This window comes from Cetorhinus maximus, chromosome 6, assembly GCF_964194155.1.
Source record: "Cetorhinus maximus chromosome 6, sCetMax3.hap1.1, whole genome shotgun sequence".
Taxonomy (NCBI): Eukaryota; Metazoa; Chordata; class Chondrichthyes; order Lamniformes; family Cetorhinidae; genus Cetorhinus; species Cetorhinus maximus.
Window position 1 is genome coordinate 125,435,689 of NC_135884.1, and position 72,089 is coordinate 125,507,777.

The 72,089-nt window shown below is 43.5% G+C and overlaps 2 protein-coding genes across 3 annotated transcripts; one reads left to right on the top strand and one right to left on the bottom strand.

Moving 5' to 3' along the window:
- Positions 1-24,201: 24,201 nt before the first annotated feature.
- On the top strand, positions 24,202-24,901 carry LOC144681383 (trafficking protein particle complex subunit 4-like). 2 transcript variants are annotated; one of them, XM_078542979.1, is made up of 2 exons: positions 24,202-24,374; positions 24,525-24,901. In XM_078542979.1, exons 1-2 carry the CDS (start codon positions 24,202-24,204, stop codon positions 24,730-24,732), a joined length of 381 nt encoding a protein of 126 aa, XP_078399105.1. In that variant the 3' UTR covers positions 24,733-24,901. The 2 variants fall into 2 exon arrangements, with proteins under 2 accessions (XP_078399105.1, XP_078399104.1); XM_078542978.1 differs by having other exon boundaries at positions 24,202-24,901.
- Positions 24,902-39,599: 14,698 nt separating this feature from the next.
- On the bottom strand, positions 39,600-50,505 carry LOC144682107 (thyrotropin-releasing hormone receptor-like). Its single transcript, XM_078544443.1, has 2 exons — positions 49,708-50,505; positions 39,600-40,858 (listed from the first exon to the last, which is right to left on the bottom strand). The coding sequence occupies exons 1-2, from the start codon at positions 50,503-50,505 to the stop codon at positions 40,436-40,438; spliced, it is 1,221 nt and encodes a 406-aa protein (XP_078400569.1). The 3' UTR covers positions 39,600-40,435.
- Positions 50,506-72,089: the final 21,584 nt, after the last annotated feature.

A 72,089-nucleotide genomic window follows, 5' to 3' on the forward strand; every position in this document is an offset into this window, starting at 1 on the left:
ACTGAGGCCAGTCATCTGAAATGGGGTCGAATGGATTGACACGCCCAATGACACGGCATCATGAATGACTGCAAGGGGACTGCACCTCCGATAGGCATTCCAGGTAATGATGAATTTAGGTGTTTGGCTTACTGCGGAATTGTGTTCTCTCTGGGGTCTCTTATAATTTTCTGTCCATAGCCATTTTTCAAATATTTACCCTTTTAAATGTATTGCCGCTTTAAGAGCAGTCACCTTTGTTTTTAGCTTTGACTGCAGCTGTTGGCCTTTCTCTGCTGGGTTTCACGTTCTTTTTGAGTTTTGGCGTGATCCCCGCAATCACGATTTTACAGGGTATTTGTTTTAAATTTTAAACTGCAGCACTGTTTTCTGCTATGTTGCCAGCTGTCACCTATCTTACAAGGTAAGTACAGATGCTCTTTCCAATGCTTTGCTCACACGTCTTGAAATTTATTTTCTTTTGTTCTTTATCCTTGTCGCCTATTTTATGCCTTGGGTAAATGAGTTCGTTGGCCAACTGAACTCTAACTGCACACCTTCCTATGTTCTTATCAATTGCTCCTTGCAATCAATAATGGGGAGAGACTGATGTAAGAATAAACAGTGATGGTTTATTGAGGCATAGGAAAGAGCACCAGATCATATGTGCTCACTCAGAAACCTCCAGAACTAGACTTACAGTTCCCGGTTGCCCGCGCTGTACAGTGATTCGTCAGTGCTGTCACATGATCAGTGCACTTGCATTCTCTTAAAGGGACCGGGTACCTCACTTTACAACACTCCTTAACCAAACAGATTGAAAGTTTAAGAAGTTAACAGAACAAGGACTGAGAAGGAAGTGTCAGAATAGTGAATTTAATGTTAAATCAGGTACGGGTAGAGAAATAAAGAGAGAAAGAAAGATTACTGTTACGAACAGGTCAGGGGCAGTGGGAGTAAGTTGATTCATCTCTTTGCCCTACTCCTGGATTGGTCATAACAGAGTTTGAATTTTAAAAAAAATATGAGATTGCCAATTCAATATGTACTTAACTGTGTATAGCTCTGTGCAAAAATTGAACTGGCTAGATTCCCTTAGTTAACAAGTAAGGGTCAGTTTTATTCCTAAAGATACACAAATTATTAACAAAAAGGTTTAAAATGTACAAATATGTCCAACTTCACCCCCAATACAAAAAACACAAACACAACTTCCTCAGGCATGCACCAAAGAAATAAAACTTTATAGAGTCAGATGTTGAAACCTGGTCAACTAAGAAAAGGTAAAGACTGAAAAATTATTCATGGATTGCCCAATTGCTTGTTCACAGCTGGAGAATCACTTTCCATGGTGGCTGCTGGTATTTTGGTTTCTCACGAAAAAACATTGCTCTGTAGTTGTGGATGGTTGATTCTCTTTTCTCTTGAAGATAGTGGTGCTAAGGAATTCTCAGTTTGCAGCAATGAGGTCCTCTGGTGGGTTTTCAAATCACTAACAGGGTATTGGCTACCCTGATCAGATCGTTTTGCACTGTATATCATGCAAACTCATGAACGGACCTAAGGCTTTCAGCCCTGAAAAGTGGTCAGTCTACCTCAGATTACCCTGGAAGGGCAAGGTATCTCAAAAATTTGAGCAACAGGTGAGGCTAACTCTTTCGCGCTGCTGCTATGCAGTAACAACACAAGTGGTATTCTCCACTAACAAGATGCTGCCATCCATCCAAAAAGATGTTCTGTATATCACATAAATGAGTAAAAACAAAATACTGCAGATGCTGGAAATCTAAAGCCAAAACAGAAAATGCTGGAAAAACTCAGCAGGTCCGGCACCATCCGTGGAGAGAGACACAGAGTTAACGTTTCGAGTCCATATGACCCTTTTTCAGAGCTGACACACAAGCACACACACACACACAGCTCTGAAGAAGGGTCATACGGAGTCAAAACGTTAACTCTGTGTCTCTCTCCACGGATGGTGCCGGACCTGCTGAGTTTTTCCAGCATTTTCTGTTTTTGACACAAATGATTAATGTGCCAGTGTGATGCTAGGCATGGAGGCCGTACATCCCAAAAATTGGCTGATTGTATCAAACAGCATGCCCCAGCCATGTGAAAACAGGCAGGATACAGACCTTACCCAAGCAGCCCATGCTTGCAAAACACAAGACCCAGTGTCCAACATTAGATGTGATCCTGCAATTGGACAACATTTGCTAAATAATCCTGAATGTGCCATGAATTACACTGACAATCAATTTAATATTGTCAGTTGGGCTCGTAGTGTGGCACATTTGCATGTAGTGGAAGCTACATATATTAATATTCAGGGCCCTGTTCTTTGCAGACAGAAAGGACATGTACACACATTGTGCCTGTTTCAGCTAAACAAAATAAGTGACAGCCATCCGCTGACTCATTCCTCAAGGCAATGCCATGACCAATCAGGACCAATGCTTGGCAGTTAACTGTCAGTCACCATCAGTGGTGTATTCTCCATGGCAATGCCATTGACCAACCAATCAGCATTCTCTTCACATATATTATTAATTGTTGTTTTCCACCTTATATTGGTTTTCTTACAAGTGTCCTGATGAGTGCAAGACAAAAAGCTTAGACATATCTCTTTATTCAGCAATACACAATTTGCCACATCATTAAGAGAGTACTTAGACTTCAAATATTTTGACAACTTTCTATGGCAAATTTACTTTGTACCTCCAGTGCCAGTGCAGGCACTTCACACCACTCAATGCATTTGAATGTGGGTCAGGTAACAAGATACTGGGGTTGGGGAGCTGCGGGGGGTGGGGGGTCGGTGAGGGGGGATGCAGCGGACAGGGTGGGTGGGTGGAGGGTGGTGCAGGAGGTGTTGACAGCGTACCCAGATTATTGAGGTGAGGCCTGAGGTCCAAGGCCTCATGAAGATTTCTTCTGTTTGGTATTTTGCTGGAAACAGCAACCATTGGTCTTTCTTCTTGGATGCATTTATAATTGGATTTGTAAAAACATAGCAACTGTGGGAATTCCCACTGTCAAATTTTTCCTATAGTGCTCAATATTCCCAGCCAAGGTATTAATCAAAGCCAACCCTGCATAACTAGAAGCAAGAGGAGGTATGTGGCAACCAGCAGTTTACTTGCAAAAGCCAATTTTATAAATGGGCGTTCCTGGCGTGGAGCCTTATCCAGATGAAGAACAAAGCCGGGAAGTTGTAGGTGCACTGCCTACAATTTTCCGCCCATGAATTTTGATGCTCACAAAATTGTGAACAGCATGCCTCATAATTTCCTGATTCTGCACTCTTGGCAGACAAAATCCTCTAATGGGAGCACAATTTTGTAAAATTGGCCCCCATAGATGCCAAAACATGAAAATAACAGTACAATAAACTTTTGCTTGCATCTATTACTTCAGTTAATGACATAAACATAGCTAATATATTGTTAACACAGTTAATGTATTGCACACATTGCTCATGTAATTGCAGGTGTAGCTGTCCCAAACCATTAAAATTAATCATTTGTAGAATTTCCCAATTTTTTGTGTTACAACAGGGAGTGTGACGAATAAGGAGATTTTTAATGAATTATGAATTACTTCAATGTTAGCTGCCAAATTTTTACAGGAAAGTTTGGTTTTGTTTTGATTCAATCAACTCACCAAGGCTCATTAAGATCGGATTGCTGCACATAGCATCACTCTGGCCAGCGTGTGATCTTCTGTAACCCTCTGAGGATTTGATTTTTCCTTTATCAGGAAACGTCAAAATAGTCCAAGAGTCAGACTTCAAACAGGGATTAGCAGTTAGTGGAAGATTTCCACTTACTCATAAGTGGTTTTAACAGCATGGAATAGTACAAAGCAAAGAACAGGCTTTAAAATAAATTGCATATAGATTTTAGATTTACTGACTTTATGTAACTGCATTTAATTCTTTATTTTAAAATTCTTATTTTCTTCATTTTTGCCTGGTGTATTTTCCTTCCAGGATATCTAACTGCAAATGTAACACTGCAGAGGTTACAGAGTGAGAAAACAGGCCAATTAGGGTAGACAAAGGGGAACAATATATACTTGGATTTCCAAAAAAGCATTCAACAAGGCACCACACAAAAGATTAATACACAAGATAAAGTCTCATGGAGTTACAGATAATATATTGGCATGGATAGAGGATTGGTTAAAGGAAACAGAGAATAGGGATATACAGAGCATTGGCAGACTGACTATTGGAGTGCCGCAAGGATCAATGCTAGGGCCACAGCTATTTACAACTAAATTAGTGACTTAGATAATGAGGCAGAGGGTAATATATCTAAGTTTGCAGATGATACGATGCTAGGTGGGAATGTAAGCTGTTAGGTGGACACAAAGAAGCTGAAAAGGGACATAGACAGGATGTGTAAGTGGGCAACAAGATGGCAGAGAAATATAATATGGGGAAGTGTGAGGTTATTCACTTTGGTGGTAAGAATAGAAAAGCAGGATATTTTTCAAAGGTGTGAAACTTGTGGATGTTGATGTTCAGAGGGACCTTAGTGCACTCATACAAGGAATGCAGAAAGTTAGGATGCAGGTACAGCAATTAGGAAGGCAAATGGCATGTTGGCCTTTATTGCAAAGGGATTGGGGTGCAAGACAATGAAGTCTTGCCCCAACTGTACAGGGCTTTGGTAAGAACACATCTGGAATACTGTGTGCAGTTTTGGTCTCCATAATTAAGGAAACATATGCTTGCATTGGAGGCAATACAGCAAAGGTTCAATAGTTTGGTTCCTAGGATGAGAGGCTGAGTAAAATTGGGCCTATACACTCTGGAGTTTAGAAAAATAAGAGGTGATCTCATTGAAACATACAAGATTCTGAAGGGAATTGACAGGGTAGTTATTGAGAGGTTGTTTCCCTTGTTTGGAGAACCTAGACCATGGGGAAATAATCTCAGGATAAGTGGCCAATCATTTAGGACTGAGTTGAGAAGAAATTTCTTCACTCAAAGGGCAGAATTTTATGGCTGACGCGCGGGTGGCAGAGCCCGTGGCAGAGCCCATACGTCAGCGCTTAAAATGTCGCGCGGGCGTCCCGATGTCAGTGCGTGGCATTGCGATATTTAGGTGGGCGAGCGCTATGAAGCGCGACACGTGCCCGCCATTAATTAAAGGCCTTGTTAAGGCCCTTAACTGCGCAATTGAAGCCGATTTTGAGGAGCCTGTGCGATCTTCGCCTCGGCACACGGGCCCAATGGGCAAGCGGGTAACTGATTTTTTAACAAACCTCATCCACGGGTGGGATATGTGGGCTCAGGGGGGTTGTTCATGTTTTATCTGGAGTATTTATTGCAGAAAGTGTTTTAAACTTGCCTGTGTGATTGTTACCAGTTCAGATCGATTTCCAATAGCTTTCTCTGTACTTTGAAGCTTCAGCTCAGCACTTTGCAGACAGTAATCTTCACCGGGCCTGCAGCTTTTCGGATGCCTCCATTTAGCCTGGGTATGGGATCTGACATCTCCACTGAAGGCAGCTCTTCTGAGGAGGGAGGGAGGTTTAGAATAAGGAGGAGGCCAGGAGTGGACAATCAGCCTCCAGGTGAGCCATCTTTGGGATGCCAGGTGCAGACACAAGGGGCGCAGGGCCAGGAGGTTGTCCAAGGTGGAAGGGGCCGCAGAAGATGCCACTATTCTGCTGCCAGGGTATAAAGGCGGCAAAGCAGCTACCTCAATATGACTGAGGTGCAGTGCCGAAGGAGGCTCCGACTGTCAAGGGAGACAGTCAACTATGTCTGTCAGAAGATTGGCCCTGAGATCTCTCCTAACTGTGTGGGTGGACACCCCATGCCAGCGGCTCTGACGGTCACAGTTGCCCTCCACTTCTATGCCTCTGGCTCCTTCCAGAGCTCGTTGGGTGATCTTTGTGGTGTCTCCCAATCAGCTGTGCACACTTGTGTCAAGCGGGTTACAGACGCTCTGTTCAATTGGGCATTGACCTTCATCCACTTCCGCTGCGACCAGGCAAGTCAGACACAGTGAGCCAGAGGCTTCGTGGCCATTGCTGGCTTCCCCCGCATCCAGGGTGCTATAGCCTGTACACATGTGGTCATCAAGGCGCCAGCAGGTGAGCCCGGTGCCTTCGTCAACAGGAAGGGCTTCCACTCCATGAACGTGCAGATAGTGTATGATCACAGGATGCTGATTCTGCAAGTCTGTGTAAGGTACCCAGGCAGCTCCCACGATGCCTACATCCTCAGGCATTCCCAGGTGCCGGGGCTCTTCAGTGCTCTGGCTCGGCTGGATGGTTGGCTGGTGGATGACAAGGGCTAACCCCTCAGAAGGTGGCTCATGACGCCTCTCCGCCGTCCAAGAACAGAAAATGAGCAGCGGTACAATAGGAGCCACGCCTTCACAAGGGCTGTGGTGGAGAGAGCCATCGGTCTTCTCAAGATGCGCCTTCGTTGCCTGGACCGCTCAGGGGGCGCACTCCAGTACCCCCCAGATCACGTCTCTCTGATAGTGGTAGCATGCTGCGCTCTGCACAATCTTGCGCTGGAAAGGTGGGATGCAGTTGACGATGAAGACCTTGACGCAGTGGATGAGGCTGCACATGATGAATCCAGCAGTGGCTCAGAGGATGAGGAAGCACAGGGCAATGATGAGGGGCAGCACACCGACCCGCTACTACACCGAGGAGGCAGGGACACCCAGGACACTTTAATCCAGCGAACCTTCAGCTAGCTCCACACACATGGATCAGCAGGACCAGCATTGCCTGGCGCTTCCACACGTGGCACTTAGGTGCTACATCTTCCACCTCATCAGCTACAACTAAGGGCTTCGTACAGAAACATCAATGTCCACTCAAACACTCATGAGATGTCTGTGAAACATACAAATACAGCACAAAGGAAACACCCTCAGCCATGGTCAGAAAAGTGGACTTTATTCCCACCAAAATAAAGCGACTTTGGAGGGTGCTAGAGACGCGTATCCTCAAGGGGCCGAGGGACCTTTGTGTATGACCCACACGTCTGACTGTATCAGTCTGTGAATGAGCAGTGTTGCTGCATTAACGATTGCAGCAACCATCAGTGCTTTGGATGGTGGGGAGACAGAGTGGATGGGACTGTGGCTCTCAAATACCTGGCCGCTGCACCCCAGCCTCGCCGACACCTGCCGATCTGGCCGCCTGCCTCCTCCCCAGCTCTATGGCCTGCTCCTCATACGTGGTGAGGCGCTGCAGCACAGTGTGCCCACCACCAGTCCGCTGACGCTCCCGGATATTTCTCTCAGTTTTTGCCTGCAGAACATTTATTGGGATTTATTGGGGCTGATCGCTCATGTATTCTGCACACGCACGCCGCACCCCAACCACAGTGGCCCATCTGAGGCCTCCAGCGGCCCCTGTCCACACTACTGGTGATCAGTCCCCAGAAGATAGTACGGCTGCTCCCAACCCCCTCCCCCAACCGACACCTTGGACACATTCGGCGTCCATCGCTTTGAATAACACATGGGTATTAGCGCCCATGGCAAGGAGGCGCAACTAGGTGTGGTGCCGATGCCAGCAGATGGCATTTGGCCACAACACCTTAAGGCTCCCCTTCCACCATCTCATCACCATCAATAAGACATGTGTTGGAGTTCTGAGTATGTGTCTAGCTGCCTCCCCTGCAGGTTGCCCCCAGACTACTGAAATGTGACAAACACCAACATATGCAGCGGGGAGAACCCATCTTCTCCTCAACCACTAAGGCTGATGTAAGCATGGTCACTATCTGTTTGCCCACCCAGCGTGCGCCAAATGCCCAATGCAGTAACGACAGCAAGACGTGGGGCTGGTGGTGAGGAGGGGTCCTCAAAGGCTAAGGCTACCTGCTGGGTAAAATGGCCAAGGCTGATATGGTACTCACCCTTCCAGAGCGCAGCAAATCATTGAAGCACTTGCAGCACTGCGTTCCTGTGCAACGCACAGCATCATGAGAGCTAACAGCCTCTGCCACCTCCTGCCATGCCTGCCTGGTCATGAGGGGGGCCCTCCTCCTCCCATCCTCTGGAAACAAGACATCCCGATGGTTGGACAGCTCTTCAAGGAGGACAGCAAGGCAGGCATCTGAGAACCGAGGGGCACAGTGGCTTCCCGTTGGCCTACCCTGCAGCCTGCCCCCCTCCTCCTCCTCTGCCCTCACCTCTTGTGCTGCCCGGTGACTGGCCATGGTCAACAGCCTAAAGTAGGCTGCCTGGCCGCTCTTTATACAGACTGCTGGTTCCTCATTGGAACCGGCTGTCTGAACACGCCCACTGCCGATTTAATTTTCCCCATGAACACGGGAGTCGGAAACCTGCTGGGCGAGCCTTAATTGGGATCAGCTGCCTGCCCGCCGCTGAGTCAGTCGGGCCCGCCCACCCGTCAAGCACAAAATTCTGCCCAAAGGGTTGTGATTCTTTTGGAATTCTCTACCCCAGGTAATCATGAATGCTCCATTGTTGAATATGTTTAAGGCTGAGATCTCGCGTACAGTATTCTAGGCTTCATTAATAGGGGCATAGAGTACAAGAGCAAGGAGGTTATGATAAATTTATATAAGACACTGGTTAGACCTCAGCTGGGGTATTATGTACAGTTCAGGGCGCCACGCTATAGGAAGGATGTGAACACATTGGAGAGAGTGCGGAAGAGGTTTACAAGAATGGTTCCAGGGATGAGACACTTCAGTTATGAGGAAAGACTGGAAAAGTTGGGAGTTTTCCTTGGAGAGGAGAAGCTAAGAGGAGACTTGATAGAAGTTTTCAAAATCATGATGGGTCTGACAGAGTAGATAGGGAGAAACTGTTCCCGCTCGTAAACGGATCAAGAACCAGAGGGCACAGTTTTAAAATGTTTGGCAAAAGAAGAAAATGCGAGGTGAGAAAAAGCTTTTTCACTCATCGAGTAGTTAGGGTTTGGAATTAACTGCCCGGAAGTGTGGTGGAGGCAGGTTCAATTGAGACATTCAAGAGGACATTGTTTCCATTTAAATAATCATACAATGTGCAGGCTTACGGGGAAAGGGCAGGAGATTGGCACTAAGTTAAAATGCTCAGAGAGCCGGTGCAGACACAATGGGCCGAATGGCCTCCTTCTACACCGTAACAATTCTGTGATCAAGGGATTGATGGAGTGGATGGGAAAATGGAGTTAAGGCCAATGATTAACCATGATGGTACTGAATAGCGGAGCAGGCTCATATGTAACTAATCACGTTGAATTATTTTCACAGGCAGCAAGCCAGGAAGCTGAAAGTACTTTATTCTTTGCTTTTAATTTTAAATTTTCAGATATAAAGATAAATGATTATAATTGGATTAAATAGAAGCTAAATAGCAATATAAACAAACTTTTAATCAAATATTATTTTAAGAATGTGGATTTCTTCTTATCATAATTGGGGAAATTTGACATCCCATAAGGATAAAATTCGTTTTTCAAGGCCAGTGAGGATGTTTATTAGTAATTATGAAATTAATACACCGTTAAAATGCCAGTTACATCTCATCCAACAAGATCCAACTTTTTCCAAGGGTACTTGCAGGAACTCTAATAGTGTGGGAGTGAAACTTCCCATCAACTCATAGATTTCCTATTGACTGCAATCTGGGGAGAAGCATTTAATCACTGATAACAACATCTGGATTTCCCCATTATTCCTCACGTATGCGGACTCCTGAAGTTTCTGTCAGTGTCAATGGCAAATGCCAACAATTTCGTTGCCAATACCACCATAAAATACAGGCAAGATTGAGGAACAGGCTCTGGTGAGGGATGAAGCCTGAAACTGTTTTTTCTTCTTTCTGTTGCATTAGCTCTACTTGTAGCATTTGCTGTTTTTATTGCATGTTTGTGGCGAGTATTTAATTCCAGCTGCAATAAATTATCAGGGTATAAACAGATCATCAGTTATCAAAGACATTCGGAAGTGAATATATAGGTGGATGGTCAAAGAAACTGTAAGATGGTGGCAACATTTTTATTTGTTTAAGTTTTAGTGCTATAAAAAATGATGGTGCATCTATTGCTGATTTCTTTGAATCTCATTTTGTTTTAGATATCATTTTGATTTTCATGGGGTTAAACTGACAAAATAAAAGCAAGCCGTTTCCATATAGCCCCCTTCTTCATTGAAAAACATATCATGTTTTATTTACCAGATTATATTACGCCTGTGCTGAACTTATATTGAAGTATTTTCATTCTCATGAAGCAAACAATAGATTAATCATTTTAAATGATCTTTGACTGCAAGGCTTCTTTATTTTAGAACTATGACATATCTGCTTTCGGAAGGAATTATATTTTGAGAAAAGTATTTAACAATGATTTAATGAGCTTCACCCAGGGTGCCAGTGGCTGCTGTGATAATTATATTGATAAGTGTTCAAAAGTGCTACTTTTACATCTTTTTAATTATCTTTAAAATGAAACTTTCTTTGGGTTGACAAAGTCATTAGTTGGAAGGAAGGGATTCGGCAAAATAATTACTTCCCTCATTACTAAATATGCTTTGTACACCATAAAAACATTGGGAGTAGATTATGGGTTGTGCTTCAAAGTCTTGACGGCTGACACACCAAGGTATGACACATCATCCAACGACCACATATATTAAGAAAATTGAAGGCATTAGTTTACTGCTAAGAAAATTATGGGGAGTAGTCCCACTATTTCCACATGGCCAACAGGTGAGACTCTCTTTTTGGAGCACAAACTCAGGAGACTATGGGCTGGATTTTACAGGGAGGGGCACATTGCTTATCCTCCCCTGGAAGAAATGTCGGATGCCAGCCGACCCATGTTAAACAAGCCACCCCGCAGTAATAACAGGTTGTGGGTGGCACAAACGGGATGAGAGTGGGAATTTCGCCCCACAGTGAGAAGAAAGTCTTACCCTTGAGAGCTGCTGGCTAACCTGATTAGAAGTGAATTAGGAGCAGGAGTAGGCCATTGAGCCCTCGAGCCTGCTCTGTCATTCAATAAGGTCATGGTTGATCTGATGGTGGCCTCAACTCCATGTTCCGCCTGCCCCCAATAACCTTTGACTCCCTTGTTAAAATCTACCTACCTTTGCCTTAAAAATATTCAATGATGCTGCCTCCACCACTCTCTGGGGAAGAGAGTTCCACAAACTCACCACCCTATGAGAGAAAAAAATTCTCTTCATCTCTGACTTAAATGGGAAATCCCACATTTTTAAACTCTGACCCCTAGTTCTAGTCTTTCCCACAAGGAGAAATATCCTCTCAGCATCCACTCTGTCAAGTCCCCTCAGGATCTTATATGCATCAATAAGATCATCTCTCATTCTTATGAACTCCAGTGGATATGGGCACAACTTGTCCAACCTTTCCTCATAAGATAACCCCCTCATCCCAGGAACCAGTCGAGTGAACCTTCTCTGAACTGCTTTAATGCAGTTATGTAATTTCTTCAATAAGGAGACAAAATTGTATACAGTACTCTAGATGTGGTCCCACCACAGCCCTGTACAACTGTAGCAAAAGATCCCTACACTTATATTCTATTCCACTTGCAATAGTGGACAACATTCCATTTGCCTTCCTAATCACTTGCTGTGCCTGCACGCTAACCTTTTGTGATTTATGTACCAGGACACCCAGATCCCTCTGTACTTCAGAGTTCTACAAGCTCTCTCCATTGAAATTATATGCTGCTTTTCTATTCTTCCTGCCAAAGTGGACAAGTCCCAGCCATTGTCATCTTGCAGCCATGCCTCTGTTATGGCTTTCAAATTGTATCTATTTATTTTCATTTGAGCTCTTAATTCATGTTTTGTTACGAATACTATGGGCATCTAGATACAGAGTCTTTAGTTTTGTCCTTTCACTATTTTTACAACCTCTAGCCTTATCTGCTGGCTCACTCTTAAGTATGTATGCTTTCCCCCTTCCAGCCATGCTCTGGTTATCTCTTCTCTTATTGCTACTATGCTACCTTGCCTTGTCTTCTCTCTTCAAATTATCACACCTTCCCAAATTTGATACATCCCCCCTCCACTATTTAGTTTAAAGCCCTCTCTACCACCTAGTTATACGACTCACCAGAACACTGGTCCCAGCACAGTTCAGGTGAAGACAGTCCCAATGGTACATCTCCCACTTAGCCCAGTAATGGTGCCAGTGCCCCATGAGTCGAAAACCATTTCTCCCACACTAATCTTTATGCCACACATTTAACTCACTCATCTTATTTACCTTATGCTAATTTGCTTGTGGCTCAAGTAATAATCCAGAGATTACCACCTTTGAGGTTCTGCTATTTAATTTTGCCCCTAGCCGCTCATACTCTCTCAACAGGACCTCTTTCCTTGTCCTCCCTATGCCGCTGGTACCTACATGGACTATAACCACTGGCTCCTCCTCCTCCCACTGCAAGTTCCTCTTCAGCCCAGAACAGATGTCCCACACCCTGGCACTGGGCAGACTACACAGCCTTCTGGACTCTCGCTCCTGGCCGCAGCGAACTGCGTCTATACCTCTGACTCTGCTGTCCCCTACTACCACTGCATTCCCATTAACTTCCCCACTTGAATGGTTTCCTGTCCATTGGTGCCATGGTTAGTTTGTTCATTCATCCATCCTGCAGCTCCCACTCTCGTCCATACAGGTTACAAGCACCTCAAATCTGTTGCACAATTGCAAGGGCCGAGGCTCCTCCACTTCTACTTTCTCAATCCCCTTACCTGTCTCACTCGCAGTCACATCCTCTTGTCCCTGACCACTGACTTAATCAGAAGACCTTATCCTAAGGGGTGTGACCACCTCCTGGAATAAAGTGTCGAGGTAACTTTCCCCCTCCCTGATGCATTGCAGTGTCCACAGTTCAGCCTCTGGCTTAACAGCTCTGAGTTGCAGCTACTTACTACATACATGTTTGCCCTGGATCACACTGGCACCCAGGAGATCCCACATTCTGCACTTGCAACACATCACCTGCCATCCTTATTGTGTCTTAATTAATTATTTATTAATTTTGTGATTTAAAAACAAATTAAACTAATGCCTCTTCTCACCACCACTTACTGTACTGATTTAACCCTCAGTGATCCAATAAACCATACTACGTAATAATAAAATAAATAGTGGACAGACTAGTTTCTTATTCCACTTCTGCTGATGTCTCTTAATTAATTATAAGGTGGCTACTTAAGGGTTATTTAAAAAATTACATTTTTGTAAATTCCAGCTCTTTACAGACCCTCCCTAACAGCAGTTACTCACCAACCAATCAACTTATGGCTTTCCTGTAATATCATTATTTGATTTATTTTTTCAAACTCAGCATGTGCTGACCCTTGAAGGTCTCGCTTTATCTTCTCCTCCGCTGGTCTCAGGCAGGCTTGCATCTCTGCCTCTCCTGACTCCTCATGGACCAGATGGGCTGAATTGCCTGTTTCTATGCTGTAGATTCTATGAGTCTATGAGGTAAGTGAAGGCCCCAAGCCTAGGTCTCACTTTTCTCCACCTCTGCTGGTCCCAAGCAGGCCCGCCTTCCTGCCGCTGCTTCTCCCGACAGGCTGTAGGTAAGCAGACCCACCAATGAAGAGGGAAGGAAATCTGCCAACCTTACTTGGTCTGGCCTACGTGTGACTTCAAACCCACAGCAATGTGGTTGACTCTTAGCTGCCCTCTGAAATGGCCCAGCAAGCCCCTCAGTTGAAGGGCAATTAGGGATGGGCAACAAATCCTGGACTTGCCAGCAGCACCTACACCCCATGAAAGAATGAAAAAAAGCTTTAAAAAGTAATTCTTTCATAACTTTCTGCTATGTGAAAAAAAGTAATTTCACTTAGAAGGCAATGAAAGTGCCAATCATCCAGACTCTTTAAAGTACCAATAACAAAAATCACAAGCCCTTGAAGCCACTGAACCTTGTGGAAGCAAACATTGTGAAATTGGCAGCAGAGATTAGAGAGTCTGAGCTGCCAATCAAGCAATGTTTTCTCTGGGGCGCAGCTGTTTCAACAAGTGTAATGGTTGTCTGGGCTCTCAGCCAGGCCTACATAATAATGGACATGCAGAAGACAGTGAAAATCTGAGTTGATAAATAGGCAAGAAAACTGACTTCAATGATCCTTATGACACAACAAAGCAGAACCCATAAGAATACTTTTAAATTTCTACTCCACAACAGCAATAATGGGCAACTATTAAATCACATTGACAGTTTTTCAAATACATTGGAATTACATCTAATATATTTCCAAGCTATGTGGAACTGACAGGGGTAGCAGTGAATCTCTGAGGCAATCTACTCTACGAGGAGTGATATTATTGATATTAGTTAGTGTTAGGGAAGTTCAACCAGTAAATGTTGGGCTAATTGTCTGCATTTGCTGCAAATATGCACAACACTATCTCTTACATTTACTAACCATCAAAATCCTGGACAGTATCACAGGCTGCATTATTATATGGTTGAATTCACACAGACAATGTAACAAAAAGTGTTTGATCACATCCCACAAATATATTAGAGAAATAAGGATATCAGACAGGCAATGTTATTACTATTATTTTGTGATAAACTCCATTATCACTTCCTGGTTGTGATCTATGGCCTGTGTGATTTGTGCTGACATGTTCACAGGTAGCATTTTAGGATTCTTCCTTCTTAATCCTTCATAGCACTGAACAGTTTAAGAGTGGAAAATAAAACACTGGCTAACCTTTAACCAGGAAAGACTCAACTTAGGTAGAATTAAATTAACAGCATAATGGTAGTGTTACTGGGCTAGTAAGCCACCAGCCTAAACTGATGCTTTAAAAACACATGTTCAAGTCCCACCATGACTGCTTGTGGAATTTAAAATTCAATGAATAAATCTGGAATAATAGTGACCATGAAACATAAACATTGTTGTAAAAACCCATCTGGTTCACTGATGTCCTTTCGTGAAGGAAATCTTTGATACTTACTCAGGCTGGCTACAGACACACAGTAATATGGTCGATTTTAACTACCCTCTGAAATGGCCAAGCAAGCTACTCAGTTGTATCAAACTGCTACAGAAAAATCAAATAAGTAAAGAAACTGCTCAGACCACCCTGCTTTAACATAAGCATCGGAAGCAACAAAGGGACACTCTGCCCTGTCGACCTTGCAAAGCCCTCCTCACTAATATCTGGGGACTTGAGCCAAAATTGGGAGAGTTATCTCATAGGTAAGTCAAGCAACAGCCATACTCACTGAATCATACTTTACAGCTAATTTCCCAAACATCTCCATTCACCATTCCTGGGTATGTCCCGTCCAACTGGCAGAACAGACCCACCAGAGGTGATGATAACAATGGTACACAATCAGGAGAGAGCGGCCCTGGAGGTCCTCAAATTGACTCGGAACTCCATGAGCTTGTATGGTGTAAGGAAACCTCCTGCTGATTGCTCCCTACCTTCCCTACATTTCCCCCTACCCCTGTGCACCCCCCCTCACCCCCACCCCAACATCATTTGTTGAAACACAAGCGAGTTAAGCCTAGCATGATACACTATGTATATTTTGTTGTACATACGCAGTTTAAACAATTCACATAAAGATCTTTCAAGTTTATAGGATGGAATGTGAGTTTTATATTTGAAAGTTTCCCTCTACTCTGCATGTCACTGCTGAAAGTCTTGAAACCTCCAGATTCAATCTCTCTAATGCACTCTCCGCCGGCTTTCCAACCTTCAGCCTCCATAAATTTCAGTTCAACTAAAACTCCGGGAGTGATGGGGTTGTGGTGCATTGAGCAGTTTGTAAGACTAGGGGTGTAGTTGGTGGAATATTGTATGGCACTTGAAGATTCATTCACTGACCCTTAACCACTCATGTGAGGTCATTGAACTTATTGGCGGCACTGCGTCCAGGTTTTCAGGGCTTGACCCCTGGCATTAACCTTCATAGTTATCTCATTCCACTACCTTGTCTGGAGGGACCCCTGCCTCCCTTTGGATAGGTGGCATCTCTCCTGCTGTCCATCTCCTCCACCAAGAACCCTAATGTTGCATTGGAAACCTTAGAACCAACTCTTTGCCACGTTGTGCCATTAATGAGTGTTCTGCACAGCAAAATCACTTTTAGGATGACTTCTAGCCACCTATACCAGCCACAAGAGGCCCAGGCTGGATTTAAATAGTGGGGGCTTGTTTTAACTCATGTTAGCCTGTTGTTTTTGTGACCCTGTTCAGACGTGCAGCCACTTGACAGTGTGCATACCCCTAGCTACACACCGCAACCATTTAAATCAGCAGGCAGTTGAGGTCTGTGAGCTGCCTGCATTAGAAGCATAGGTGCAAGGTGATCCTGCACCACTATCCCCACATCCATTTTCAAGCCCTGCCCAATATTGCCCCATTAAGGCTGCCTTAGGAAACCCAAGTTGAACAGGCCAGGATGAAGAATTAGTCATGTGCCCATTTTATATTGAAAAACTCACCAATGAGGTGGAGGCCATCATAAACATATGAAATCTAGCATAGGACCCATTCACCACATTCTCATGCCCACAATCATGCTGTGCTGCTCATCACACCTTGACAAAATCCCAAATTTCTTTGCTGCAAAATATGACATGCTGCACTGTGACCTGTAGGATTTTTGGATCAATTGTAGAACTATTTGCCTTCACTAGTGAACCCCTGCATTGGTTGTGGAACCTCACAAAATCAATCTGTACAACTCCAAAGTTTACAATACAGGTTCCAAACTGTACACTTTGAGCTGCCACCCACATATACACAACAGTTCAGTCATTACACTCACTGGGAAGAAAATCATGCTTACTATAATGTCAAAACAATTTATAAAATTACAAGATAGCCCCCTACTTGGACTTCACTAAATAAGAAGCACAATTTTATTCAAAGCATGCAATGAAAATCAAATACAAACAGAAAATGCTGGAAATACTCAGCAGGTCAGGCAGTATCTATGAAGAGAGTTTATGGAGAGAGTTAACAAGAGCATTTTCCCTGTTTTATGGTGGCAGGCTTGGAGGTGGGAAGGGGCCAGAGCTCTCCACTGTATTTCCACTGCCATGAAAGTTTCCTAGGGGTGGCCTGGAAAATGGATTGGCTACCCGCTAAATGGAGGTGAGCAAGCAATTAGAGGTGGCTTTGTGGCATTGCTGGCATTTTGCCAGTAACAGAGCAGCCATACATGAAGGCCACCAGTTCATGGAGGTGGCCTTCTTGCAGCTGGTCAGGGTGGGGGGGTGGTCATCGGAACAGGAGGCTCCACATCCCAAATTTGGAATTGCCTGTAGAAAAGGCCGCATTATAGCCCAAACACTTCCATGGAGAGGTTTCCGCTCTTCTCCAATAGGCCTACTGACTTGGCCCTTCTCAAATTTTCATTTACATTTTCTTCTCTGAGGGCACCTCCATGTTGAGGCCCCTCACGATCCCCGACTTGCTTCAGCAGCGCCCACTTCTCCTGGTGGGGCTACCTAGGCGAGGGCTGATGGCCTTCTGATTGGTTAAGAGCATTGACAGCCCGCTCACCATGCTTAATTGGACGCCAAATGCGATGGTGGCCAATTAAGTGGCTGCCTCTGGGAAGATTACTTCACTGGTTTCACTCCCAGACAAGTATGGGCTTAGGATTCCCATTTGGTCCTGATATAGAGGTCCCGCCACCTGTGGAAAAATCTAGTCCAGCCTTTCAGGTCAATGATCTTTCATGAGGATGAAAACCAAAGTTGGCTTCTGAGTAACATTTTGCACAAACCTATCATTCAAATTAGGTAAAGTGGCCCACAATGAGGAAATTAATGAAGCTGAAAATGGACTTGTACTTGAAAAGGTAAAATTGTAAAAAGTCAGTAAAGTGTATTGTAGCACTAAAAACCAGCTTCCAACAAAAAATATGTGGCAATTAAAAATATATCTTTTTAATTTTCTAAATGCTTTTTTTGTCCATTGTCAAGATGGTGACACTTATTTCACAACAGGCAAAATGGCATGTAGTTCTAGCAGACATTTCAGTCATTACTAGTGCTGTCCTGTTACTCTGTAAATAAGAGGTTGCATCTTCCTTCCATTGTAATTAGTCACCGAAAGTGCCTGTGAATCACCCACTGTATTGTCTCCATCAGCAAGTAAGTTATTCCACACAATGAATAAATGCTAATTAATAAAGGTCACTGCAAAAACAACATACTGTTCTAACATTTTGGTGAGTATGTGAGATAGGCATACTTTAGGATCAATGTTCAGGGAAATCCAGATGCACAACACATTACAAAAACAGAAACAGAAATACCTGGAAAAACTCAGCAGGTCTGGCAGCATTGGCGGAGAAGAGCACAGTTGATGTTTTGAGTCCTCATGACCCTTCAACAGAACTAAGTAAAAATAGGAAAGGGGTGAAATATAAGCTGGTTTAAGGGGTGAGGTGGAGGGAAAGGGGGTGGGGTGGGGGGAGGGTGGGGGGGGGAGTTGTTGGGACAAGCAGCCAGTGATAGGAGGAGATAACCAAAAGATGTCACAGACAAAAGGACAAAGAGGTGTTGAAGGTAGTGATATTATCTAAAGGAATGTGTTAATTAAGAGTAGAGAGCAGGACAAGCAAGGTACAGATAGCTCTAGTGGGGATGGGGTGAAATAATACTAAAAGGGCATAAAAGGTATAGATAAACAATGGGTGGAAATACATTTAAAAATAATGGAAATAGGTGGGAAAAGAAAAATCTATATAAATTATTGGAAAAAACAAAAAGGAGGAGGAAGAAACGGAAAGGGGGTGGGGATGGAGGAGAGAGTTCATGATCTGAAGTTGTTGAACTCAATATTCAGTCCGGAAGGCTGTAAAGTGCCTAGTCGGAAGATGAGGTGCTGTTCCTCCAGTTTGCGTTGAGCTTCACTGGAACAATGCAGCAAGCCAAGGACAGACATGTGGGCATGAGAGCAGGGTGGAGTGTTGAAATGGCAAGCGACAGGGAGGTCTGGGTAATGCTTGCGGACAGACCGAAGGTATTCTGCAAAGCGGTCACCCAGTCTGCGTTTGGTCTCTCCAATGTAGAGGAAACCGCATTGGGAGCAACGAACGCAGTAGACTAAATTGAGGGAAGTGCAAGTGAAATGCTGCTTCACTTAAAGGGAGTGTTTGGGCCCTTGGACGGTGAGGAGAGAGGAAGTGAAGGGGCAGGTGTTGCATCTTCTGCGTTTGCATGGGGAGGTGCCGTGGGAGGTGGTTGAGGAGTAGGGGGTGATGGAGGAGTGGACCAGGGTGTCACGGAGGGAACGATCCCTACGGAATGCCGCCAGGGGGGGTGAAGGGAAGATGTGTTTGGCGGTGGCATCATGCTGGAGTTGGCGGAAATGGCGGAGGATGATCCTTTGAATGCGGAGGCTGGTGGGGTGATAAGTGAGGACAAGGGGGACCCTATCATGGTTCTGAGATGGAAGAGAAGGCGTGAGGGCGGATGCGCGGGAGATGGGCCGGACACGGTTGAGGGCCCTGTCAATTACCGTGGATGGAAAACCTCGGTTAAGGAAGAAGGAGAACATGTCAGAGGAACTGTTTTTGAAAGTAGCATCATCAGAACAGATGCGACGGAGGCGAAGGAACTGAGAGAATGGGATGGAGTCCTTACACAAAGCGGGGTGTGAGGAGCTGTAGTCGAGGTAGCTGTGGAAGGGAAGGGAAGGGAAGGGAAGTGTCAGAGATGGACCATGTGAAAATGATGGAGGGGTGGAGATTGGAAGCAAAATTAATAAATTTTTCCAGGTCCCGACGAGAGCATGAAGCAGCACCGAAGTAATCATCGATGTACCGGAGAAAGAGTTGTGGGAGAGGGCCGGAGTAGGACTGGAATAAGGAATGTTCCACATACCCCATAAAGAGACAGGCATAGCTGGGGCCCATGTGGGTACCCATAGCCACACCTTTCATTTAGAGGAAGTGAGAGGAGTTAAAGGAGAAATTGTTCAGTGTGAGAACAAGTTCAGCCAGACGGAGGAGAGTAGTGGTGGATGGGGATTGTTCGGGCCTCTGTTCGAGGAAGAAGCAGAGAGCCCTCAGACCATCCCAGTGGGGGATGGAGGTGTAGAGGGATTGGACGTCCATGGTGAAGAGGAGGTGGTTGGGGCCAGGGAACTGGAAATTGTTGATGTGACGTAAGGCATCAGAGGAATCATGGATGTAGGTGGGAAGGGACTGGACAAGGGGAGAGAGAATGGAGTCAAGATAGCGAGAAATGTGTTCCGTGGGGCAGGAACAGGCTGACACAATCGGTCTACCGGGACAGTCCTGTTTGTGGATTTTGGGTAGGAGGTAGAAGCGGGCCGTCCGAGGTTGGGTGACTATCAGGTTGGAAGCTGTGGAAGGAAGATCTCCAGAGGAGATGAGGTCAGTGACAGTCCTGGAAACAATGGCTTGATGTTCAGTGGTGGGGTCATGGTCCAGGGAGAGGTAGGAGGAAGTGTCTGCGAGTTGACGCTCAGCCTCCGCAATGTAGAGGTCAGTGCGCCAGGCAACAACAGCACCACCCTTGTCAGCGGGTTTGATGACAATGTTAGGGTTGGACCTGAGAGAATGGAGTGCAGTAAGTTCAGAGAGAGACAGGTTAGAATGGGTGAGAGGAGCAGAGAAATTGAGACGACTAATGTCACATCGACAGTTCTCAATGAAAAGGTCAAGAGAAGGTAAGAATCCAGTGGGAGGGGTCCAGGTGGAGGGAGAATATTGTAGGTGGTTAAAAGGATCCGTTGAACGGGGAGAGGACTCCTGCCCAAAGAAGTGAGCACGGAGACGAAGACGGCGGAAGAAGAGTTCAGCATCGTGCCGAGCCCGAAATTCATTGAGATGAGGGCGTAAGGGTATGAAACTAAGTCCTTTGCTGAGCACTGAACGTTCAGCGTCAGAGAGGGGAAGGTCAGGGGATATAGTGAATATACGGCCGGAGCTGGGATTGGAAGACGGGGTGGGGACAGAGGGACAGGCAGGGGTGGAGGGTGTTGGTGTCGATGAGTTGTTGGAGCAACTTTTTCTTTTTCTTTTCCCACCTATTTCCATTATTTTTAAATGTATTTCCACCCATTTTTTATCTCTACCTTTTATGCCCTTTTAGTATTATTTCACCCCACCCCCACTAGAGCTATCTGTACCTTGCTTGTCCTGCTCTCTACTCTTAATTAGCACATTCCTTTAGATAATATCACCACCTTAAACACCTCTTTGTCCTTTTGTCTGTGACATCCTTTGGTTATCTCCTCCTATCACTGGCTGCTTGTCCCAACAACACACCCCCCCCCCCCACCCCACCCCTTAAACCAGCTTATATTTCACCCCTTTCCTATTTTTACTTAGTTCTGTTGAAGGGTCATGAGGACTCAAAACATCAACTGTGCTCTCCTCCGCCGATGCTGCCAGACCTGCTGAGTTTTTCCAGGTATTTCTGTTCCTGTTTTTGTTTTGGATTTCCAGCATCCGCAGTTTTTTGTTTTTATCTTTGCACAACACATTAGTTCATTATTTGAGAAAGGTCTGTTAGGCTCAATTCGGGAGTAAAATTACTGTGATATCTTTACCGAACAGAAAAGAGACGCATGCAGCATTCAAAAGTACCCAACAGAAAACTAGTTTATTCCGGTTTAACTATACATACTTACATATACAAATGGCCTCATAAGGGTGCTACCACACTCTTTCATGAAAACGTTACACAAATGCTCAAATTGCATACAACTTCCATATATTTCATGTTTTTCATTTATTTACAAATCCAACCTGACCATTTTTCTTATTTCTAAGAGGATACCTCCTTTCTTGACCCAAACTTCCAGAAACTGGGGAAGGATCTTGACCCATTTTGGCCTGAGTCTGAGGAGAAGTTTTCTCCAAACAAAAACTAATTTTGACCTTGACCTTCAATTAGATTTTCCACTTTATCATACATGCCTATCTGATTCTGATTTGGGTCTGAACTGGTTTCAACTTGTGTTGGAGTAACTATTGTTACTTTACTTGTATCACAATTATCTAATTCATCAGACTCATTTGATTCTTTCCAACTTCTTTCTTTTTCATGAACCCCTAAAGGTAAAACATTATCTATATATATAAACCTAACCTTTCCACGACTAAACATCTTGACCAGAAATGTGTGAGGGCCACATATTTTCTTGACTCTTCAACAACTTATGATGATGTTCTTTCACCTCAATCTTCTGGTTCAACCTCAGACTTCTTTCACTCACTGTACCCCCATCATGGTTCTCTTTCTGACTGGTTGTTTCTCTTCTACTGACTGTGCAAAATGTGGTTTCAGCAATGAAAACCTTTATCTAGGCTGTCTTCTAAGAAACAATTCAGCTAGCATCCTGTCAGTAATGGTGTGAGGTGTGTTATGATAAATAAACAAAAACTTCACCAATTTGTGATCCAATGAATCAGACGTTTCTTCTAATTTGTATCTAGCATTTGTTTAACTAGAGCACACTTAATAATTTATATTGTGCACTCTGCTGCTCCATTTGAAGCAGGATGATTTGGTGGAACTCTAATTTGTTTTACCCCATTCATTCTCATAGATTTTACAAACTCTCCTGAACAGAACTGAGATCCATTGTTGGACACAATTTCCTCTGGGAACCCATAAGCAGCAAACAAACTGCACAAAATATATAGAGTTTTGCTAATTGTTCTTTGGTTCATCGGAAACCCCTCAACCCAATTCAAATGGCTATCACAATGTATAGCTGTTGTCCTTCAAGTTCTGCAAAAACTATGTGCAGGTTCTGCCACATTCTAGCTGTCCATTTCCATGGTTGCAAAGCTACTGATTGCACCTTCTTTTCTAGAGCTTGACATGCTCTACACTGCTTCACTGTACCTTCTACATCCTTATCTAACCCTGGCCACCAAAGATAGCTTCTCATTAAACTCTTTGTCAAACTCATTCCTAAATGTTGATCATGAAGATCACATAGCAACTGCAATCTGTACCCTTCAGGAATTACAACTCTGACTTCCTACATAAGACAACATTTATGAAGGAACAACTCATTCTTACACATTAAAAACAACCTGATTTTTAAATCCAGTACCTATGTTGGCCATCCATTTACGATGTAGTTGTATCGTATTATGAAATGGCACATGATGTGTGCCAGATGGATCAAACCCATAAGGGAAACTTGGTCACGCTATCACAAAGGTTTTGTCATTTATACTTATTACGAGAAGATGTGTGCACTGAATTCAGAGGTAATGAGTCCACCAAGACCTTCAGAGATTTTAAAAATTAAATTAAAATATTTATTAACAAGATAAAAGATTTCAAGCACATACATAAGACTACAATTACTCACTACTATAACAAATGCTAAAATTCCTAAGTAACCTGACTCCCAGTTACACACCTCCTTTAAGGCAACAGTCCAAAATAGATTTTCTATTTAAAAACAAAACCAGAAAGTTAACACAGTATCCACTTGACAGTGGAGTTCCAAATGGCTTTCTCCAACTTTAGTTATTGGACACAACAGACCTATGCACAAATGGCTCAAGTCTTCTTCAAGGCTGTTTCATACACTCATGTTAGATCTTTCAAGGTCCCCAAACATAGCCTATCATTCTCCTTTATATATGTTTCACTCTATTTGCTATGTAAATTCCATTGTTCCATATATCTTTAGAACTGTACCTTTCCCATAATATAAAACATTTCATGTTGCCAATATTGTCAGTAGTCTTTGGGAAAAATAAACATGCTCCTTAGTCTTACTTATCTGGTTAGTTGTAAATAAACTAACATTCCTTTGAAATCCAAACAATTCCTTCACTTATCTAAAAATGCAAATTCCCTTCACACCTTACATGCTAGACAGCATCCATATTTACCCATTAGCATTTCAAGTACATTTCTATACCTAGCTTCTTTTGATAATTTCAAGCTTGCAATCTACCTGACTCCAAATGCATTTAAATCAAACAGACAGAACCATCTACACTCACACCCATAAACCAACTTTACAACAAACCAGAAAAATATTATGAAAGTTATTACACTTTTATAACAACCCTTGCCAATATAGGTCCCTACATGTTGTTTTACCAATGTCATCTGCTGTGACTGGCAACTCATCTACGTGTGAAAAGGAAAATACCTCTTCCCTTTTGGGCTCTATCTCTGAGAGGGATTGTAATCTAGACATTGCATTGGCATTACAATAACCTTCCAATCAAGAGATGGTGGTTTTTAGTGTTTATGTGGTGAATAAAGCTGGCGGCCTGGTTTACCAGTATGACAATTACTCATCCCGCACCGATGTGGCAAAGACCTTCAGCTACCCGCTGGACTTTGTGCTGAAAGAATACAACGAGCGGGTTGTGGTTTCTTTCGGTCAGAGGGATGGCATCAAAGTTGGATATGCTGTGCTCTCAATTAATGGAATTGATGTAAATGGAAGGCTGTTTGCAATTGGATCCCAGTTATCACTGGACTCTGGAAGTTCTGGGATTGAAGTGCTAGAAACGGGCACCTTCAAAATGCACTGTTTTCAAATGCTAACAGGGATTAAGTTCATTGTGTTGGCAAACCTTCGACAAGCTGGAATTGATTCACTCCTATGGAAGATTTATGAAATTTATTCAGACTTTGCTGTTAAAAATCCATTCTACTCTCCCGAGATGCCAATCAGGTGTGACCTTTTTGAACAGAATTTGAAAGTAGCTTTGGAAATCACAGAAAAGGCTGGAACTTTTGGAGCAGGATCTTGATCTCATCTGGGAGGCTGTTTAGCTTTCAGTGTGTTTGCTGTATTTGGTTGTTATGTGTATATTTTGTTAATATTCAAAGGCTTTGGAAATATAAAATCTTATGGACCAGAACACTGAATCCAAGGGAAGTGTAATAAGTTCAAGGAAATGCAATATGTATATATGGGAAATAAACGTACTGATAAGCAGACAAAATCAATGCCCATCTCTGCATTCAGGCTGCAGCTAAAGTGGTTACTGGAGTCTTTGGATTCAAAATAGCCATCAGTGGCTTATGATCAGTTTCTGCTGTGAAACTACGGCCATACAAGTATATATGAAATCTTATTCCAAAAAATCAAAGACAATTCTTCACATTCTATTTGAACATATTTTCACTTAGTGGCACTGAGGGTGCAAGAGACATTATCCAATGGTCTAATATGTCGACTCTAACATTGTAGGGAAACTGTTGAAAAAATTCTGAGGGACAGGATTAACCTCCACTTGGAGAGGCAAGGATTAATCAGGGATAGTCAGCATGGCTTTGTCAGGGGGAGATAACGTCTAACAAATTAGATTGAATTTTTCGAGGAGGTCACTAGTTGTGTAGATGAGGATAATGCAGTTGATGTAGTCTACATGGACTTCAGAAAGGCTTTTGACAAGGTCCCGCATGGGATAATGGTCAAGTAGGTAAGAACCCATGGAATCCAGGGCAATTTGGCAAACTGGATCCAAAATTAGCATAGTGGCAGGAAGCAGAGGGTGATGGTCAAAGGTTGTTTTTGCAATTGGAAGCCTGTGACGAGTAGTGTACCTCAGGGATCGGTGCTGGGACCCTTGTTGTTTGTAGTGTACATTAATGATGTAGACGTGAATATAGGAGGGATGATCAGTAAGTTCGCAGATGACACGAAAATTGGTGGAGTCGTAAAAAGTGAGGAGGAAAGCCTTAGATTACAGGACAATATAGATGGGCTGGTAAGATGGGCAGAGCAGTGGTAAATGGAATTTAATCTTGAGAAGTGTGAGGTAATGCATTTTGGGAGGACTAACACGGCAATGGAATACATAATGAATGCTAGGACCCTAGGAAGTACAGAGGATCAGGGGGATCTTGGTGTACATGTCTATCATCCCTGAAGGCAGCAGCACAGGTAAATAAGGTGGTTAAGAAGGCATATGGGATATTTGCCTTTATTAGCCGAGACATAGAATATAAGAGCAGGGAGGTTATGTTGGAACTGTATAAAATGCTAGTTAGGCCACAGCTGGAGTACTGTGTGCAGTTCTGGTCGCCATATTATAGGAAGGATGTGATTGCACTGGAGAGGGTGCAGAGGAGATTCACCAGGATGTTGCCTGGGCTGGAGCGTTTCAGCTATGAAGAGAGACTGGATAGGCTAGGGTTGTTTTCCTTAGAGTAGAGAAGGCTGAGGGGAGAGCTGATAGAGGTATACAAAATTATGAGGGGCATTGATAGGGTGGATAGGAAGAAACTTTTCCTCTTAGCGGAGGTGTCAATAACCACGGGGCATAGATTTAAGGCAAGGGGAAGGAAGTTTAGAGGGAATTTGAGGAAATTTTTTTTCATCCAGAGGGTGATTGGAATCTGGAACACACTTCCTGATGAGGTGGTAGAGGCAGGAACCCTCACAACATTTAAAAAGCACTAGATGAACGCTTGAAATGCCATAGCATACAGGGCTATGAGCCAAGTGCTGGAAAATGTTGCTTTGGTGCTGCTTCATGCTCTCATCTAGACCTGGAAAAATTTCTTAATTTTGCTTCCAATTTCCACCCCTCCATCATTTTCACATGGTCCATCTCTGACACTTCCCTTCCCTTCCTTGACCTCTCTGTCTCAATTTCTGTTGATAGACTGTCCACCAATATATATTACAAGCCTACCGACTCCCATAGCTACCTCGACCACAGCTCCTCACATCCCATTTCCTGTAAGGACTCCATCCCATTCTCTCAGTTTCTTCTCCTCCGTCGCATCTGTTCTGATGATGCCTCTTTCAAAAACAGTTCCTCTGACATGTCTTCCTTCTTCCTTAACCAAGGTTTTCCACCCACGGTGGTTGACAGGGCCCTCAACTGTGTCCGGCCCATCTCCCGCGCATCCACCCTCACACATTCCTCTCTCTCCCAGAATCATGATAAGGTCCCCCTTGCCCTCACTTATCACCCCACCAGCCTCCGCATTCAAAGGAGCATCTTCCGCCATTTCCGCCAACTCCAGCATGATGCCACCACCAAACACATCTTCCCTTCACCCCCCACCGGCGGCATTCCGTAGGGATCATTCCCTCCGTGACACCCTGGTCCACTCCTCCATCACCCCCTACTCCTCAACCCCCTCCCATGGCACCTCCCCATGCAAACGCAGAAGATGCAACACCTGCCCCTTCACTTCCTCTCTCCGCACCATCCAAGGGCCCAAACACTCCTTTCAAGTGAAGCAGCATTTCACTTGCACTTCCCGCAACTTAGTCTACTGCATTCGTTGCTCCCAATGCGGTTTCCTCTACATTGGAGAGACCAAACGCAGACTGGGTGACCGCTTTGCAGAACACCTTCGGTCTGTTTGCAGGCATGACCCAGGCCTCCCTGTCGCTTGCCATTTCAACACTCCACCCTGCTCTCATGCCCACATGTCTGTCCTTGGCTTGCTGCATTGTTCCAGTGAAGCTCAACGCAAACTGGAGGAACAGCACCTCATCTTCCGACTAGGCACTTTATAGCCTTCCGGACTGAATATTGAGTTCAACAATTTTAGATCATGAATTCTCTCCTCCATCCCCACCCCCTTTCCGATTCCCCCCCCTCCTTTTTTTCCCCAATAATTTATATAGATTTTTCTTTTCCCACCTATTTCCATTATTTTTAAATGTATTTCCATTCATTGTTTTATTTCTACCTTTTAGCCTATTTCAATCTGTTCCATTCACCCCACCCCCACTAGGGCTATCTGTACCTTGCTTGTCCTGCTTTCTACTCTTAATTAGACATTCCTTAGATAATATCGCCATCTTCAACACCTCTTTGTTCTTTTGTCTATGACATCTTTGGGCTATCTCCACCTATCACTGGCCCTCTATCCAGCTCTACCTGTCCCCCCCCACCCCCCCCCCCCCTACCCCCCCACCCCACCCCCCAACCTCAAACCAGCTTATATTTCACCTCTTTTCTATTTTTATTTAGCTCTGTTGAAGAGTCATACAGACTCGAAACGTTAACTGTGTTCCTCTCCGCAGATGCTGCCAGACCTGCTGAGTTTTTCCAGGTATTTTTATTTTTGTGCTGGGAAATATGATTAGAATAGAGAGGTGCTTGATGGCCAGCATGGGCATGGTGGGCTGAAGAGCCAATTGCTGTGCTGTATAACTCTATGACTCAATGATATGAGAGATCACAGCACCTATTCCGTATGGAGAGGCATCACGTGCTAACTTAATGTTTTTGGACACAATGTAATGTACAAACATTGTACCATCTACCAATTTACTTTTATGCAACTGGAATGCCTTGTCACACTCTCTTGTCCAGTTTCACAGAACACCCTTCCTCAAGAGTTCATTTAATGGATGCAATAAGGTTGCCAAATGTGGTATGAATTTCCCATAGTGATTCACTAAGCCCAAAAAGGATCGAAGCTCAGAGATATTCTGAGGGTGTATTGCTTCCTGCTTGACCCTTATACTTGGTAGGATGTAATACGTCTTTGTCTACTCTGTGACCCAAATACTCTACAGAGTTTTGAAACATTTCACATTTGTGTTTCTTCACTTGAACTCCATGTTTTCCCCAAAAGTTGGAGCATCTTCTTCAGCCTGTCATCATGGGTCTGCCTGTTTGGAGCTGGAATAAATATATCATCCAAACAGCACACTACTCCCTGAGTTCCTTGAAAAATTTGGTTCATTACCCCTGGGAACATTTCAGGGGCTGAAGGAACACCAAATGGTAGCCTATGAAACTGAAAAAGACCCATGTGTGTATTAATAGTCAAATATGATTTTGACTCATCATGTAACTCAAAATGCAGATAAACATTTGTCAGATCTAATATTGCTTCCTCTGCCCCCCTCCCACCCTCTCCTCCAACACCCCTATCCCTCCTAAGCACCCACCTGGGCCTCATCACCCCTCCTGTCCCTGAGGCCTCCCAAACTTAGCTGGTCCTGGACTCCTGGGGCTTAGACTTTGGGGACTGCTTACAACCTCCTTCCTGGCCAATGCAGCTTCTGGCGCTAGTGGGACTAGAGATGCTGCCCAATCAGATTGGCATGAGGCATGACTTCCTCCTGACTGAGGGGTGGAAGTCCCACCTCAAGCCAATTAATGCTTGCATGGCGGGATGGGAAACCCCACGATCCGAACAATCCTGGCCCATATAGTCTTACACTACCATCTGACTTTGGTACTACCACTGAGGGAGTAGCCAAATTACGCTGTTCTACTTTAGAGATAATGTTCTCAGTCTCAAGATTTTCCAGTTCTTGCTCTATTTTCTCTTTTAGAGCATAGGGTACTGGGTGAGGCACACAATAAACAGGTCTTGCATTCCTCTGAACCTGTACTTTGGCTGTATAGCCTTGAATGGGTTTGCCGGTTTCTTGAAACACCTGAGGCTACTTGGCGATTATGTCGTCTTGCATTGTGAATTTTGCTTCTACGCTCATCCAAGTTTAACTTAAGGGCTGCTAACCTGTTTCTTCCTAACAAGGCTGGTTTTTCACCCTTCACTATAATGATGGGCAATTTTTGCACATTGCTCCTTCCATGTGACTAAAATGTCACTTCCAATTGTGGGGATTTCTCTCCTCCATAATCTTGTAATTCGATGTGTGATTTCTCCAGGTGATGCTGACTCACTGTTTGATGGTATAGTGATTCAGGAGTCACCCTGACTGATCCCCCTGTGCAGGACTCCATGTTTACTGGAGCTCCATCCAATCCTGTGATGTCCTGTGAGTTTCCACTGAACATCCCCGTGCTTCAGATCGTACGGGTCTCAACCAACCCCTCATTGACCTGGTGCTGTTCGACAACAATATACAGCAACTGCCGTTTCCTCCAGCCAGCCTTTTCTCTGTATACATTCTTTTGACATGCCTTGGCAAGATGACCCTTCTTCAGATGTGTGTTCCCAAATGGACAACTCTGTGCCCTATGTTGATCTAAGCACTGGTAACAGAACGTTTTAATACCTCTGTTACTACCAACCATTGTGGCCTTCTGCTTACTCAGATGCAGCTTATTTACTTCAGCAGATGATTGGTGGTTGTTAACTCTGACTTGTCTCGAGTCACGTTCCACCATGTCCATGGACAATGCTGTTTGGCAAGCTATGTCGAAAGCTAACTTTGGCAACGTCAGTAACTTATTGCGAATGCATTCACTTTTTAAACCTGCCACAAATCTGTCCTGCAATGTTCTCTCTTGAAGTTCTCCAAAATTACAATGATCGGCAGTTTCTTCAAAGCCACATAAAGTCTCCAATGTTCTCACTGGGGATTTGATTCCTTGTTCCAAACTGATAGCTTTCTAAAATCTCCAATGGCTTGGAATTGTAGTGCTGCTGAAGCTTTTGCAAAATGTCTGAATGCAGCTTGTCTTTTGGCTTTACTGGGGCGAGCAAGTTCTTGAGCATTTCATGCACTTCTGGGCCTGCTTCAGTCAGAAATATTGACCTTTTCCTTTCTGCCATTGCCTTATTAACAACCGGATTATCGGGAACATCGAGGATATTATTAACAATGAAACACATCTTGAGCCATTCCACCAAGGACTCTCGGTTATGGCTAACTCTCCCAGTCGCCCAATAATACCTGTTGATGCAGCCACCTTCAAACATCAGTCCACCCATGTGTACAAACAGTCTTTTCACTAAGACTGGATTTTTAAAACTACTTCTCAGCAAAAAAAATCCTCACAGGGCCCCTACAGGTTTGCTGGAAATTTTTCTAACCCAAAAATGTTCAGCTAGAGACGTCTACAATTCCCCTCATTGCAGACTGTGATATCTTTGCAGGACAAAAAGAGACTATGTGCAGCACAATTAATTCAAAAGAACCTAACTGAAAACTAGTTGATTCCAGTTTGACTATATATACATACATATACAAATGGCCACAAAAGGGTACAATTACAATTACAATCAATGTTACTCCAAATCAGAGGATATCCTGGCAGTTCTATTTCTTTCTATGTCCAAAGCATTCAAAACCTTTTACAGCCAATCCTAACACATCCTCTTGCCTTCTTAATGTTGTTGGTGCACTCGTGCTGTATTTAATATGAGTTCAAAAAGGTCATTTCCAAGCCCAGCAGAGTAATCAATGGGAGCAGATGTCAGCTGCTAACCTGGAGCTGACAGGAAACTCAGAAGATGAGTCAGGCCTTGTCCAGCTCAGTGTCTGCTTCAAAGCTGAAAGTGCTGCAAGCAAGTCACATGGCTGAGGTGTGTGGGAGGGGAAAATCCAAACAGGGGGCATGGATAACTAAACAAAATGGGATTAGCATATAATTTTACAATCTAAATCATACTCCCTATTGGCGTCCCCTCTAACAGTTACAGCTATTTATTTCTGTCTTTTGGGGTGCTGCAGTTGGTGTTGTTCATCATGTTGAAAGATATCTTCTAAGTAGTTTCTGTTTTTTGTATGCAGTGCCACAATCAAGCACTTGAAAGTCATTGAAAGTACAGACTGGATCTAGTTCCCTTAACATTGCCTCAGAAACGTGGCTGAACCCCACATTCACAGAAATAATCCCTGCTACACTCGTTGGATATTTCTCTTTTTCTCATGAGGAATCCTATAAATTACCCATTTAGTGGCTGCTGTTTTTATATTTTCTCTCCGTTACTCTTCAAAGGTCCATTTTCAGAATATATTTCACTGGTCAGACCATTAATCCATTAAAGAATTTTACAGCTACCACATCAGATTGTCTGCTAATTGCTCTATGTAGGATCTTGTTGTGTGCAAATTGGCTGTAAGGTTTTCCTACAGGGTAATAGTGACGATATTTCCAAAATATGTTTTTGGTTATGAAGTGGTCTGGGATGTCGTGAGGATGTGAAAGATACGATATAAATACAAGTTCTTTCTTTTATCAGTCTCTGTTTTTCAGCATTTATATGCTGATGCTTCACTAAGCAGCCTAATACTTCGCACCCCACCCCCTTCATTGGATGAGCCTGAAAGGAATGAAAGGACTAAAGATCAAAAGGAGTAGGCAGCAAAGCAGAAGAGAAAGAAATGAGGGGAAATGGATTATCCTGGATATTCTGGCTTGAAAGTGGAAGATGAGCTGATATGCCTGCAATATACTAGTGTGGATCAATGAAATCAGATAAGGAGAACTATTAATGTGAGTTTATGGAGAGAAACTATTGAAGAACATGAAGAAGGAAATAAAAGAGAAATACATTAAAAGTCATTCATGTTTATATCCAGGAATCTCCAAGGGACCAAAGGAAATGTTCTAGATCCCTGTTATGATCATCGCCTCTGAAGTTTGCACATCTTTGATCCCAACTGAGATCAGTCTATCAACAAGTCACTCACCATTCTGACTTGGAAATGCATTGCTGTTCCTTCACTGTTGCTGGGTCAAAATTCGGGAATTCCATACCTAACAGCACTGTAGGTGAACCTACACCACATGGACTGCAGCGATTCAACACCACCTTCTCAAAAGTAATTAGGAATGGACAATGAATGTTGGTCTTGCCAGTGATGCCCACTGCTTGTTAGTCATCTGAACCTAAGGGTTGAATGACTGCCTCAAATTCCCTAGCTACCTTTCTGTACCTCATATAAATGTTTTGTTCTTTTAATCTCAGCTACTGATGCTGGTTATTTAACATTTTTGTTATGTAATGATCAGGAGCTCACAGAATACCAAATGGGCTGTGAAAAATGACACGAGATCTCACAAAATATTTGGCTTCTTCATATGGTGAATTACAAAAGAATGACATATTCCATAAAATGTATGGGATAACACATAACAGGTGGTGACAGCAGTACAGTGTTACCACAGCCTCAAAACATGTTACTGGCTCAGAATACACCATAAAGTGTGACAGTATTTGTTATACACAAAAGCACAGTCATTTGTCTTGATGGTTCACTGTTTTCCATGTTTATTTTCTGCTGCTAGGCACAGTGACAGGCATTTATTCAGCTACTACTTGGGTACCACATGATTTGACCATAAGTGATAACATTTATTTCATTGGTTAATACAGAGAAATAAGTTAGCTCACATGCATTATATCACAGCAAATGCCAAGGATAAACCATGAAAAAAACAACAACAACTTGTATTTGTTTAAAACATGAAAATTTCACATGAACATTATAAAATGAGACATGACACCAAGCCCCTTAAAAGATATTAAATCAGATGACCAAAAGCTTGGTCAAAAGGCAGGTTTTAAGGAGTGTCTGAAAGGAGGTAAGTGAGATAGAGGGGTGGAGGGCTTGGGGGGGGGGATTCTAGAGAGGTGGTTGGCAGCTGAAGGCCTGGTCACCAATGGTGGATGATTAAAATGCTCAAGATGCCAAAGAAGGATGCAGATTTCTTGGAGGCTTGTGGGGCTGGAGGAGATTAGAGATTGGGAGGGGCAAGGCCATGGAGGGATTTGGAAACAAGGGTGAGAATTTTAAAATCAATGTGTTACACCTGGAGCCAGTGTAAGTTAGGGGACACAGGGGTGATAGCTAAATGGGATTTGGTGTGAGTTAGGACATGGGCAGCTATGGTTTGGATAACCTGAAGGCTATGAAGGGTTGAATGTGGAAGACCAACCAGGAGTATATTAGAATAGTTATCTGAAGATAGCAAACACATGAATGAGGGTTTCAGCAGCAGAAGAGCTGAGGCAGGGGCAAAGGTCAGGTGATATTCCAGAGATACAAACAGGCAGTCTTAATGCAGCATCAAGCATGTTAGAAGGATTTACAGGCTGATAGTCAACTTCTTAGGCCACGTTATGATTCAATGACCATCAAGTCCTGAAGTGGGACTTGAACCAGGGCTTCTAGCTTAGAAGCAGAGACCACCACACCACTGGACCTCTATTAACTTCTTGCTATGTTGTTATTTACACATGGTGATTTATGATCTTTTCCCTGAACCAGACATAAAATCTTATCTGTTCATTATTATATTATGAAAGATCTTTAAGATCCAACACTCAAGCTATTTATAGTCTGAAAGCAGATTTCTTTTGTCAGAACTATTATTTTCCTGTTGCTTTAATGCTGTTCTTGTATTTCAACCATGGATTAGACAAGGAATCACTCAAAACCCAATCAATGGCACTGAACAGAACTTATTTCCATTTAGCCTGAGGAAGGGAATTAAAAAGATTAAAGTTCAGGGAACAAAAGAAAAGCCATAAAGTAATTTCCAAGTAGACATTTACCACCATCAAATGAAATATCTATGCTAAGAATAAAAGTGACAGTGAATTGTTGTGACCATCAGCCTAAGGTCAAAAGGTTCATGTCTAAAGTGCAGTATAGAATGTGTTGGTTATAGTGAAGTCATTTACTCAAACTATTCAACAGGATTGTGTCGAAGTAGTGATTTGTTTGCTTTTGTTGTTGGGGACAGAGAAATGGCATCAAAACTTTTTAATGGTGATAATTCTTAGTGCACCAACTTGCAAAGTCATTCTTTGCTCTTTAGCTGTTTTCATACTTTATGGTATATATGTGCATCGTGAAAAAAATAGCATTGTTAAGCCCAGTAGCATCAGATTTGAGACATTCTCTTCATATTGTTGTGGAAGAGAATTCACTGTCAGCAATTGTTGACATGCAACTTGTTCTGCCAAAACAAATCTGCGTTTAGACTGAAAAATCAGAATCGTGAGCTGGATTTTTTGACTGCACGATGTGGAGTGGGAGGAAAAAATTGTGGCTGGAGCGTGGATCCAGAAGCCCCACCCCATCCCCCCATTTCTATCTCCAGCTATTTTCAGTGGTGCAGGAAAGGGGTCGGGTTGGGAAACCCCACATGCTGCTGTTTAGAAGTTGCCGGCACCCTTCTAAAAATAGGCATTTCAGAACTTCTGCAATTTTCCTGGAGGCAGCCGTGTTTTGGAAGCCTTTCTAAATCACACCTGCTGAGTGCTGATGTGAATCATGGATTGGAGGCAGGAAGAGTAAAAATGGTGTGGCACCCTTTACAGTTTATCACGAAATGCTGTAGCCTGAGTTATCTCTATGTTTACTAAAGTGTTATGACAGTGTTGTGATTGGAAAAGGTAAGTGACCATTAAATAATGTGGTTGCCACGTTGTTACTTCTGACAACTGGCAAGCTGTCAAGTGAAGAACAGTATCATAAAAGTGGAAAAGTCTTCAAATGCATTAGAATAGATCATCCACTGGATATAGTGCTATTTTGCATTGTACAAGATGGAAAGCGTAGCCCAATGTGAGATTAATTGCTGAAACTTTTCCCATGGTTTTCATTCATTCTTTAAAGAGTATCTCAGCCATCTATTTGGCTATTTCAAAGCTTTTACAGATGTCTGAGCTTTTGTCCGCCTTCAAAGACACTAATGGATTCTGTATTGCAGGGTTTATTTACACAGCTATTCAGGGGAGCGTGAGTTTGTTTATTTTGATAGATTTATGAGCTTCTAAGAGGACAATGATTTTAAGTGCCTACTTAAGTGATGTTTGTTTGTTTCAACACATTTATGAGCTTTTCAAAGAATTCCAAAAGTTATTATAGGGCTCGGGAGTTATCATTATAGGGTGGATGCTGGGTGATTGGGTGAGGGGTGAAGGGGGTGAGGGGGTGAAAATGGTGAGACGGTGAAGGGGTAAAGAGAGTGAAGGGGGTGAAGGGATGAAGTGGTGAAGGGCGTATGGTGTGAGGGGTTGAGGGTGGCAGGGATGAGGTGGGTGGGGGTGAAGGGGTTGAAGCGGGGTAAAGTGGAATAAAGGGGCGACTGGGTAGGGGGAAGGGTGAGGGGGGCTTTACACTCACCTGCGAAATGGGATGATATCTCAATGAATGGAGCTGGACTTTTTAACCTGTCCACTTCGTTATCAGTGTGCCTCTGCCTCTGCCTCCGGCCTGCCACCTCGACTTGAGTCCATCACTGCCTCCCATGGATGAAAATCCCACCAGCTGCCTCTGCCTGGATGGGAGGCAATTGGATATTTCATGGCGGTAATTTGACTGCCTCATTTCCTGTGACTACACTAATACTTCATTGGCTGTGATGTGCTTTGGGACATCCTGAGGTTGTGAAAGGTACTATTTGAATGTAAGTCTTTCTTCCTTGCAGCAGGTGTGAGCAGACAGTATCAGGAGTTGGAAATCTGTTCCAGCTAAACAATAGGTGTAGAAACCAAGCAGAGCACCCCACATTGGAGTTAAACTAACTTAGAATTATCAGGACAAACAACATATGCATGTTTTCATTTTTATTTTTTCAAGACAAAGTAACATATCGGTATCCGCCTTGTCAATACGCAAACATGACATTCAGATTACATTACACCTTATCCTACAGTGATACAATAAAAATAATTTAGAAATTTATGATACATTTATACCAAACAATACATCTAGTTAAAACAGTTGTTAATTCTTCTGAAAACTACAGCAAGATGAGAGTGTGCTGGCAATGAACATATCTCATTTATATAATTAACATCAGTTTACGGGATCAAGTCTAAGAAAAAAGCAAATTAGATGCAAATTATGCAAAGTTCATTTTTTAAAAATTGTGCAGGTACAACAAATGCAAAGCCCCTTTGTAGTTAACTCATTTGTGGTTACTGTCCCATCAAAGCGTAATGTTTTTGTGTCTAGGCTGCTTCTTGACCGAATTGGAAAATATGTAATTAATTGAATAGTCCATTGACCTATTGGTAACAGTATTAACTTCAGTCCTGGAACAGTCAAATGTCAAAATTCACTTGTGCTAAGCAGTTTTCAGCAGCTCACCAGCTCGAGCTGTAAAGTAGTAATATTCTGATTCACATGGAGCAATAACTAAGATCCTCATATCAGCTTATAACCAGTGATCAAGGGGCACTGGAAGTAGATGTAGAAGCTTGGTCTGCCTGGATATCTGGGTTAAAGGAAGCATGTATGAGCAAGAGGCCTTTGTGACAGTAAAATTAAAGCACAAGATGAAAACGTCTCAGCATGTTCCACAGGATGTATTTCTGAAGGGCAGTGACTTCTATGTCGCCAAAGTTAATTGTTAAAAATATAGTTTCGGATTTATAGCCTGCTCATTTGCAGATGGGATAGGCAATGAATAAATTAAATAAATGCATGCTGTTTCACTCAGCTACTTAATTATGTGAAAATGATTTAGCCAACCTATCCTATCCTGCCATGCACAAAAATATATGCAGCATCCTTTTACGTTTTCACCTTCAGCTGGAAACCACAAAAGCAGGAGGCATGTCACAGACACAATAGTGCCATTGCTGTTCCATGTTAAACTACTAGATGCAGCCTAGACTAGGGTAATTGCAGCAGTATGATGTCACTACTTTAAACATTACATTATACTTCCTCCTTCAGCTTGTAACTGAAAGAGCTACAGGCATAGGGTAAACCTGTCCCATATTAAACTGGCAACCCAGCCCAGACACGATAATTACAGCAGAATAATGTTAATGCTTTAAACGCTACGTTGTCGGGCAAACAGACTCTGTAGAAACTTTTCATACAGCAAGACACTATATTATATCTCAAAAATTGCTTATCTGTGATTTACATAATTTCATAACCAACACCATTTAACACTGTAATACTATCCAGTTTCTCTGTCGGAGTGCATGCATGCATGTAAGTGAGCTGGTAATCAGTTTAATACCTCACTTATAGGAATATATTCTGACACATTGTTATACTGTTGCAAACATTAACTTTGCATTACTTTTAAGGTTACTTAATCTTTTTAACAATAGACACCACCGAAATACATAAGTATCACTGTATCAACTGGACTTGATCATGAATGAGTAGCAAGTACCTAAGCAAATTGATATCTGAAATATGTCGGTAAGTACATGATAAAGTAGGCAGAATATATACACAGGTACATTTAGCATGCTATAAAATTGCCTTAATAATAGAGTAAAAATCAAACAATTTAAAATTAAACTTGGGTTTTGGTACAGGCACAAAGTAAAATAGATTACAGTAATGGGAAACATGCACATGGCACCAGCAATTAGCTGGAAGAGAAACTGAGGAAAATAGCCATTAGATACCAAGAAAACAGGGATACTCCCAAATTAGAAGATTGAAGAGTGGCTCGAAATCTTGATCATTGTAATCCAGAATGAATTTCAAACCTTTTTCTGAAATTGTGATGTAAAACCATGTATTCTTTAACTGAGCTACAATTCCCAGTGTAATAGTATGTGAGAAGATGATGGTGCAGTGGTAATATCACTAGATGAGTAATCCTGCATCCCAGGTGGATACCTTGAGGACATGGGCTTAAATCTCACTGGTAGCTGGAGGAGTTTAACTTCAAGTAATGAAGTATCTGGAGTTGGATGTTAATTTTTGTAATGGTGACCATGATAACTATCATCAATTGTTGTTTATAAATCCACCTGGTTCATTATTGTCCTTTAGGGAAGTAAATCTACTGACCTACAGCAATGTGGTTGACTCTTAAATACCCTCTGAAATGGCTTAGCAAGACACTTAGTTCAAGCGCAATTAGGGATGGGTAACAAATGTTGGCCTCAGTGATGCCCACATCCCATAAAGAGAAAAAAATATATATTCTAATAAGGATCCAAAGAGAAATATATTTAAGCAGAAATTAATTATGCTAAGGGACTAAACGTTTGCATTGAAGAGTTTCTAATCTTTTTTAAAAAATCCACAGGCCCTTTTTTCATGCTGCTGCACTATGCACTTTCCATCACCATGAGAGCTGTGAGTGCCTTTTGCCTAGGCCCCTGTTAAAGCCAGCCTAAGCCAAATGCTGTTACCCTCTGATATTTGTTTCCCTGTGGAGAAATTGCTGGCGACAGCATTGACTCCCCCACTCCCCAAAGCAGCATGGTTGTGATAGAGAACCAGGTGAGGACATGGATCAAATCTGTGTCTCACCCCTGCACTCTCTCTATTCCAAATGAGGACATGCATCCATTTCTTCATTTTCAAATGAATTAACAGCAAAGCTGTCAAGGAAGCAGCAAGAAATTGCGAAATATAACGATGGATCAATTAACAAAAAACTTGAAGCTTTAATGAGGCCACTGCAGTTCATTTTTATCTTTGTTGCAAAATGCAGCCCATTTTAAATTGGGCTTCGATCTGTTTTTGTAACCTCTGCCCCTGACCAGTTGGCTCTGCACCTATAGAATTAGCTTTATTCTCTATCTAGCAAATTGAGAAAGCTTTCCCTCACAGTATATATTCCATAATTAAGAAAACTGTGTAATGGGGTCATTGGGGTAGAAGTTGCAGCCTGTTTTCTGGATAGAAAATGATGGCCAAAATAACCATTTTTTAGGGCAACGGCCTGTGCCCTCAGAATACCTGAAAGTAACTGATAACATGTTGGCCTTGCATAAGGTAATGAAGTCTGCTTTGTGGCTCCTCGTGGAAATTCAGCTGCCCTAAGTACAGGAGGTTTTCCAGGCATGGATGTGATCTGGCCATTAAAAAGGCGTGTCCAATTTAAAAAAAAAACTCATGTGCATCACTGCCGCTGGCTGCTGACAGCTACTAGTGCCATCACGCACCCACATGCCCCCGTCAGCCCTCCTGACCCCACCAAGAGCTGCATCTGCAAGGCCCAAAATTAATGTTCCGTAATGAGTGAGCTCCCGGTGGAGGGACCTACAGCTAGGCCTCAATTATTGAAATGAGACCTGAGGCCCTTGGAGATGGACCTTGGACATCTCGGTTTAAGGTGCGGCTGCATGAGTGAAGTTAACACCAAAAACCCTGTGTCCAGGCCCATCCCATACATTTCACTGGGCCTGCCTGGGTCAAAGCTACTGCCGGCATCAAAGGAGGTGTAACCAGGCATGGGGGACTTTCAAGTTTGGGTATCCTCCATCCTGGCCTGATAATCCTCCAGCAAGCCAGAGCACCCAGTAGGAAGATGTGTAAGAGCCTGCAGGACAGTGGAATTGACCAACAGGAAAATGGACGCAACCTGGACTCCCAGAAAATCGGAACCAGTTTTTTGAGTTTTTTGAACCCTTTCTTAAAGGAGTTCATTGGGAACATATACCTGTTTTTGGGCAGCACTCCCTCCTGTTCTGAAAGCAGCAGGCTTCCACTGGAATTATTAACATCACCAACTTATACAGTCCTGAGGTGTGTCCCTAATGGCTCAGATACCTGACAGGATATTTTAATAGGAGCCCAGAATGACTAGCAGGATCAGGAGCAGAGGGTTCCCGTTGGCCAACACTGGAAACAAAGGTTTGCAGATTTTCAGGGCCAAGGTTGTTATGGCTTCAGCAGAGCACTGCAATACTACTCAGGAATGGAAATTGTGTCAGATGATTTGTAATTATGGAGAACAGTCCGAGTGGTATGCTGAACATGCTTTCATGGGCATTACTTATGTTGTCTAAATATTCTACGTACTCCTCGATTGATAGCCAGAGAAAGTTTCTCTATTTTACTGTTCTACTTTGTTTCAAACCATCTTAAATAAAGGTCTTATTTTAAACAACACTAAAGTACATCTGGCCTTTTGCCGTGGATTTACTTTCTTCCATTTTAATGTTGGTGGCTTCCTCCTGCAGAGTCTGCTTTTCACCTTGTTGCTTGCCATTAACTTCAGGGCTCCTGGTGATTGGAGCTCGCACCACGCTGTAGTTAAGAGGAGTTGTGTACATGGGACGCTGCTGAGTGTCATCCCGGCTACAATTACACAGTCTTTTGAAAGCAGATCTGAATTTCTGGGACATTAGATTATAAATGACAGGATTGATAGCACTGTTGGCATATACACACAGTCTGCAGAATAAAAGGAACCAGGCATTCTCATATTGCTTGTCTATGAAGGAATTGACCACTACTATCGTTCTGTAAGGCATCCAGAGTAAAGCAAACAGAATAACCACCACTGCCAGCATCTTAGTGACCTGTAGGGAATCAAATCCAGACATTGTGTTGAGCCTTTTTAGGTTATCTTGAATAAAATGCATTTTCCTTCAAGAATATAGTTTTTTTGCAAATCTTAAGATTATTGTAAAACATTTTGGTGACAAATAACATTAATTTCCTTTGATAATAAACTGTTGCAAGATGATTTGGATGTAATTCCTGCCTCCACCTTGATTAAGTGCAGGGCAGGAAAGCCTGTGGTCAACCTTCCAGCCCTGCTGCCAATTGAGGCCCTTAGGTGGGCAATTAATGACCACTTTAGTGCCTCATCCCACTACCTCTGGTGTTAACCCAGCAGCGGGCAGGTCTATTGCCATGTGGCGTGCACGACAATTAAACCTGTGCAGGCTCTTGTCATCTCTTGATGGATGCAACCCTCCTTCAAACGCACTCAGTGCCTAATCGAGGGACCTAGCATCGGGAAGAGGTGGGGGACATGGGTGCCCGCTGATAACCATACCCCTGCCATTGCTGCCAATCCCCCCTTACCTCCCCACCCACTATTAATTACAAGTGGCCTGAGTTACTCCATGGTCCTGGGCCCCCAGTGGGTGTCTTTCCTGCAGCGGCCACTGCCACTGCTATGGTGCAGCTGCACAAAAGAGCTGCAGGCCTCTGATTGGCCGGCAGCTTTCGGTAGGCAGATCCATTGTCCCCAGGGTCCTAATTCCAGGGCAACCCCTGCCACTGGCCTCCCCACTGGCTGATTGGCTCGTGGTTCAGTGGGCCTTTCACAAAGGTGGTAACGCATGTCTCTCACTGGCTCCCCAACCAGCAGGCAATACCCCCATCGCCTCCACAAGATTCCACCCCACATTTTTAATGAATTTTTTCCTCTTCTGTTTTCTTCCATATCTCAAGCCAAATGTGATCTCAGCCTAAGAAAGCAAGCAAGTGGCCTACTCTCAGGCTTTCAGCAGTGGGAATTTGCATAAAGCTACTAGCTGGAGTGCAAGAATAACCCAAACCGCTATCCTCCTGATATATAGCCAGAATGATACAACAAAAGTTCTAGGTTTTCTGAAGCATTGGTTCAACTACACTTCGGGTACGGTGTACAATCCTGGTCAGTGTACTACAATAGGACATCAAGGGAGAAAGATCTGTTCATGTAACACTGTCTACTCCCTGTAAATCAACATAAGTGTTGTTGCGAATATCTGGTTCATGGTTCGTGTGCTTTAGCATATAATTTTTAGTTTTAGGAATTAAAAATTAACTGTAGCAAATGGGATAAATGCAATTAAAGCAAGCTTAAAAGGTTGGGGCTTTGCTGACTTAAGAGGTTAACAGCTAGAAAGCGAAGTTCATAAAACAGCAGGTTGGCTTACTTAGCCAAAGAACTAGAGATGTGATGTCGGCAATGCTTGCAGTAAGAGCATTCCAGTGAGATCTTTTTGTTTTGGGAGTTAGAACTAAACTAGTTTAAAAGCATTTAGTGAACTCTGAAAAGTTGTAAAACCTATTTACTTCATCAAGTCAAAGAAGAAATTGTAAGTGAGGGATAATTAATCTAAAGGTCAATTTGAGGAAATCCCAGAACAGGCTATGTCATTATGAAGATGGGTGAAGCCTTGGAAGGTTCTCTGGTTTCAATTTATCTGGTTGTTTTCCTGGGAAATTTAGTTGCAGTTTGGACCTCATGCAGTTTGCAGCTCACTGAGAGAAGATAGCCAAAGTAAATGACAGTTAAATAGACCTGCACTGTAAGGAAATTAAAAAAGGAATTCATTATTGACCAAATGGAATACAGGTGAGGCTTAATCTCAGTTTGAATTTTGTGAGGGAACTGAAGCTAGAAAATTGCCTAGCTTGAAACTGGTGGAAGAATCTACAATGGGCCCCACAGTGTCTTGTGGCAAAAGAAAGTAACCAACAGATTAGCTTGGAAACATTGGAAAAGTAACCAAAACAAGGGACTGAAGCATTCACATTCAAGATAGTAAATGAAGGTTTTGCCTCTGAGAATAGCTGGTGCTGAAGAGAATTCTCTAGAGGACTGTGGCATACTTATGGTTGTTCCCCGTAGAAGTGAATAACTTTCAAGGTATCGCAACATATAAGCGAATTTTTGGGGGAAGTAAGAAGTAAATCTAAGGGCCTAGAATATGTGGCTATAATCTATGGTGTTAACTTAATCATGTTTGCTTTGGTTAATTTGTTCTTTTTACAATAAAGTTTGTGTTTTGGTAAAAAAATAGAAGTGAAATCTTGCAGCATAGTTCTATAGGTTAAAATGCGGTGTTCGTATTTCTCTTTAAATGTTAATGGTCCCTAAGTGAATCTTAACAGTCTGCATAAAGTGGCAATATGCAAACAAATTTCTCCCCCAGCCTGATTTTAGAGATGATACAGAGAAAAGCAATAAACTAAAAATGGGGATGGGGCACCTAATATTCCAGGATAGACAAAAGAAACTGGAAAAAAGGTTCAGGAGAGAATGGTGCAAATAAACTAAACCCCAACAAATCCTTTGCAATTCTGTAACTGGAGACATGAACTCCAACTCAGAAGAGGGAAGGTGAGCAGACAGTTTTGACTTAATTACTTTATACAGAGGAGCATAAAATGTATCAAATTTAGCCTGTTACAAAGAGGCATGATTTGTGTTTCAAGTCCATTCAATCTTGAAACAAATATGAATGGGGTATCAGATTGCATCTCCCAATATCCTTCAAGCCTGGCTCCTGAGCGCCACCTATGGAAACTCTAACTCATTCAGAACTCCACTGCTTACATCCTCGTCCATATAAAAGACTCACTCCCAATTTTCCCAGTCTACAGTAGCCTCCTTTGTGTCAGTATGGTAGCACTGTCAATATTTCACCTGCCTCTTCTTATGGAAGTAAAGATCCCATTGCCAAACTGGAAGGACAGGGGAGTTTCCTGGCTGGCATTTATCCACCAATCAATACCACCAAAACAAATATACTCTCATTTGAAATTGGCACTTTATGTTAAATTATTTTTGAAGGCTAGCTACAATTGTTATATAAACATTACAGGAAAAAACATACATAACAAATTACAAAACAAGATTCTAAAAACAGCAATGAGATAGATGGAAATGTCAACCTGATTTTGGTGGCATTGGTTGAGGGATAAATGTTCCCCATGAACCTGGGAGAACTTTGCTGCCCTCCTTTGAAAAGTGTTATAGGATCCTTTGCCATAGAGGCTGACAGTGCCTCATTTAATGTCTCCTCTAGTATTGCAGTGAAATGAGGAACTTAAGAAAATTAGTATTATTAAAGAAATAGTCATTTGGTAGTACAGAACTTCAGTATTGCTGAAAAAAGACATTTTTTGTCAAAACTTCTCATCTTGCACTCATCAGGACAATTCACAAAAAATGCCAATGTCAGGGAAAGAACAATTTATACTATATGAGAAGAGAGGGCTGGTTGGTTGGCAAGTGGACTCTGATTGGTAGAGGCATTGCCATTGCTGACAACCAATTTAAGATTGTCAGTCAGGTTCGCAGTGTGGCACATTTGCATGTGATGGAAGCTACACATATTAATACACAGGGCCCTGTTCTTTGCAGATGGAAAGAACAAAATAAGTGACAGCCATTCGTTGGTTCATTCCCTAGGGCAATGTCTTGGCCAATCAGAGTCAAGCTGCCTGGTTTAAATTTCAAACAATGCTTGGCAGTTAACTATCAGTCACCAACAACTGGTGCATTCTCCATGGCAACACCTCTACCAATCAGAGTCCACTTTCCAACAAATCAGCACTCTCTTCTCATATAGTATAAATTGCTGTTTCCCCTGACATTGGCATTTTCTTGTGAATTGTCCTGATGAGTGCAAGACAAAAAGCTTCAACAAACATTGTCTCTTTTCTTCAGCAAAGAAATAGTACCAGAGACATTAATGGGACTAAAAATTAACAAATGTCTTGGGTCTCACTTCCTCTATTCTAGGGTTCCAAAAGAGGTACCTGCAGAGATAGTGGATGCATTGGTTTTGATCTTCCCTAAATTCTAGTCCCAATGGATTGAAACAAAGCAAATGTAATCCCGTTGTTCAAGAAAGGAAGTAGAGAGAAACAGGGAACTGTAGGCCAGTTAGCCTGACATCAGTAGTCGGGAAAATGCTAGAACCTATTGTTAGGAATGTGGTAACAGGCCACATAGATAATCATAATATGATTGGGCAGAGTTGACACAGATTTATGAAAGGAAATTGTGTTTGACAAATCTGTTGGAGTGTTTTGTACTTAGCAGGGTAGATAAGCGGAACCAGTGGATGTAATGCATTTGAATTTTCAAAAAGCATACAATAAAGTGTCACACAAGAGATCATTACACAAGATTAGGATTCATGGGATTGGAGACACTATATTAGCTTTGACCAAGGATTCATTAACAAACTAAAACCAGGGGATACAAATAAACTGGTCATTTATGGGTTGGCAGGCTGTATCTAATGGGAATCTAATAAGAATCAGTACTTGAACCTTAACTATTTACAATCTATATCAATGATTTGGGTGAAGGGATTGAGGGTATTGTTTTCAAATTTGATGATTAAGCAAAGTTAGGTTGGAAAGTAAGCTGTGAGGAGGCCACAAAGAAGCTGCTAAAAGATATAGACAGGTTAAGTGAAAGGGCAAAAATGTGGCCGATGAAATATAATGTGGAAAATGTTAATTTTGATAGGAAAAATAGAAAAACAGAATATTTATTAAATGTTTGATATTCAGAGGGACCTTGGTATTCATGTACATGGATCACAAGAAGTTAACTGTCATGAAGCTATTAATGTATATAATATTATTGGAAAATATTTTTCTTTTAAAATAGAAGTTTAGCCTCTGGGTGCACCTTAACTGGATTAAAGCCAGCTAGTCTGGGCGCTTTGATGTGTACTAGTTTTGAGATGTAAGAGATAGAGTGCATTTGCATTTTTTGAATAGAGCATTCAAGAAGTGGGGTGAAATCTGGCACCTAGCTAGCAGAGACCAAGCAATATGTTTATATTACTAATAAAATTGGTACTATGAAAGGGGTTTTATTGTTAGAAGAAGTGGAGTTCAAATAGGCTGGTGATATAATGAGAATTTACATTCAATGAGATGTGCTGGATATAACCAATAGCAGTTATGTGTGTGCAGGGCAGAGGCAATGTAAGATCAAAGTAGTTGTAAGCCTACAACTGTCTCCACAGGAACCAAAGTGAGAGGAACCTCATTTTGAATTCATAAGGTGAAAATGCTTTGCCTGGTGTCTGGTTAAGTATATGGGTCGCTATTGCCTTAATGGGGATTAGTTTGGGATTTTCTTTAAAGTTATGATCGTAGTAATTTGTAGCTATGTGCATATATTTAAACTTGTGTAAATTAACAAAATGTTTCTTTTAGTTTAATATAAAACCTCTTGAGAACTGGTGGTCTGATTTCTCAATTTCAAGCTGCATCTCAAACATGCCACTTAACAATGTAGGCTATGACAGTTGTTTAAAATTTATCTCTGGGATTTTTAAATAACTCAGCTTTACCAACTGCTGGGTCATAACATTAACATACAGGTATAGCAAGCAGTGTTAGGTGCTGCCCTCAACACACAAATAGGAGACATTGAATTTCACAGTAGCAACAACCATATTTTGATAGGCACTAAAATCCACCCAAAAAATAGGAATTTGACATAAAAAGGAAAAAGGAAAAGTTTTTACCTCTTGTTGAGTTGAAGAGTGTCCATCACTAAAGGGGATTAGTTAAGACCCAACAAAAGCTAAAATTCCAAACCCAGGAAAGACACTTTCAGATTTACAACAACAACTTGCACTAATATAGTGCCTATAACATAATAAAACATCCCAAGGCACTTCACAGGGGCGTTATCAAACAAAATTTGACACTAAGCTACAGAAAGAGGGCAGGTAATGAAAAGCTTGGTCAAAGAGGTAAGTATTAAGGCGCATCTTAAAGGAGGACAGAAAAAAAGAGAGGTAGAGATGTTTAGTGAGGGAATTCCATAGCTTAGGGTCTTCACAGCTGAAGGTGCAGCCACCAATGATGGAGTGATTAAAATTGGTGATGTAAAGAGACCAGAATTTGAAGAGCACAGATATCTTGGAGGGTTATAGGGCTGACGGAGATCATAGAGATATTAGGGATTTAAAAACACAGGCCAGAATCTTCCATTTGGCGTGTGGGGGCGGGGGCGGGGGTGGGGCCGGGCCCGGCACACCGACGTGTAAAATGACGCGCGGTGACATCAGGCGTGCGTCCCGACGTCACCGTGTGTCATTTGATCTTCAGTTCGGCGGGCGCACACCAGGGTAGGCTGTGCGCCCGCAAAACTGTCAAAGGCCTGTTAAGGCCATTAATTAACTAATTAAAGTAATTGTCAGGGCTGCCCGTCCAACCTTAAGGCTAGCGGGCAGGCGAAGAGCCCAGGTTGAGGTTTCATGAAGTTTTTACTCATTAAATAAAATCTGTTATGAAAATTCATAAACATGCCCCAGACAATGTCACATGAGGGGACATGTATGAGTAATTTTCTTTTTTCTTTTTTTCCAATGTTTTATTATTAAATTAATCTGCCTGAGGCAGCTCTGTGCCTCAGGGAGATTCCTGTGCTCTTTTGCGCACATGCGCGTAAAAGCACAGGCCCCGACTCTCCCTCCTCCTCCCCGCCTGCACAGGTAGTGCTGAGCGCTTCCGGGTACACATCACGCTGGGCGGGCCTTAATTGGTCCGCCCACGTAAAATGGCCGCGTGCAGCCGATCGCAGGTGGCGATCAGCTCCGCGCCCGCCTGCGTCCGCTCCTGACCAGCCCGTCCAACGGGGATAAAATCCCCCCCATGAGTATTTTAAAATCAAGGTGTTGCATACCCGGGCCTAATGTAGGTCAACAAGCACATGGGTGGTGGGTGAATGGGTCTTGGTGCAAATTAGGACGTGGGCAGCACAGATTTAGATGATTTCAAATTTACAGAGGATAGAATGTGCTGCCCAGGAATGCATTGGAATAGTCAGATCTAGAGGTACCAAAGGCATGAATGAGGGTTTCAGCAGCAGATGAGCTGATCCTGGGTGAGGCAGAAGTGGAGATGGGTGATGTTACAGGGATGGAAATAGGCAGTTTTAATGATGGCAAAGATAAATAATCGGAAGCCCATCTAGGGATCAAATATGACACTAAGTTTGCAAACAGTCTGATTTGGCCTCAGACAGTTCCCATGGAAAGGGATGAAGTCAATGGCTAGGGAACAGAGATGGTGGAGCAGACCAAAGACAAAGGTTTCTGCATTCCCAATATTTAGTTGGAGGAAATTTCTGTTCATTGAACTACTGGAAGTTGGACAAGCAGTGTAACAATTTAGAGACAATGGGAGGATCCAAAGAGGTGGTAGTGAGGTGGAGCTGGGTGACAATTTCAGAGTACATGTGGAAAATGACATTGTGTTTTTGGATGATGTCACCAAGGGGCTAGAGTAGTTGGGACCATTAGGAGAAGGCCGTGGAGCAGGAGAAGCAGCTGAATGGAAGATCTTGATATCTGTGGCAAAAAGTCCAAGAGGTACTCACACTTGTTTTTGATAGTGAGAGTGGAAGAGGCATGGGAAGGTTGTTTAGGGAGGTGGCTTGTGGTGAAAAAGAGAAGCTAGCAGTTACATTTGCATCCCTGCGTGATGTTTGAATAGTAAGCAGTTTCAGTGATGGAGACCAGGATCCAATAATGCTGTATGTGATCCAGCCAGATCTGGCAAAGGGTGGTTAAACTAGTTTCTCTGCCAAAGGCATTCAGACATAATGGGTTGAAAGGCCTCCTTCTGCACCGTAACAACTCTGATTCTCTAATCTGCATCCTTATACTTAAGATAACAGAAGTAAGGTGGGCCGGTGGTGGTGGGGGGGAAGGGGAGGTAAACTGGGGGAATGACTAGGGTGAGAGTGTAATAGTTTTAATGAGGTCAAAGGTGGTGGAGAGGGTGTGATTTAGCAGATCAATAGCTGCAGAAAATGACTTGTGGGCCAAAGGCTAGAGAGCTAAGAATTGGAAATTGCAGTGGTAGGTAACTTAAAGGAGTGTTTTTTCAGGGGTTGACACAGAAAGAAGTGGGGTTTGGAGGGGAAAGAGAATATGGGTGGAAAGTAATATATGGAAGCGATCAGAGTTTACCTTATCAGTGATAGTTACAATGGGAATAACAAGAGCACATGAGATGGCAAGATTGAGGAGGTAGCTATGAATATTGGGAGGGAGAGTAAATATGTAGGGCAAGACTTACGTAGGGAATGAAAGCAGTGAGCTCAGAAAAAAGAGAGCGAGAAGAGTTGCGATAGAGGTTGAAATCACCAAAGATGAGAAGCTGTCCGGTGCAGAGGCTGAGGAAGGAAAGCAGAGAGATACCTCAGAGAAAAACAGTGCGATACTTAGGTGTTAAAAAACTGAGGATCTTGAGGGGCGGAACAAAGAGAGATGGTCAAAGGAGGAGAAATTGCCAGAGGTCAAGGTGTGATTTTGAAATAAGGGCTGCACCATCACCATTGGCAGTTCGAGTGAGACATGTAGTGGAAAGTATGCCCAGGCAAAGAAGCTTCATTAAGGGAAGATGTTCCTTATTGCATTACTTGTAGAAGGAAGAAGATCCCTATATAATTGTTCCATGAGCTGCTCTTTATTTCTCTTCTCATTTTCCACTGAACTTCTGATTTTTTTTCTTTACTTTGGATCCAGTCTACTGTCAGCTGTCTCCCTTCTTCATTAAAATGGTTACCACAAAGCCCATAGAATTTCATTTGGCTTTTCCAGACTAATAGTAAAATCCAAAACTGTGTCCTGTCAATTTCTCCAGAACACAACATTACCTGTTTCCTGGATGAGATGGCCCCCTTGCTTGTCCGGCTGGAAGACTGTGAGCTGTTATTTTCTGTCCCAGGGCGCTCCTTCCAACGCTCGGTTCCTGTGTCAACTTGGGCTGGAATTGGATTGAGGAAAAGGACCCGCCCAATCAGACCATATAGCACTGTGGCCACAATCAGGGGAATCACATAGAAGATGGTAAAATCAATGAAGTAGATGGGCAAGTATAGATTCCTGGAGACTTTGTAGCCACACTCAGCATTCTGCCTGCTATTGATGTTGATATCCACCAAGAAAAACCACAACATGCAATAGAAGGAGGTAATTACCCATAGAAATGCTAGGATTTTCTTAGCTCTGGAGACAGTGCACATGGACTGGGCTTTTATTGGATGGCAGATGGCGATGTATCTTTCCACAGTGAATGCTGTGATGGAACATGATGATGCATTAATGCCCAAGTATTGTAGGTAGGTAATACCCAGGCAGCCTGCATGGCCATAGATCCATTCCTCAATCAGGCTGTCAGAAATATTGGGTAACCCTGCAGCCACCAGGACCATCAGATCAGCCACAGCGAGACTGACTAGGTAACAGTTGGTTGGGGTTCTCATGTGTCTGGCAGTCAGAACCACCAGGACCACCATAATATTCCCGATGATTCCAGTTCCACAAATGGCCAACACCAACAGCACTGAGGCAGCCTTGTACTCTACGGATTTGTAAATCAAGTCTGTTCCAGCAGATGCTGAATTTGCCAGGGAGATATTAGTGGGAGTCAGAAATCTACTCACGTTTTTCATAGTGCAAAAGAAAGTCTTTCTTTCTCAAGGTTAAGAGGAGATAAAGGGTTTGACTTGGATAATGATGTTTCTGTGGCCCCACTGAGCATTTATGTGCTGAAAAATAAACAGTTCCCATTATTTATACTCAATATATTCTACTCAAGACTACATTATTAACATACACGCACCATACCAAAATTGTTCACTTACTTAGCACAAACAATACAGACTGGCTACTTAACCCTTGAAGACTGAAAGGCTATCCAATTTCCAAAAAGCATACGTTTATTTTCCTAAAAACATCTTGAAAATTGATTGCTTCACGAATGCCTAAAGATTGACTTTATTTTAAAAAACAGAACTTTCAGGGATTTGTTCAATTCTTTTGAAACCTATTTTAAAACATAACCTTGTTGCATTCTTCTTTTATTGCAAAAATGTTACTTCATTCATCAAGTGGTTAAATATGTGATAAATGTATTTATTCCTTTACTTTATAATACAGAAGGTCTTCAAATTTACAAACTCATACTTCCACTGAGCTGTTTATATGCCTTGGCACTTTTTAATACAATTTTTCCATCCCGGGGCCTTGAATATTACTTGATGATTTTAACTTCCTATAATATGTGATTAGTTAGTAAATTATTATTATAAACATCCATAGTGCGTTATTGATTCGAAATAGCAACTTTAGCATGCAACCATGCACAAGTGCCTCACATATAATTAACAATTAATTGGATTATATTTAAAACAAAAACAAATTAACACAGATTAGTTGAAGCTATCCAACATCTCGGATTATCAACTTCCCTTCATGCTGTGAGAAAATGCTAATACATTTGAAAAAAATTATCCATACCCCTATTTGCAACTGTCTTTTACTTCACAAGCAATACAGTTAATATCTCAATTAAGCAAGTAAGGAATGTAATTGGTATAATTAATATAGTCTAAATTTTCAAATTGTAAAATATGTTTACGTATTTTGAAAGCTTCATTAGTTAGTCTTTAACTTACTGTAAGTGTTTTACAATTAACATTTGATTTTTTTAGTTTTGTAATGGAAAATTCTTTGTCAGTTTCCTTCTTTCAAACTTGCACTTTTTCTAAAATTATCAGTTTTCTAAGTAATAGCATACCTTAAAATAAGATCCACTGCATTGGTAACAGTCGCTTTCTGAGAAGATTTGCGTGTATATCCTTGGTTTTGGTACCTGATGAGGCAGGGTTTTATGAAGAAAGGCTGCAGAGCCCCCTGTAGAAGACTTGATACAATATTGTAGGCAACCAGCTCAGAAGCGGGTTAATATAGTCTCCATCAATCAGCCACAAGTCACATGCTTTTGATCTGAATTTATATTTGTAACCATAGTTACACAGTTTATATGCTTCCATGGTTACACTGCTTATATTCTTCTGTGTAATTCAACAATTTAGTCATCCAATGCCCGTCAATTTCAAATCACATTGGCTTTAGCACAATATAGTTATTCGGCCTTTCTTTTCCTTTTGCTATTGCTCTACAGCTTGTTTCTAAACGTATTGTTTAGTTGCAAATTATAATATATGCACTATATAGTTATTTTGATAAAATTTTTGATGATATTTCTATAAGATGATTTCAGTAAATGGATAACCTGTTGAACTTATTGAAGCTGCTGTTTCGCCTTTTTCCTTGTGTTGCATTGCAGATAATTACATGGTGTACAGACAGATAACATTCATCATCCACTGTTTTATTTCACAGAACTTTCTGAATATTTGATTCATTAATTAGTTTACAAAATAACTTTAGATGGAGCAACAGCAATAATGAAGATAAAAGCAAAAAACTGCGGATGCTGGAAATCCAAAACAAATATAAAAATACCTGGAAAAACTCAGCAGGTCCGGCAGCATCTGCGGAGAGGAACACAGTTAATGTTTCGAGTCCGTATGACTCTTCAACAGAACTAAGTAAAAATAGAAAAGAGGTGAAATATAAGCTGTTTTAAGGGAGGGTGGGACCAGTAGAACTGGATAGAGGGCCAGTGATAGGTGGAGATAACCAAAAGATGTCATAGACAAAACAACAAAGAGGTGTTGAAGGTGGTGATATTATCTAAAGGAATGTGCTAATTAAGGGTAGAAAGCAGGACAAGCAAGTACAGATAGCCATAGTGGGGGTGGGGTGGGGTGAAGGAATCGAAATAGGCTAAAAGATAGAGATAAAACAATGGATGGAAATACATTTAAAAATAATGGAAATAGGTGGGAAAAGAAAAATCTATATAAATTATTGGAAAAAAAAGGAGGGGATCGGAAAGGGGGTGGGGGTGGAGGAGAGAGTTCATGACCTAAAATTGTTGAACTCAATATTCAGTCTGGAAGGCTGTAAAGTGCCTAGTCGGAAGATGAGGTGCTGTTCCTCCAGTTTGTGTTGAGCTTCACTGGAACATTGCAGCAGGCCAAGGATGGACATGTGGGCATGAGAGCAGGGTGGAGTGTTGAAATGGCAAGAGACAGGGAGGTCTGGGTCATGCCTGCGGACAGACCGAAGGTGTTCTGCAAAGCGGTCACCCAGTCTGCGTTTGGTCTCTCCAATGTAGAGGAGACCGCATTGGGAGCAGCGAATGCAGTGGACTAAATTGAGGGAAGTGCAAGTGAAATGCTGCTTCACTTGAAAGGAGTGTTTGGGCCCTTGGATGGTGAGGAGAGGGGAAGTAAAGGGACAGGTGTTGCACCTTCTGCGGTTGCATGGGAAGGTGCCGTGGGAGGGGGTCGAGGTGTAGGGGGTGATGGAGGCGTGGACCAAGGTGTCCCGGAGGGAATGATCCCTACGGAATGCCGCCGGGGGCGTGAAGGGAAGATGTGTTTGGTGGTGGCATCATGCTGGAGTTGGCAGAAATGGCGGAGGATGATCCTTTGAATGCGGAGGCTGGTGGGGTGATAAGTAAGGACAAGGGGGACCCTAACATGTTTCTGGGAGGGAGAGGAAGGTGTGAGGGCGGATGCGCGGGAGATGGGCCGGACACGGTTGAGGGCCCTGTCAACCACCATGGGTGGAAAACCTCAGTTAAGGAAGACATGTCAGAGGAACTGTTTTTGAAAGTGGCATCATCAGAACAGATGCGACGGAGGCGAAGGAACTGAGAGGATGGGATGGAGTCCTTACAGGAAGCTGGGTGTGAGGAGCTGTAGTCGAGGTAGCTGTGGGAGTCGGTAGGCTTGTGATGGATATTGGTGGACAGTCTATCACCAGAAATTGAGACAGAGAGGTCAAGGAAGGGAAGGGAAGTGTCAGAGATGGACCATGTGAAAATGATGGAGGGGTGGAAATTGGAAGCAAAATTAATAAATTTTTCCAGGTCCAGACGAGAGCATGAAGCAGCACTGAAGCAATCATCGATGTACCGGAGAAAGAGTTGTGGGAGGGGGCCGGAGTAGGACTGGAACAAGGAATGTTCCACATACCCCATAAAGACACAGGCGTGGCTGGGACCCATGCGGGTACCCATAGCCACACCTTTTATTTGGAGGAAGTGAGAGGAGTTTAAGGAGAAATTGTTCAGTGTGAGAACAAGTTCAGCCAGACAGAGGAGAGTAGTGGTGGATGGGGATGAAGATCCACCTTTTACCAATGAAGAAGTCAATATATATTTTTCTAGTCATTTTAGAGGTCTACATTGAAAGGCCTTGGTGGTGGCATGAATTTCCGCAGTTAAATTCTTTCATAAGTTATTTAACTCTTTTGAGTACTGCGTGCTGTTTTCAAACTACGTGCATGTTTTCTATAATATTGTAGTGAATTGTATCATTCATGATGATAGCTGCAGTTGAGAGAAATGTTAATCATAAAAACTGGTTTGCTGTCAATATGAATAATTCATTATAAGATTGAATTCTGATAATTCAGAAACTAATTAAGTCTCCCTGGAAAATGTCCTCACTCTCTGATGCAGAGTGTCCTAATGAGGAATTCCTGCTTCGGCACTATTGTTTTGTTTGGACATGTAAGTAAATCTCAACAAATATATTCCCATTCTCAATGCATACAAACCCAATACACATTGACCTCGTATGGGAAGGGTTGGGCAGGTCAAAGGCCTGCTCCCCAGTCTGGCTGAAACAGCAATTCACAGGGCCAGGATGGGTATCACGCAGGCTGCCCACTTCTCTTTCCCAGTTTAGTCTGTGCCCAAGTAACCCTGAAGAGGGAGTGTGCCGGGTCTGTGAGAATGCTTCAAGCCCACCATGAACAGTGGGCAATGCAGAATGTTCATTGTATAATTGACAGATGTAATACTGCTTTAGATTAGGTCTCTGTTAGTTGGATTAGACCTGGTTAGGTTATTGTTAGTAGTGCCCTCTTAAAGAGGACGCTTTTGGAACTGATTCGTTGTACAGTGCCACCTTTACCAGTTTAATTAACGAAGGCAGAATCTACTACCCTTTAATGGACTAAATAAAAGAGAGAGGGAGAGGAGAACAATGGCTAAAAGTTAGTGATTAGATAATCTTTTCACAGGGAGGGAGTTAATAGTTTTAATAGTCTGAAAATAGATTTTTTTTTTTCTTTTTATGTTTAGTTTACTGTGATGGGATAAAGCTGCTGGTTTTAACCAGGATTTGTCTTCAGTAATTTTATTCTTTTGTAAAATAACATGATAATATGTTGATTTAAATATCTTATGTTGAATAATTTTAAAATTAAAGTTTTCTATTTTCTGTTTACTTTTGTATTCTTACATTCTGAAATTGAACCTTTTATTTGCTATTGCTTCACATTTATTGTTATTCGTTCCAATCCCAAAAGTCCATCATATACTTAGACCACAGCTGACAGCAGACGTTTGGTTCAGAAATCAAATCTGTTTTTCTCTTATTATTTTTCAGCTGTTGATTTGCTTCTCACTGACCTTTTGCTGAACAGAACACATTTCACTGGCACACGTTCTCTAGAGCTTCCCACTGCATTTGTTGTAATGTCAGTGGCTAGCAGATACTAAACAATAGATGGAAAAGCATAAAAGCAGCAATGTGCTCGGACTCACATTCACTTAGTCTAGTCTCCAGTGTGCAAGGATTACAGCTATAATAATAATATTGTAGCTTCTGTTTTTATGAATAAAGGAAATGTTTCTTGGGACCACGGTAACAAGGAAAAGATGGCAAACCTCTGCATAAACTAAGTGAACTTCAAAGGACATTTTATATAGCGCACTGCGTGAGGTCTGTTGCTCTAGACCTACTTTTTACCAAGGCTCAGAAGGCTGCATATACATTTATATCCAACATGGGTCACTGCATAGAGAATTTACATCAGTCATCATCTGCCATGGTAACAATTGAAAGATGTTTTTAAAGAAATATAATGCGCTGTCTGTTTCACAAGTAATAAGTGAAGGATTTAGACAAAACTTCATTTGTTGGAAACTAAAACAGAATGAAAATTACTCAATTGTATTAAATATTTTCTGAGTTTGTCCTGTGCACAATGTCTCAAGTCTGGAAATTAATTTGACTGTTTCAGCACAGGTACACTATCACAATACTCTGTTAAAAGAACTGCATCAACCAACCATTTAATGCACTTATCTATCTCTGTGTGAAGGATGTCAGTGAAAGTACCATTGTCAGCTGTCAGCCTTGGCTCAGTAGCAGCAGTCTTGCTTCTGAGTCAGAAGTACGTGGGTTTGCATCTCACTTCAGAGACTTGAGCAGATGATCAGTGTAATGCAGTACTGAGGGAGTGCTGTGCTGTCAAAAGTGCCATCTAATGGGTGAAATGCCTGAGGCCCCATCTATCCTTTCAGGACAAAGAAGGAGGAAAGGAATTCTCCTAGTGTCCTGGCCAATATTTATCCCTCAACCAATATCATTCAAACAGACTAGGGGCTAAATTGTGGGACATCTTGTCCTGCAAGAAAAAGGGAAGCTTGTCAGGAAGTGTGCAGGCATTGTGATACACCATTATCTCGTGCCTGAGTTCAACTTTTACAACATGTATTATGAGATGCATCAATACAATAAATGAATATTACAATCATTTGCAGACATTCATTTTGAGCTGTACAGCCCGAGGGGCTCTAAACAGTTCCCAGTCCCTCGGTGCACTGTGGCAGGAAGGTCTTAGACAGCGACCCTTCCCCATTGCGCCTTTGCGGCGGCTGCCCCAAGCTTTAGTGCGTCCCTCAGCACGTAGTCCTGGACTTTGGATTGTGCCAGTCTGCAACACTTGGTCGGGGACAACTCTTTGCACTGGAAGACCAACAAGTTTCGGGCAGACCAAAGAGCATCTTTCACCGAGTTGATGATCCTCCAGCTGCAGTTGATGTTTGTCTTGGTGTGTGTCCCTGGGAACAGCTCGCAAAGCACAGAGTCCTGTGTCACAGAACTGCTCGGGATGAACCTCGACAGAAACCACTGCATCTCTCTCCAGACCTTCTTTGCAAGGCACAATCTACAAGGAGGTGAACAACAGTCTCGTCCCCACCACAGCCACCTCGAGGGCAATGTGCCGAGGGGGTGAGACTCCTGGCGTGTAGGAAGGATCTGACGGGGAGGGCCTTTCTCACCACCAGCCAAGCTATGTCTTGGTGCTTGTTGGAAAGTTCTGGCGATGAGGCATTCTGCCAAATGACTTTGACAGTCTGCTCGGGGAACCATCTGACAGGATCCACCCTCTCCTTTTCCCGCAGGGTCTCTAAGACGTTACGTGCCGACCACTGCCTGATGGACTTGTTGTCAAAGCATAAATTTTTCCACGAGGGATAGGTGGTACGGTACAGTCCAACTACTTGGAGCGTTCCGCGGCAGTGTGGCCAGACCCATCCTTCGCAACACCGGGGAAAGGTAGAACCTCAGCACATAGTAACACTTGGTGTTTGCGTACTGAGGGTCTACGCACCGCTTGATGCAGCCACACACAAAGGTGGCCATCAGTATGAGGGCGATGTTGGGCACGTTTTTTCCCCCTTTACCTAGAGGCTTGTACATCGCGTCCCTGCGGACACGATCCATTTTCGACCTCCAGATAAAGCGAAAGATGGCTCGGGTGATCGCTATCGCGCAAGAGTGTGGAATGGGCCAGACCTGCGCCATGTACAGCAACAGCGAGAGTGCCTCACACCTGCTGACCAGGTTCTTACCCGCAATGGAGAGGGACCGTCGCTCCCACATGCCCAGTTTCCTTTTCACCATAGACACTCGCTCCTTCCAGTTTCTAACGCATGCCCTGGACCCTCCGAACCATATCCCCAGCATCTTCAGGCCGTCAGCCCTGACGCTGAAGGGGACAAAGGATCGGTCAGCCCAGTTCCCGAAGAACATGGCCTCGCTCTTCCCACGATTTACCTTGGCTCCCGAGGCCAGTTCGAACTGGTCGCAGATGTGGATCAGTCTGTGCACTGACAGCGGATCCGAGCAGAAGACGGCGACATCGTCCGTGTACAGGGAGGCTTTGACCTGAGTACCTCCACTGTCTGGGATCGTCACTCCTCTTATGCCCAGATCCTTCCTGATGGACTCAGCAAAGGGTTCTATGCAACACACGAAAAGAACAGGCGAGAGAGGACAGCCCCGCCTGACTCCAGATTTAACCGGAAAGCTATCTGATTCCCACCCATTGATTGAGACTGCGCTACTGATGTTAGTGTAGAGCAATTGGATCCAATTGCGAATTCCCTCCCCAAAACCCATTTTGGAAAGCACATCCACCATGTAGGTGTGCGATATTCTGTCAAAGGCCTTCTCCTGATCCAGGCTGATGAGGCAGGTGTCCACCCCCCTGTCCTGTACATAGGCAATCGTATCCCTGAGCAGCGCGAGGCTGTCAGAGATCTTCCTGCCCGGCCAGTGCAGGTCTGGTTGGGGTGGATCACCAATTCCAGAGCGGATTTGACCCGATTGGCGATGACCTTGGACAGAATCTTATAGTCCACATTCAACAGTGAAATGGGTCGCCAATTTCTAATTTCCTCCCTTTCCCCCTTGTGCTTGTAGATGAGGGTGATAATGCCTTTCCTCATGGATTCTGACATACTGCCGGCCAGGAGCATACTCTCGTACACTCCTAGCAGGTCTGGGCCGATCAAGTCCCACAGAGCCGAATACAACTCCGCCAGCAAGCCGTCGCTTCCGGGAGTTTTACTCTTCTCGAAAGACTCAAGGGCCTTAGTCAGTTCGTCAGGAGTTAGCAGTTTGTCCAGGCTCTCCCGTGTACTGTAGTCTAAGACCTCCGTGATAGAGGACAGGAAGGACTGGGAGGCCGTGCTGTCTGTGGGCTTCACGTCATACAATCCGGCATAAAAGGATTAGCTGATCCTCAAAATGTCGGACTGTGATGACTTTACTGAGCCGTCTTCTTCTTTCACGTTGCTGATCACAGAGCGCTCTCTGTGTACCTTTTGGAAGAAGAAACGTGAGCACGTCTCATCCTGCTCCATGGAGCGGACTTTGGAATGGAAGATGATCTTGGAGGCCTCCGAAGCAAAGATCGAGGCTTGCTGGCTCTTCACCTCTTGGAGTTCCTCCTTGACATCGACCCCCATTAACTGCAGCCGGAGCAGATTCTGCATGTTTTTCTGGAGTCGGGACATTTCCCTCTGTTCCTTTCTAGCTTTCTGGGTGCCTTTGAGGATGAAAAACCTCTTGATGTTTCCCTTGATCGCTTCCCACCAGTGTGTCAGGAACTCAAAGAGGGGTTTCACGGTTCTCCAACCTTTGTAATCCCTCTTGAGCTCCTCAATGTTCTCTGGGGTCAGCAGTTGCACATTTAGCTTCCATGCCTCCCTGCCCACCCTCTGGTCTTTCTCTAAGTGACAGTCAGCCAGTAGGAGGCAGTGGTCAGAGAAGAACACCGGCTTGACATCGGTGGATCTGACTGCGAACGCTCAGGACACGAACAGGCAGTCTCTCCTGGAACGGATGGACCGGTCTGGTCGCGACCAGGTGTATCTATGCTGCGCTCCGTCTGCAGGGTTGCTGAAGACGTCGTGCAGCTCGGCATCCTTAACTGTTTCCATCAGGGATCTGGACGTAGCGTCCAATCTGTTGTCGGCCCTGTCGGATCATCCAGCCGCAGCGATGATGCAGTTGAAGTCGCCGCCCTGAATGACCGGCCTGGAGGTCGCCAGCAGCAGTGGGAGCTGCTGAAAAACTGCCAGCCGCTCGCCCTTTTGTGTTAATTAAGCGGAGTGGAGCGTTCTTGTACATTACGTCTGCTACGAGGAGGCGCCCGCCCACCACCTCCTTAACCTGGGAGAAGGTGAAGTTGCCTCCCCGCAGCAGAATACCCAGGCCGGAGGAACGAGAGTTGTTTCCACCCAACCAGATCGATTGCCCGTGGGACCACCATCGTGACCATTGCCTGTAGGAGCTGAGGTGCGGTATCGCACACTCCTGCAGAAACAACAGGTCAGCTTTGACCTTGGCAAGGTAGTCCAAGGTCACAACACATCGCGTAGTAGATTTAATACTACGCACATTTATGGATACAATCTTTACACCCATTTTAAAGCATTTATTCTCTTACCAAACCTGTTGTCTCTGAGAGTCCCAGACCTTTGGTCTGCTCCTTCATACCCATAATGTGCGCAAATTGCCTCACTTTGGATGGGCTGAGGAAACTGTCCTGAACCTCCCCATTGGCAATGTTCCGCTCAGGTGCCATCTGGGGGTTCGTGCAGAGAGCGGGATTTGAAATGTCCTTTGTTGGAGAAGCTTCTCCAATCCTCTACCCCTCTGGGGCGTTGCTGCTTCCGGTTTCTCGGAGCTGGGATGCGCTGAGCGCCTCACTGCTCCCAGATTTCTGGGGCTGGGGTGTGCTGGCCTCTTCGGGTTGTGGGCAAAGTTGGGGTGCGCTGGTCTCCTCATTGTCTCCAATGTTCTGGAGCTCGGGTGTCTCGTCCTCCAACTCCCTAGAGCTTTGCCGCTTCTTCTGTCAGTGCCACCCTGGCACTTCTTCGTCCGAAGAGCAGCTGCCCTTGTCATCCGTGTCGGATGGGAGACGCCTCTTGCCACTTGTCTGGGAAGTGGCTTGGTTCCTTCTTAGCCCCTTCTTCCTTTTGGCTCTCTTCACCAGCTGCCACTCCCCCTGCTGATTTTCTGCTGCTGCCTCCTCCATTGATTCGCTCTCCTGAGTAGTGGGAGGTTCAGGGGGCAGTGCTGTTGATTGGCTGTCTGTTGCCTCAATCTTTTCCTTGTCTCTCTCTGTGTCCTCCTTTGTCCCGTTGTTCTCCCTGGGGGCCTTGGTGGTTGGAGTGACACAAAGCATTCCTTCTGCTTCCCCCTCGTTGGCTTTGGCTGCCTGTGCGTAAGTACGGCAGTGTTTGGGGCAGGTCCTGTAGAGGTGACCTGCCTCGCCACACAGGTTGCAGCACTTAGTCTGTTTGCTGTCCTTTGTCTGGTGCCCTTCCTGTTTGCAGTTCTTGCAGAGGGCGGTGCTGCAGTTGGCCGCCACATGACCAGACTTGCCGCATGAGCGACAAAGTTTGGGTTGCCCAGCGTAGACAAGGTAGCCACGGCTTCCCCCGATAGCGAAGCTGGAAGCAGGGTGGAAGATGGCTCCCTTACTGTCGGTCTTGAACGTGACCTTAACCTGGCGTTTGCATGTCCAAATCCCAAAGGCGTCTCTAACCTCGGTGCAGCTCCCAACCTTGTCGACGTACCTGGTGAGGAAGGTGAGCACGTCAGCGACAGGGACACGGGGGTTGTAGAGATGCACCGTCACCACACGGTCCCGTTGCAACGGCAGAGCAAAGCGCGGCTCCACCGTCAGGATCTTCATCTCCGGTTGGTCTCTCTTCTCCTCAAACACCTTCAGGAACTCGACACAAGCTGCCAATCGCTTGAAAGTCACGTTGAAATATCCAGCGCTGGGGAAGTCTTGCAGGGAGTAGATCTCCTCTGCTTCAAATCCACACGCCTTCAACAGGATCCGCTTGATGAAGAAGGCCCGATCCATGGGTGCTCCTCCTTCGCTGTTCTTCACCGTGACTTGGACGGTGTTAGGTACCCCATGGTATGGGGCTCGACTGGTTATAGCCATCGCTTCACGACCTTGTCCTGGGAGAACCATGATCATGGTCTCTCCCCTGCCAGGTAAGTATCAAAGTTCATACAGCCTGTTAATTATAATGACTGTGGCACACAGCCCAGCACTCAATACACTGTTGAGTGGCTCGCGTCTCAGCAGAGAACCCATGTTCATGCGAGGCTGACATTACTTAAAGCTACTGTGGAAAGAGAAAATTAATTAAACATTTCTGGTCCGTGACCTTTCATTCTGATTCTCTGTTCCTCTCTCTTAGCTGCTGCCTGACCTGCTGAGTATTTCTAGCATTTTCTGTTTTTAATTCAAATTTCCCACATCCACAATATTTTGCTTTTTATCACTTAAAGCTAGCCTGCAGTAATTAAAGACAGGTTGCACTACTTAAAGCCAGACCGCACCTCTTGAAGGCAAGGTGCATTCGAGCTGCAGCAGTGGCTGGAAGTGGTTACAGAAATATTGAAGAGCTGCAAGAATGTACAGAAATGGTGCAACAGGCCAGAGAGTTCTTGGATGCAGCGTTGGAGGTCCAGCTGCACAGGAGAAGATGGGTCTTCCCTCAGGGGGAACAAGGCTGTCCAGACAGGTACGGAGAAGACAGTGGGAGGAGATATATTATGGTGGTTAAAACTAGCAGTCTAGACCCTGGATGCAGTGCCAAAAGAAATTCAATGACCTCTAATAAATGGTCAAGGTCAGTGAATGCATGCCACATGCTACGAACTGCACCACCAGCCTCACACACAGCTCAATGCACCTCACCCCTGTCACTCCCTTATCTCTGTCAAATATAGTTCATACCTCTCATTCATAGCCTCACCTCACACTCACATTTCAGTTTGCACACACACTGCCTGCTCTTCAATTGTGGCGGATGCATCACCCAAACAGAATGCTCCACACTTAATTACAAACTTCCCTTTTTTCTTGCAAGACAAGATGTCCCATAATAGATACCAGCAGCAGCTAACTAGCGGGGGGCAGAGAGTATCCATGAAGCAGACAGTGCTGCAAATAATTGGTGAGGCCGTCACTATATAAGGCCATGACCAGCAGCAGGACTGAAAGCATTAAGGATGATGGTATGTTTCTGCCTGATTCACTTTCTCACATCTCAATTCATCCTCATCCTGCAATCGGCTGTAATGTACAAGCTGCAGATGGTGTAACCATGAACTTCTTACTTTCACACCTTCCCTACCCCTACACTACCTTTGTGCCTTTATGCTTTCAGATACCCAAGAACTGCGGCTTGACCAGGCAGTGATGTAAGAAGCCGAAAGCCCAGAACGAGAAGAGAGGAAGAAGCAGTGTCAATCATGTCTGGTGCAGCCTGGCAGGGGAGGAAGATAATAATGCCAATGCACCAAGCATTTCTGTGTGAATGTTCATGCATTAGCCTTTTTCTGTACGTTCACCCATTGAAGCACTCAGTATTCCACACAAGAACTCTTGTGCAATCTCGCCCTTCAGTGAGCTGGCACACACAAGATAATGTGTGTGCCAGCTCACTGAAGGGCGAGATTGCACAAGAGTTCTTGTGTGGAATACTGAGTGCTTCAATGGGTGAACGTACAGAAAAAGGCTAATGCATGAACATTCACACAGAAATGCTTGGTGCATTGGCAGGCCTGTCAGGGAACTTTCTGTCAATGTCAAGGAGCATGGAGGAGTCCAGCTCCAACTGCACAAGGCCTCATGCAGAGCTTGGAGCCCATTCTTTCCAGCATGGAGTTGGTTACCAACTTCAAGAGAACACTTGCAAATTCGACCACGATACAGAGTCTGATGGTCGATGTCTCAGCTTCCATTGCAGCACAAACTGAAGCCACTCAATGTCTGAGTACTGCAGTGGAAGCTCAGACTAAGGTGATGAGATCCATGCTTGCAGCTATACAAGCTCAGATGCTGCCATCATGGCTGCAGATACCAGCTTGCAGGTTCTCACAGCAGGTCCAGCAATCTGGACGTATTACTAGAAATGCTGAGGTGCTGACCGGGAGGAGAGGCAATGGTCCTGTGGAGCCTGAACCTGTTGTTCTTTCTCAGGATAATAGCATTCAGACTCCCACCACTGCTGGTCTGCCAGTGCCCCTGCTGTTCCCTGGCAGCCAGCCAGCCCAGACTGTTGCCTCCTATGCCAAGATGATCCAGTATGAAGTCAAGCCTTCTAGTCCCAGAGTTGCTTGAGGGCATCCTGCAAAGCCATCTGCAGGCTCCTTCATTACACAACAAATCCTCCCGTCAGCCATGCTGCAGCCATTGTGGTAGCACTGCATAGAAGCACTAGGCCAAGCAAAGGCATGCAAGACAAACAGCAAGGAAATGTACAAGGCTGAATCATTCAGTTTTGTATGTATTATTGGATGTTTTGCACATAAAGTTTGCATGGAACGGTGGTTTTGGAGTGGCTTTTATTTTCAGGAATTTGGCCAGGAGGATGCTGTGATGATCCATAACTGAAGAATGGACTGCGCGACAATAGGGATCTGGGGTTGGATTCAGAGAAACCAGAGTTGAATTAGTTGAGTTGACTTGAATTGAGTTGATGACCCAACCTCCACTGCTTTCTGTGGAAGAGAATTCTACAGACCAACGGCCCTCAGAGAGATTTTGTTTCTCCTCAACTTCATTGTAAAAGGAAGACCTCTCATTTTTAAACCGTGTCCCCGAGTTCTAGTCTCTCCCACAAGAGAAAACATCTGCCCAGTATCCATCCTATCAAGTCCCATCAGGATCTTATGTTTCAATAAGATCACCTCTCCTCCTGCTAAACTCCAGTGGGTATAGGCCCATCCTGAATGTGCTGGTTGCATCCTCCCTTCCTCCTCCTTCTCTTCTCCTCCACTTCTCCTCCTCTCCCTCCTCCTCCTTAGATCAACAAATCCATGGTGGCTAGGGGCTGTGCTGTCCTGATTGTCAGGTTGTGGAGAATGCAGCATATCATCACTCACTCTGGCATGTACAGGAGGACCGCTCCACAGCAGTCAAGGCACTGGGACCTTTTCTTCAGCACTACAATCGTCAGCCCAATGATGTTTCTTGTGGTGGCATGACCCTCATTATGTGAGTGCTGCCATGAGTGGTTTTGTTGTAAGAGGAGTATCAGTCAGGTATAGGGCAGGTAGCGCTTGTTGCTAAGCAGTCACCCTCAAGTTTAATGTGGTGGCTGAAAGATTGATGGAACAGTGGACTGGCACAGAATGAGTGCATTATGACTGCTGCCAAGATAGCAGATATTCACCACCATGCTGTGCTGGGTGTGTTCACCCACCCACTGCACAGGGAGTGAATGGTAACCTTTGCAGTTACGGTGCATTTCAGCATTGAGGTGCAGAACTCACAAAGCCATGTGTGTGCAGTTGATGGCACCCCACACTATGGAAGTGATGAATGGTTGTAGCACATAAGGAGACCATTTACCCCATTGTGTCTGTCAGCTTTCTGTGAGGGCAACTCATCTAGTCCCACTCTCATGCCTTTTCCCTGTAACCCTGTAACCCTTTTCTATTCAGATAATCATACAACTCCCTTTTGCAATGACTTTTCTTTACCACCAAATTGACTTTAAAGGCGAAGGTTCCCCTGAGGAATTCCCACACTAATGAAGTTTGTGCACTCCAAGTCCATCATGCGAGGGGAGTGAAGTTTAAAATTATAATAGTCTGCTCTTGCATTAGGTCAGCTCGTATGGGCACAGGTGATGTCCTGGGGGTACTGCAGAGCCAAGGTCGTATTATCAGCCAACTTATGTCTGATGGTGGCTGAGCAGAGGAAGCCATGAAGAAGGAAATGTTCCGAAAGATTAACTGTATGCCAGAGAAACATCCTGGCCCTACTTCCTATTAACTGTTTTCAATATTGTGGACTGCAATAGTTGTGGAAAATTAACAGGTGGAGTTGACAGTTAAATCAGTCTGGCCATTAGCAGTTAGGCCTTTCTCTTTCTGGTCATTGCAGATCCTAAATTTGGCATGGTAAAGCAGTACATAGCTTCTTTGATACCATGGGCCAGAATGAATTATCACTATATGGATTATAATCTATCAAATGCAACCCACAGCAGGTCCACACTGGGATCTTGTGGGGTCTCCTGAGCTCTCTAAGTTTCTGTACTTTGCTGTTGCTGTTGATTGATTCCACAGTGATTATATTGTTTTCCTTTGGCTAACAGACAGTGTCTTTCAGAGGTTATTATGGGGTGGAAGTGGAGAGGGGAAGATTCTGGAAAAGTGAATATTTTCAAGGGGGTGGGGTCTCCCGCACACAAAATGTTGAAAACCATTGATCTTATATAAATATAACTGTACATATTGGCAAAAAATATTTAATGGTTATTGACATAACTTTATATCTCAGTTATGGAGCATTACTGATATTATTTCTAACATGTTGACCTGATGCCTGTAAAATACTTTTTAACAATAATATAATAATGAGTAATTGTGAGATGCAGAAAAATACTGTAACACTACAATTTCCATTTAATATTAAAAGGTACTTTGAGAAACTGTCTGGGGATTAATGAACAATTGGCTTTGAAAATCTAGAATAGTTTCTCCTGATTCAGGGCTGTAGTGCTGCAAATATATAGAAGGATGATTGCATGAGGTTGGGGGGAGGGGAGGGGAGGTGTGGGGTTAGCCCAGCTAGCTAGATGGCCAGCATGTGGTTTGTTTCCATTCCAGCTGAGGTAGACATGGGACCTACCTCCTCACCCTGCCCCCGAGAGTGGAAGGCATTGGCAAACTGAGACTGACAAAAACGGCCAAGAAAACAGCTCGGGATGAAACATCAGCAAGCACTGAGCCAAAGACCTGCCTTTGGGCAGAGAACACATGAAATGGAATGGATTGCATGAGATCACAAAACATTAAAATGCCTAAGATTTGTTGAACTTTCATTAATTTTTGATTTTTGCTCATCTCTAGAAAGAATGAACATTTTTACGGATATTGCTTGTCAAGTAATTATGCTATAAATTTATTATTAGTAAAGGAGTGGGTGGCAAACCAGCATCGTCACTCAGAGGAGATTGAAAAAAAAATGATTGGTTGCTATTGTGGTAATTACGATGATTCATACTTCCTTGCAACACTTTTAACTCAAGTTTACTGCAAAAAGGCAGTTTTTATAAGCAGACCAAGTCTTCTTATGCATGGCTTGAATGGAATTGCATGTCACTGGACAGCAATTACCTAATTATTACATTATTAAGCACCAGTGACCAACTACAATGCCCAAAATTATCTGCTTTTCACTCCAAAAAGTAATAAATTACAGTCCAATCAATATGCCCCCGACTAATGGAATCAGTAGATGTAATATATTTGGATTTCCAAAAGGCGTTTGATAAGGTACCACATGTAAGGCTACTTAATAAGATAAGCCCATGGGGTTGGGGGTAGTATATTAGCATGGATGGAGGATTGGCTAACTAATAGAAGACAGAGAGTTGGGATAAGGGGAACATTTTCAGGATTGCAACCTGTAACTAGTGGAGTGCCACAGGGATCAGTTCTGGGGCTACAACTATTTACAATATATATTAATGACTTAGATGAGGGGAGTGAATATGCTATCGCCAAATTTGCGAATGATGCAAAAAGAGGTGGGAAGGCAAGTGGTGAGGATGACACAAGGAGTCTACAGAGGGATATAGACAGGTTAAGTTAGTAGGCAAAAACTTGGCAGTTGGAATATAATGTGGGAAAATGTGAGGTTATGCACTTTGGCAGGAAGAATAGAGGAGCTGAATATTATTTAAATAGAGAAAGACTGCAGAAGGCTGCAGCACAGAGGGATTTGGGAGCCCTTGTGCATGAATCCCAAAAAGCTAATATACAATTTCGACAGGTAATAGGGAAGGCAAATGGAATATTGGCCTTTATTTCAAAGGGAATGGAGTATAAAAATAGGGGAGTCTTGCTAAAACCTACAAGCCACTAGTTAGACCACACCTAGAATACTGTGAACAGTTTTGGTCCCCTTATCTAAGGAAAGATGTATTGGCATTGGAGGCAGTCCAGAGAAGGTTCACTAGGTTGACCCCGGGGATGGAGGGATTTTCTTATGAGGAGAGTTGAGTAGGTTGGGTCTGTACTCATTTGAGTTTAGAAGAATGAGAGGTCACCATATTGAAACATATAAGATTCTTAGGGGGCTTGACAAGGGTTGTTTCCCCTTGTGGGACAGTCTAGGACCAGAGGGCATAATCTCAGGGTAAGGGGTCATCCATTTAAGACAGGGATGAGGAGGAATTTCTTCTTTCAGAGGGTAATCAATCTGTGGAATTCTTTACCGCAGAGGGCTGTAGAAGCTGGGTTGTTAAGTGTATTCAAGGCTGAGATAGACAGATTTTTAATCAGCAAGGGAATCAAGGGTTAAGGGGGAAAAGGCAGGAATGTGGAATTGAGGATTATCAGATCAACCATGATCTCATTGAATGGTGGAACAGACTCAATGGGCCGAATGGCCTACTTCTGCTCCTACATCTTATGGTCTTATGAGTTGGGCGCATGTCCATATTTTGAGTCCACCTAGGCAGAAATGGGATTTGTGTCCTCTCCAACCCTAGGAGTCTCTGCACCGTTGTCTTAGGAACATAGGGCTTAGGAGCAGGCCCTTTGAACCTGTTCCGCCATTCGATAAGATCATGGCTGATCTAGTTGTGATCGCAACTCCATTTTCCTTTCCCTCCTCCCATAACCCTTGACTCCCTGGTCTATCAAAGATCTACCTAACTCAGCCTTGAATAAATTCAATGAACCAGCCTCCGCTGCTTTCTGTGGAAGAGAATTCTACAGACCAATGGTCCTCAGGGAGATTTTTTTTTCCTCATCTCCATTGTAAAAGGAAGACCTCTCATTTTTAAACTGTATCCCCTAGTTCTAGTCTCTCTCACAAGAGAAAACATCAGTATCCATCCTATCAAGCCCCATCAGGATCTTATGTTTCAATAAGATCACCTCTCCTCCTGCCAAACTCGAGTGGGTATAGGCCCAACTTGTTCAACCTATCTTCATAGGATAAGCCCTTCATCCCAGGAATAAGTTGCGTGAACCTTCTCTGAACTGCTTCTAAAGCAATTACACCCTATTTCAAACAAGGAAACCAAAACCATACACAGTACTCCAGATGTGGAATACTCCACAGTACTCACCAAGGCCCTGCAGAGCTGCAGTAAAACTTCCCTACTTTTATATTCCATTCCCCTCGCAATAAACAACTTTCCATTTGCCTTCCTAATCACTTGCTGTACCTGCATACTAACTTTTTGAGATTCATGTACCAGGGCACAAAGATCCCTCTGTACCATCGAATTCTGCAATTTCTCACCATTTAAATAATATACTGCTTTGCCGTTCTTCCTGCAAAAGTGATCAAATATACATTTTCCCACATTGTACGCCATCAGCCAAATTTTTTGCCCATTCACTGAACCTACCTATATCCCTTTGTAGACTCTTAGCCCCCTCTTGACAACCTACTTATCTACCTATCTTGGTACATAAGCATTTTGATGCAGTGTTTATTTGTTGGTTAAGTGGTGTCGCTGTTCACAACATGAAGTCAGCATCAAATACAGAAACTGGATCAGGTTTGAGGCTAAACCCCAAATGCCAACATTGAATGGAAAATTATTAGTAATGGGAGTGCCAGAAAAATGTTATTGTCACACTTATCAGATGTGAGATATTAACTCTTTTCTTCAAGGTGAACATGATGGTCAGTTTTAAAGGTAATGATATTGATTCTTTCCTTGAGTCTGAAAATTTACATACATCATCTCAAAAGGGACTGACCTAGACTTTGAATAACCTTCAACAATTAATTTCTGAACACAGGCAACAACACCAATCAGGGAAACCACCTAGGATTGACATCTTTGATTGAAATGTTGCAAACTGGGGAGTTTTGTATTCGGATAAAGAGACAAAAAAATCTCTAAATTCTAACCATTGAAAACCAACTTTTAAAACCCTGTTTAACTAAGGTCATAAAATAGATACATGTTTTCATTTTGGATATATGATAAAACTGTCCATCTTCATGTCATGGTCATTAATGAATTGTTGCTTTTTAGTGAATGGGGAATGTATTTAGAGATTTTAAAAATGGTGAGAAAATAGTTTAACACAATAGTAATGATTGCTGAAACAGCTCATTTATCAAGGCATCAATCAGCATGCTTCACAAGATGCCAGACACTTATTCAATGCCCTGTGACCACTTTTGCCTCATTTTTTTTTTTTTTTTTTATTGTAAAAATATACTTTATTCATAAAAAATCTTCAATCACATTCAAAACCATTTCAAAAACAACATTACAAGGGTACAATCCAGGTTAAACTTTTACAAAATGTATCACCAGGTGCATCAGTACAAACAATATTACAATCATTTACAGCCTTTCATTTTGATCTGTACAGCCCGAGGGGCTCTAAACAGTTCCCAGTCTCTCGGTGCGCTGTGGTAGAAAGGTCTTAGACAGCGACCCTTCCCCATTGCGCCTTTGCGGCAGCTGCCCCAAGCTTTAGTGCGTCCCTCAGCACGTAGTCCTGGACTTTGGATTGTGCCAGTCCGCAACAATCGGTCGGGGACAACTCTTTGTGCTGGAAGACCAACAAGTTTCGGGCAGACCAAAGCGCGTCTTTCACCGAGTTGATGATCCTCCAGCTGCAGTTGATGTTTGTCTCGGTGTGTGTCCCTGGGAACAGCCCGTAGAGCACAGAGTCCTGTGTCACAGAACTGCTCGGGATGAACCTCGACAGCAACCACTGCATCTCTCTCCAGACTTTCTTTGCAAAGGCACAATCCACAAGGAGGTGAACAACGGTCTCTTCCCCACCACAGCCACCTCGAGGGCATCGTGCAGAGGGGGTGAGACTCCTGGCGTGTAGGAAGGATCTGACGGGGAGGGCCTTTCTCACCACCAGCCAAGCTACGTCTTGGTGCTTGTTGGAAAGTTCTGGCGATGAGGCATTCTGCCAAATGACTTTGACAGTCTGCTCGGGGAACCATCCCACAGGGTCCACCCTCTCCTTATCCCTCAGGGCCTCTAGGACGTTACGTGCTGACCACTGCCTGATGGACTTGTGGTCAAAGGTGTTTTTCTGCATAAATTTTTCCACCAGGGACAGGTGGTACGGCACGGTCCAACTACTTGGAGCGTTCCGCGGCAGCGTGGCCAGACCCATCCTTCGCAACACCGGGGACAGGTAGAACCTCAGCACGTAGTGACACTTGGTGTTTGCGTACTGAGGGTCTACGCACCGCTTGATGCAGCCGCACACAAAGGTGGCCATCAGTATGAGGGCGATGTTGGGCACGTTTTTTCCCCCTTTATCTAGAGGCTTGTACATCGCGTCCCTGCAGACACGATCCATTTTCGACCTCCAGATAAAGCGGAAGATGGCTCGAGTGATCGCCATCGCGCAGGAGTGTGGAATGGGCCAGACCTGCGCCACGTACAGCAACAGCGAGAGTACCTCACACCTGATGACCAGGTTCTTACCCGCAATGGAGAGGGAGCGTCGCTCCCACATGCCCAGTTTCCTTTTCACCATAGCCACTCGCTCCTTCCAGTTTCTAACGCATGCCCCGGTCCCTCCGAACCATATCCCCAGCACCTTCAGGCCGTCAGCCCTGACAGTGAAGGGGACAAAGGATCGGTCAGCCCAGTTCCCAAAGAACATGACCACTTTTGCCTCATATACAAGACACAAGTGACTTAATTATATAGATAGATTAATGGATAGTTAAAACTACAAAAGCTTCCATTGAATTATCCCCTTTAATGTCATTATACCTGATCACAACTTCCTGATTAGTTTTAACATAACCACTAAAACACAGAACCTTTTAGGATACTAAAGGTACACTTTCTGGAAACTCCAAAGGAGCATTGAATTTGTTACATGCTGTGTTGACTCTGGTGACACATTATCTGCCAGTCTTTACATGCAACACTTCAGTCAGTCATTGCTGCATGTCCTCCTTGCATGTTTCTTCAATTAATTAATAATTTGTGTGTATCATGTCTTCTCGAAGATACGAATTTCTAGATAGTGCAACATTTCATCTACCACAAGATAAATTTCTGACTTCTTAACTTTTGTTCTTGGCCTACCTGAAAATGAGTTTTCCTCTGCCATCAGGCTTTTCTGAAACATTGGTTTAGTGAATGCTGGAGTGAGTCTATAAATAATTAACATGTAATCATTTGCCATGTTAAATATATTCATTGCATGAATGGTATAATTTCCAGTACTAGGCTTTATTAGAAACAAAAATAAAAATACCTGGAAAAACTCAGCAGGTCTGACAGCATCTGCAGAGAGGAACGCGTTTAACATTTCAAGTCCGTATGACTCAACAGAACTAAGGAAAAGTAGAAAAGAGGTGAAATATAAACTGGTTTAAGGGGGAGTGGGACCAGTAGAGCTGGATAGAGGGCCAGTGATAGGTGGAGATTGCCAAAAGATGTCACAGACAAAAGGAAAAGAGGTGTTGAAGGTGGTGATATTATCTAAGGAATGTGCTAATAGGTGACATTAAGGGT

What these genes read in the sequence shown, in the direction of transcription:
- LOC144681383 (XM_078542978.1), top strand. Translation starts at nt 24,202, where the DNA reads ATGGTGGTTTTTAGTGTTTATGTGGTGAATAAAGCTGGCGGCCTGGTT.
- LOC144682107 (XM_078544443.1), bottom strand. Translation starts at nt 50,505, where the DNA reads ATGAAAAACGTGAGTAGATTTCTGACTCCCACTAATATCTCCCTGGCA. An exon ending in CCATCTCATCCAGGAAACAG is followed by an intron (nt 40,859 to 49,707) that starts GTAATGTTGTGT and finishes GATTCCCTACAG; the next exon opens with GTCACTAAGATGCTGGCAGT.